Source organism: Coregonus clupeaformis, unplaced genomic scaffold (genome assembly GCF_020615455.1).
Source record: "Coregonus clupeaformis isolate EN_2021a unplaced genomic scaffold, ASM2061545v1 scaf0557, whole genome shotgun sequence".
NCBI lineage: Eukaryota > Metazoa > Chordata > Actinopteri > Salmoniformes > Salmonidae > Coregonus > Coregonus clupeaformis.
This window is the reverse complement of record NW_025534012.1, coordinates 25,733-97,821: the sequence shown is the minus strand read 5'-3', so window position 1 is coordinate 97,821 and position 72,089 is coordinate 25,733. Positions and strand designations below refer to the sequence as shown.

At 46.1% G+C, this 72,089-nt stretch overlaps 1 long non-coding RNA gene and 1 pseudogene across 1 annotated transcript; both read right to left on the bottom strand.

Annotated features, from left to right (window-relative positions):
* Positions 1 to 15,581: 15,581 nt before the first annotated feature.
* LOC123485064 lies at positions 15,582 to 55,852 on the bottom strand. Its single transcript, XR_006658847.1, has 3 exons — positions 55,760 to 55,852; positions 26,165 to 26,273; positions 15,582 to 15,623 (listed from the first exon to the last, which is right to left on the bottom strand). It is a non-coding gene; the product is annotated as an uncharacterized LOC123485064 (long non-coding RNA).
* A 1,738-nt stretch (positions 55,853 to 57,590) lies between these two features.
* LOC123485065 lies at positions 57,591 to 62,888 on the bottom strand (annotated as a pseudogene).
* Between the last annotated feature and the right edge of the window lie 9,201 nt (positions 62,889 to 72,089).

Below are 72,089 nucleotides of genomic sequence, written 5' to 3'. Positions count from 1 at the left end.
AATGGGCAAAAATCCCAGTGGCTAGATGTGCCAAGCTTATAGAGACATAGCCCAAGAGACTTGTAGTTGTAATTGCTGCAAAAGGTGGCTCTACAAAGTATTGACTTTGGGGGGTGAATAGTTGTGCACGCTCAAGTTTTCAGTTTTTTTGTCTTATTTCTTGTTTGTTTCACAATAAAAAATATTTTGCATCTTCAAAGTGGTAGGCTATGTTGTGTAAATCAATTGATGCAAACCCCCAAAAAATCCATTTAAATTCCAGGTTGTAAGGCAACAAAATATGAAAAATGCCAAGAGGGTGAATACTATCGCAAGCCACTGTACATACTACAACACAGTAACACTAAAAATCACATTATTGAGGGAAGCTGAAGGATGGGACAAAAAACAAACAAAAGATAACTACTGTAAAATATAATGTGTCTGTAAAATGTAGATAGTATCTATAAGCAGGAAGTAGAAGCCTAAGTGTTGTTGTCCATTAGTTTACTCCAATTAGGGGAAGGATGGTAGGGTTAGGGGAAAACAATTAATATACAAATATATATATATATATATATTTAAAATAATATATATTTTATACCAATAGGACACACCTACTCATTCAAGGGTTTTTCTTTATTTTTATTATAGAATAATAATGAAGACATCAAAACTATGAAATAACACATATGGAATAGTGTAGTAACCAAAGAATGGTTAAACAAATCAAAATATATTTTATATTTGAGATTCTTCAAATAGCCACCCTTTGCCTTGGCGACAGCTTTGCACACTCTTGGCACTCTCAACCAGCTTCACCTGGAATGCTTTCCAACAGTCTTGAAGGAGTTCCCACATATGCTGAGCACTTGTTGGCTGCTTTTCTTTCACTTTGCCGTCTGACTCATCCCAAACCATCTCAATTGGGTTGAGGTCAGGGGAGACTTGTCCCGATCATCTGAGGCCAGGTCATCTGATACAGCACTCCATCACTCTCCTTCTTGGTACAATAGCCCTTACACAGCCTGGAGGTGTGTTGAGTCATTGTCCTGTTGAAAAACAAATGACAGTCCCACTAAGCCCAAACCAGATGGGCTGGCGTATCGCTGCAGAATGCTGCGGTAGCCATGCTGGTTAAGTGTGCCTTACATTCTAAATAGATCACAGACAGTGTCAACAGCAAAACACCCCCCACACCATAACACCTACTCTTCCATGCTTTACAGTGGGAAATACACATGTGGAGATCATCCGTTCACCCACACCACGTCTCACAATGCCACGGCGGTTGGAAGCAAAAATCTCCAATTTGGACTCCAGACCAAAGTACACATTTCCACCGGTCTAATGTCCATTGCTCGTGTTTCTTGGCCCAAGCAGGTCTCTTCTTCTTATTGGTGTCCTTTAGTAGTGGTTTCTTTGCAGCAATTCGTCCATGAAGGCCTGATTCACACAGTCCCCTCTGAACAGATGATGTTGAGATGTGTCTGTGACTTGAACTCTGTGAAGCATTTATTTGGGCTGCAATTTCTGAGGCTGGTATCTCTAATGAACTTATCCTCTGCAACAGAGGTAACTCTGGGTCTTCCATTCCGTTTTTGAAATTTTCCGGATTGACTGACTTTCATGTCTTAAAGTAATGATGGACTGTCGTTTCTCTTTGCTTATTTGAGCTGTTCATGCAATAATATGGACTTGGTATTTTACCAAATAGGGCTATCTTTTGTATAACCCCCCTACCTTGTCACAACACAACTGATTTGCCTCAAACGCAGTTAGAAGGAAAGAAATTCCACAAATTAACTTTTTAAGAAGGCACACCTGTTAATTGAAATGCATTCCAGGTGACTACCTCATGAAGCTGGTTGAGAGAATGCCAAGAGTGTGCAAAGCTGTCATCAAGGCAAAGGGTGGCTACTTTGAAGAATCTCAAATATAACATATATTTTGATTTTAACACTTTTGGGATAATACGTGATTCCTTATGTGTTATTTAATAGTTTTGATGTGTTCACTATTATTCTACAATGTAGAAAATAGTAATGCCAAGCGTTACATCTGGAGGAAACCATGCACCATCCCTACGGTGAAGCATGGTGGTGGCAGCATCATGCTGTGGGGATGTTTTTCAGCGGCAGGGACTGGGAGATTAGTCAGGGTCAACGGAAAGATGAACGGAGCAAAGTACAGAGAGTCCTTGATGGAAACCTGCTCCAGAGCGCTCAGGACCTTAGACTGGACAATGACCCTAAGCACACAGCCAAGACAATGCAGGAGTGACTTTGGGACAAGTCTCTGAATGTCCTTGAGTGGCCCAGCCAGAGCCCGGACTTGAATCCAATCGAACATCTCTGGAGAGACCTGAAAATAGCTGTGCAGCGACGCTCCCATCCAACCTGACAGAGCTTGAGAGGATGTGCAGAGAAGAATGGGAGAAACTCTCCAAATACAGGTGTGCCAAGCTCGTCATACCCAAGAAGACTCAAGGCTGTAATCGCTGCCATAGTGGCTTCAACAAAGGACTGAGTAAAGGGTCTGATATTTCAGTTTTGTATTTTTAATACATTTGCTAAAATTCCTAAAAACCTGTTTTTGCTTCGTCATTATAGGTATTGTGTGTAGATTGATGAGGGGAAAAGGCTGTAACGTAACAAAATGGGAAAAGTCAAGGGGTCTGAATACTTTCCGAATGCACTGTCTATATTCACATAAAAACAATAAATGGGGTATTGGAAATTCTGCAGACAATTACATTGATAGAAGCCACAATATATCTGCAATATTAAAGCTGATCTACCCCCTAAATGTATATATTTTTAAATTCACACTATTCTGAAGAGGCCATTCATCTTTTTGTGAACCACATATATGTTCCCCTCCATGTACTGTAATATCTGCCCAGGGCAGTTCCTGTCTCCCAGTCTGCTGCAGCCATGACGGTCCGGAGGGTAGGTCTACTTCCACTATAGACATCATGCTGACTGACTGCTGAAACCCATACCCAGAGAGGAACTCACCACCAGCAGCTGAAGCAGAGGGATGTTGCATATCCTCCCGCATATGGACACGACGGCATGGTCCCTGAGCTGACTCATACTGTTCCTTCGGTGTACCCTGTACTGTTTCTCTCTCTCCGGTCCCTCTCTCTCTCGTCGTCTTCTTAACGTGCCTCCCTTCCGCTTGCCACACCTGTGGCGAATGTGTGCCGGAATCCGGAAATGATGATGCAGGATTCAGGAAGCCCCTGTATTCCCTCTGTCCTTCCTTCGCGGCACACAGCTCGTCCTCTCCTCTCCTCTCCTTCTCCTAGGCACAGCAGCACATACGCTCTTCTGCTGCTTGTCAATATTTAACTAGTTTGTCAGGTTGGATTAAATCACCTGTTCAGGATCCCCTGTTTTCTTTCGCCACCCTGGGAGCATGGCATTGTGTGCGGGTGTGTGTGAGTGTGCTTGCTTGCTTCCTTGTGTCTTGTTCATGCTGGTCACAAGAAAGAGCCATCGATTTCGGACGTTTGAAAAGGTACTGAGGACGTTCGATATATGCCTTGTTAGGTGTGTGTGTGAGAGAGAGCGCGGACATCAAACATGTCAACAGAGTAGCCATCCTGAAATCCCCAAACCCTTTCCTCCATTCTCCAGTCCCCTCCTATCTCTCAGCCGCTCCATCTGTCTACTGAGCAGTGGCTTATTCTGGCTCCTCAGTGTAGGCAAATGTCAAGCAGGGCAGAGCTGTGCATGAGCTTGTGTGTTTGCTTGTGCATGTATTTTTATTTATTTATTTAACTAGGCAAGTTAAACTACACCGGACGATGTTTGGCCAATTGTACGCCGCCCTATTGGACTCCCAATCACGGCCGGATTGTGATACAGCCTGGAATCGAACGAGGGTCTATAGTGACGCCTCTAGCACTGAGATGCAGTGCCTTAGACCGCTGCGCCACTCGGGTGCTTGCGTGTGTGTTTACAGCAGCAGGAGGTTGAAATTAGCATTGTGAGGAGAGCTGACTGGCAGAGCAAGAGAGCCACGACCAATGAAAGGGCTCACTGACATTCGTCTCCGGAATATTCTCCCAGTCAGTCAGAACCACAGTCAGTCTCACAGTTAAGCAGTGCAAATGGAAAGGTACAAATGAAAACCTACTGACACTCACTGCAGCGCACAGAGAGAGTAGAGGGGAAGTCTCAGTCGATCAATGATAATTCCAGTGGCCACAGACATTTACAGTAGAACTTTCTATGAATATGTGCATGTAACGCATTATGAATACCTCATAAGGCATGATAAATACACTTATAATTAGGGCCGGAGATGATACCAGTATGGCAATATTTTTCCATGGCATAAATGAAAACACGAAGCACACCAAAATCTTTGGTCCTTTAAAAACCTGCTGTATGTAAAATATTGTGTGCTATAGCTAGGAAAATAAATGTGACTCTGGATGACAACATAATGATGTTTGTTTTCAACATTAGGGCTGTTTTCTTAAAGAAGTTATATCCCCTTCGTGTTTTGTTTCCTTGCCACGATACTAACGAGTATCACAATACTGGTATCGTCCCAGCCCTACTTATAATGCATTGTGGTGATGTTATTCAAGTGTCACCACAGTAACATCTATTCTTTAAAGTGTAGATAGTATCATTAGATCTTAACATCTAAGGATAATCCGAACATAGCATAATTTGACATATTCACATACCACATTGATTTCCTTCGGGTTGCAAAATGCAGGTAATTTCACAGATTTTCCAGAAATCCCAGTTGGAAGATTTCTGTATTTAGGGGGGGAATGCGAGGGAGATCCGGGAATCCCCCCAACCGAGATTTCTGGAAAACTTCACAATTTGGAATTTTTCAACCCTATTTCAAATAGACAAAGCAACCAAGATGTTTAGTAACACTGACCTATTTTTCACAGGTTTTCTTCCAGAAGAGTCAAAGGAAGAGAGTTGAGTTACACCTCCAGGTCCCAGTCCTCTAGGTATTATAGTGAGTGGAAGATGACATTACAGCTCACACTAAAGATTACGAACTCATCAGGCACCTGGGCAAGCCACTTGGAGTAGAGTGAAGTTACCCCTAGATGCTGATCTTGAGTCCGTTTGCATTTCCCCCCACAAATGGTTAAGGTTAGGATCGGGGAAGGGGAAACTGATCTTACTACTCTGTACTTAGGGGAAAACTTCACGCTGGAGCCAAGCCTCTTAGAAGCATTTATGTCCCTTCTGTTGTTGAGCAGGTTAGGGTGCGCTCTGTTGTAATTGTAAATCAAAGGGCCTGTCATATCAGTAAATGGTCCAATCTAGATGACTAATCATTTTCTCATCGAGTGTTGGATTGCATCATAGCTTTAGTCACCTTTTAAATAAGCAATCAATTGCATAAGTTACTTCAACTTTGACAATTCAGTTTCTAACAATAAGCTTCAAGTAAATGAATTGAAAGTAATCTTGGTAGTACCTCACCAGGATGAGACAACATATCACCTGTACATTCAAATGTACAATAAAATTGTAAGATGATACCAAAATACATGCAAAAAACTCCCTATTGCTCAATAACCAATATATAACTTTTTTTGTAAATATTCCTATATTGTTTAATGACCAACCTATCTTTTTTTTATTTTCTTGACAAGGGGTCGCCAGGTGCATGGAAGTTCTACTCATCTTCTGTGGAACACCTGGAAGCATCTCACACTACAGGCCAAACCAGTAAGGTATGTTGACAGAAGCTAGCTAAGAGCTGGAGGCATATGACACTGTTTCCCCATTCACACCCTAATGGCTTTCACAATATCCTGTACTCAAACAATGGCCCCTCAAATTCTTCTCCCATGTCTACCACATCAGTTAAACCTAATTTAGTCTAACAATATAATATAAACAGTATCTGTCAAACTAAACCAAACAAAGACTGGTTTCTTCAGTGTTTTCAAGTGGCTTTTGCATTTATTTACTCAGTGGTCGGCTAATGTCGGAAAATGTAAATATTTCCTGGACTGAGGGAAATTATTTAGGAAAGTACATCATTCCAGAACTCGCACTATGCTCCAAGCCAGGGTGTCTTTAAACAGTAGTCTTCTCGTAAAATATGAAACCCCTCTAGGGATTTGTAGAAAGGGAAAGGGAATTACCTCAAAAGGGGAATTGCTTCAGAAACATATCCATTTTTAAACGTAGATTTAGAAAGTTGACATCATCGCATGCTCAGCAGGGCAACTTCCTGCATGCAGAAATCAACAACAATAACATTTATATCTGCCAATTTGAACACTCCTTGAGGCATACCCATATTGGATGGAGGCCAATAGTGGCAGTCTTGACATATTTGTGTTTCTGTGCATGATGATGTCATATCCCTGACTGTACCTTTAAATCTTCTACGATCAATAAATCAATCAGTATATCCACCAATAAACCAGTCCGTCCAAATCTCCAGATGAAGGTGTGGTGAATAAATCCCAAACATTGGGGACTGAGAGAGTTCACAGACCACAGACTACAGATCATGACTTGGCTTGGAGCCTGATGAGGATGTGATCACAGTGCAGTGTGTCTAGCCCCATGTGTGTACAAGAGACAGGATGGATGGGGCTTTCTCCACCACACCCATTCCCCCTCACACCCACCCAGCCAGTCTACCTCTCTGTCCCCCTTCCCTAGTTCAGTGTTCCTGGGCAGGGCAGTCTGGCCCTTGATCCCTGCTAGTATCAGCTGCATGGTGGAAGGGTGGGCATCCCCTCACTGACAGATGCAGTGTGGAGGCTCCTCCACCCTACACCACTCCCCCAAGGCCCAGGCTCTAATCCGCCACATTAAATCCTGTTAGCTGCCCCTCTGCCAATCTCTGCCTCATTCACTCCCAGACCCCTGAACCAGACTCTGCCAATAAGCCCTGATCTTGGATCAGTGATCCACAGTTCCACACATCATAATAATAAACCCCCAAAGACACAACACTGCCAGTTCCATGTGGGCGTGGTTAACAGCTACTGATAAAACACATGCAGCGATGTCGACTGACAGGATGGACCACTTCCCAGTGGGATAATGATCAGCTGCCTGTTTGGGTTTTACCACAGGGAATCACAGGAAGAGGATTCCCAAGTTTCTTAACTTCTGTTTCTACCAGTTAGTTGACCGGGGTAGTTCATTGTTTTACGTTGATGTGATGCACTAAGATTCTGAGAAAAATGCCCATAGAAATATAATTACTAGTCATTCTATTACTATTTTAGTTATTTTGCCGTGTCATCATCTTCAGCTGTCCCTTGGGCAAACAATGGGCCTGAATCTGAAGTCATTGATCATAGTAGAGCAGTTTCTTTCAGCCTGTGGTTAAACCTAAAGATAGTTGAGTCCCTCCGGCCTTTAACACAAATAGCTGTTAATTGCTATCCTGTCCCCTGGGCTCTTGGCTCTTTCAGGAAGAGGGACACAGAGAATAGAGGTGTGTGTGTGTGTGTCTGTTGGAAGATGCACGCGGCCACGGCAACCACAGCAACCACTTTGATCTAGGGCATGATGGGTAAAGAAGAGAACGTTCCCTAATTGTAGGCCCTCTTGACTCAACAGGGCAACAAAGGGCCATCTTATTGGACGGAGGGGGAAAACTGATGTCCAATTACACATGCTGGAACAGCGCCCGAGCGAAGCTACCGAGAGAGGACAAACTCAGTGTCCTCTTTACAAAAATGGAACTCTTCTCTTCTCCAACGGCCCAAATTCCAACCAACTCTAGTGGTTGACCTACAGAGGCGGAGAGGCCTGTTTTGTCCCTTTGAATGCGTCTTGTCTTTGATTTCGCTGACATAATAACCGATAGCCTCATGGATGGTTAAATAAGAGGTTTCACAGTGACAGAACTCTACATTTAGCGGATAAATATGGGTTTTCAGGATCATTACTAAGGCATGTGTAACACAGATAACTTACAACACGGGTCGGAGACTTCAGAAAACATCAAAACACATCAGAACAAACAGCAGCAGAGAGAGAGAGAGAGAGAGAGAGAGTTCTCCTGCCTAGCAGAACATAAACAGGTCAACTGAAATGTTTTTCTCATCATCTATCACAGCAAATCCAAAAACATGACTGTTACTGCACATGGATTGCTAGACTATTTATTTGAGTTCATTTACCAGAAACGCAAGCAACAAATAGCAGGCCAGGGTTCTCCACAAACCTACAGTATACAGGCACATGTTGCTCTAACAATTAGTTAAAGTGGAATGCTTTAGTGAAGAGCAATGCCACTCATTGCTTTCTCTAAAGTAACTGTATCCACATGTCCTCTATGCGTGGGCTAATCAAATTGAAAATCATGAGGTACAGGGTGCCGTTCCCTTGAACAATTTAATTATACCATGTTTACCATGTTGTGAGTAGGAAATATTTTACATTTACATTTGCGTCATTTAGCAGACGCTCTTATCGAGAGCGACTTACAAATTGGTGCATTCAAATATAATATAATATAATATGTGTATTAAATACCTAATACATATTATACAGAATGTGATTAACAAGTCCATATGGAGTTCATAATTGCATGAAATAAAACCAGAGGAAAGTTTCATTAAGGCTAGACAAATCTCATTAAGGTCGGAAAACTAGACGAGTGGCCAGTATCACCATCAAAACGACCTTGGTAGCGATTCAACCGGTTTTATGAGCAAACAGGGGCCGAGCGCCCGACTAACCTTACCCACAGGACAAGGTGAATATGGGGGATACCACAGGGTTGGAACTCCACTCGGGGGAATCGTGATCCAACATCCAAGGTTGTAATAATTTCTCTCTAGCCACACGAGAGCCAACTCCGCCAAAGTAGTTCCCATGAGACTAGGGGGGGGGGTGGTAAACTTCTTTAAAACGCCTTTAGGTCTCAGACAGAGTAAGAGCCAGAGTGGCCCCGCATTCTGCCTGGTTCCTACACCACACAGTTACCCCTGTGGGTCTCGCCAGGTATGAGCAGTATGTCCCTGCCACAGAGGCTGTCATAAGGTGGGGGATGGAGAAAGAGGCTGGGAGGTTGGGACACCCCTGTCGAGAGAAGTTCATTTAAAACACATGGGGGCTTGAAGTGGGGACTCCAAATCCCCATTATGTAAAACTATCGCATGCTCCCTGATCACTGTTGAGGCCCTAAGCTCCACCAGGTGCTAAAAGGAATGGGTCATAGGTTAAACCCTGATCACTTCTCTCCATCATGATTATTTGATACGTCTTTTAACCCTAAGCCACCTTCAAACAGTGTGTGGACTGTGGAGACATCCCCTTTAGAGTTATACATGCTGTTATACTCTGGCGTGAGAATCGTCCTCAGACCAGAGCGGGTCGTCAGTGGATTTCTACACTGTTATAACTCTCAGTTACACACAGTCGTTTGAGCCATAGGATGTGATATCAAACTTCCCCATTGGACTGCATGGCAATGTAAGAGCCCTATCCCCTTAACAAGCATGTCAACCCCAGTACACAGTAGTTGCTACCCAGCTCCATGTTTTATTTATTTGTCTCTACTTGGCACAGTGGTGCCTGACTGTAATATGGCTATGGTGAAGAAGAAAAAAAGCTCTACCAACCAGACTGGCTTATCTTCCAATTAATTTGCACTTAAATTATGCATAAACCAAACTAATTTGTCTGTTTTGGAGATATGTTCCCATTTCTGGCTTGTTTTATTGCTCTGTCTCCAGCCAATGCGGAGTAGGTCTATGAAACAACACGTAGGCTCTGGATAACAATGGAACAAAACTAGCACATAAAATATATTATTTGAGGAAAGGCTACCCAGAACCAGGAGCCTGACAGCTACCCATAAACCAGACGTGGGTTCAGTTGGTATTTGTTTTCTTTCAAATACTTAATCTACGGTTGACTGAGCTTGCCTGGTGCACATGGAACCAATGGAATAGTACCAAAATTGCAAAGTGCAAACCCTGCCCAAATGGCACTCCAGAAAGGCTCAATCAAACGTTCACAGAAAACAAATAGTTGTCACGAACAGAAGAGGACCCAAGAGCGCAAGTTCAAATTCAGAGTTCTTTATTCAAGGTTACAGGCGGGAAGAGGAGTCCCAGGGGTGTCAGGGGTCTTTCAGGGTCCTCCTGTGGGTACCTGTGCTCCGGGGGTCACCAAATGTCCGGGGGTGTCCAGTCCAAGTGCTTAGTGTGTGTGTTCCCCAGTGATGGAGCGGCGTATCGGGCTGAGGGTGGTGAAACGTCTGGGCACGCTCATCTGGTGGTCGGAGACCTGGGGGAACACACACACAACAGCAATATGAATGGCAGGCAGAAGTACAGATCAGGGCTGGGCAAATATCGTGGTGAGAGACAGAAGGCAGAAACGAGTTACCGGAGGGGCTGAAGATCGGAGAGTAGTCGAGGTCCAGAAGGCAGGTTGGGATAGACGGGGCAGTAGAACAAGGAGGCAGTCAAGAAAGGATCGGTATCACAAACAGGAGTCAGAGCGCAGACAGGCAGGTTACTGGTCCGGGTTTGAAGACGATCTGACAGGGCTTGGCTGAAAAACAGGGCTTGATATACTGGGAGAGGTAGTGGGGAAATGCAGTTCAGCTGGCAGAGTAATTAGAACAGAGTGAGGCAAGGTGAGGATGGTGAGTGGGAAATGCAGTGCAGCTGGCCAGGTAACAAGAGCAGAGCAGGGCAGGTGGAGCTAGTTAGGCTGAGTAGAGAGAGGGAGGTGAGCAGAGTGGAAGATAATTGAATGCAATTAATGTTGCTACCAGGGAGAGAGAGTGCTCATGACAGGACCCCCCTCCAAGGGACGGCCCCAGAAGTCCCAAGAACAACATCATGCCGGGAGGGTGGAGGGAGCAGGCGGCGGTCAGAACTCCTCCGAGCGGTCCGAGTGAATCTCCTCATCCTCAGAAGGAGCTGGAGGGTCACGGTCGGGGAGACAGGACAGGCACTGAGACAGGAGCAGGGCGGGCCGGACGGCTAGGAACCCCTCTTGACGGCCCCTACGGATTGCAGGCTGATCAGGATGTAGTCGGTGGAAGTCAGTGATAAGGGTCCGGTCCACTATCCTCCTGGCCGGGATCCAGGTCCTCTCCTCTGGACCATATCCCTCCCAATCAACGAGGTACTGGAGACCCCTACCCCCTTCGCCTAGAGCGGAGCAGCCGCCGGACGGTGAAGACAGGACCGCCATCTACGAGGCGCGGAGGAGGTGGCGCCGGGAGCTGCAGGGACCAGGGGACTTTCATGGACCGGCTTGACCTGGAGACGTGGAAGGTGGGGTGGACCCGCATGGAAGCGGGCAACTGAAGTCGGACCGCCGTTGGACTGATGACTTTCTGCACAGGAAAAGGACCAATGAAGCGAGGGGCCAGCTTTCGTGATACAACCCGCAGCGGCAGATCCCGGGCAGACAGCCAGACCTTCTGACCAACCCGGTAAGTAGGTGCTGGGGTCCTCCGTCGGTTGGCACCGACGGCGTAGCTGGTTCCAGACTTCAGGAGCACAGTGCGAGCCTGGGCCCAAGTGCGGCGGCAGCGGCGGGCATACGCAAGAGCAGACGGACAGGTGGCATCCGCCTCCTGGCTGGCAAACAGTGGAGGTTGATACCCGTAGACACACTGAAAGGGGGAGAGCCCGGTGGAGGAACTGGTGAGTGAATTATGGGCATATTCCACCCAGAGCAGGTGTTGAGCCCAGGCCCGGGGATTTTGGGAAGCCACACACCTCAGTGCCTTCTCCAGCTCCTGGTTCATGCGTTCAGTCTGGCCGTTTGACTGCGGGTGGAATCCAGACGATAGGCTGGCGGTGGCCCCAAGGAGATGACAGAACTCCTTCCAAAAGGTTGCTGAGAATTGCGGGCCCCGGTCTGACACTATATCCTGGGGTAGGCCATGGATACGAAACACATGTTCCAGGACCACCTGGGAGGTCTCTTTAGCAGAGGGTAGTTTGGGAAGGGGCACGAAGTGGGTCATCTTACTAAAGCGGTCAACAATGGTAAGGATGACTGTGTGTCCGTCAGAGGGCGGAAGGCCCGTAACAAAGTCCAGTGAAACGTGGGACCAGGGCCTCTTGGGTATGAGTAGGGGTTGCAGCAACCCAGCAGGAGGCTGGTTGGGAGTCTTGTTTCGGTTACAAGTGGGACAAGCTCGGATGAATTCTCGGACATCCCGTCTCATCCCCCGCCACCAGAACCGCTGTCCGGACCAGATGAAGGGTGCGAGTGATGCCGGGATGACAGGCCAGACGGGATTCGCCCCCCACTGAATCACAGGTGACCTGAGATTTGCTGGAACAAACAGACGGTTGGGGGCGCTGGTGCTTGGACCTGGCTGGTCCCGAAGAGCCTCCATGACCTGCTTCTCGATCTCCCAGGTGAGGGCCGCTACGACCAAGTGGCTGGGAAGAATGGGAGCTGTCATGGCGGTGGTCTCGTCCTTCTGAAACATCCGGGAAAGAGCATCAGGTTTGATGTTGCGAGATCCCGGGCGGTAGGAGAGCGTGAAATTGAAGCGCGTAAAGAACAGAGACCACCGCTGTTGACGGGAGTTCAGCCTCCTGGCTGTTTGGATATACTCCAGGTTCTTGTGGTCTGTCCACACTACGAATGGTTCCTTTGACCCCTCTAACCAGTGCCGCCATTCTTCAAGGGCGAGCTTGACAGCCAACAGCTCGCGGTTCCCAATGTCGTAGTTGCATTCGGCAGGGGGTTAGCCGACGGGAGTAGAAGGCACAGGGGTGCATCTTGCCATCCTCAGCTGCTCTTTGAGAAAGCACTGCACCCACTCCCACGTCCGAAGCATCTACCTCCACCACAAACTGCCTTGCTGCATCTGGCATCTGGAGGATGGGAGCAGAAGTGAAACATGTCTTGAGGATATTGAAGGCCTTATCAGCAGCTGATGTCCATTGGTACGGTTGTTTAGTGCTGGTTAGCGCCGTGAGGGGTGCAGCCACTGTGCTATAGTTTCTGATGAATCTCCTATAAAAGTTGGCAAAGCCCAGGAACTGTTGCAACTTCTTCCGAGACTCAGGAACTGGCCAGGAAGTGACAGCCGACACCTTCGTGAGATCCATCTGAATGCTGCCCTCGGTCACCACATACCCCAGGAATGAAACGGTCTTGGCATGGAACTCGCACTTCTCTGCCTTCCACGAAAAGAGAGTTCTCCAGCAGGCGGCGCAGGACCAACCGGACGTGGTGCGTGTGTTCTGACAGAGTCTTTGAGAATATTAAAATATCGTCAAGGTACACAAATACGAACGTATTTAGCATGTCCCTGAGGATATCATTCACTAGGGCTTGAAAAACTGCTGGGGCATTGGTGAGGCCGAAGGGGCATGACGAGATATTCATAGTGGCCGGTTGGTGTGTTGAACGCTGTCTTCCATTCGTCTCCCTCCTCATCCGCACCAGATGGTAGGCATTGCGAAGGTCCAGCTTAGTGAATACAGTGGCTCCCTGCAGCAGTTCGAAGGCAGACGAAAGTAAGGGCAGTGGGTAGCGATTCTTAACCGTGATGTCGTTCAGACCCCGGTAATCTATGCATGGACGAAGAGAACCGTCCTTCTTGCCGACAAAGAAGAATCCCGCTCCTGCGGGGAAGACGACGGTCTAATTATCCCGGAGGCAAGAGAGTCATTAATGTAGTCCTCCATGGCCTTTCTTTCCGGGGCTGACAGTGAATACAGACGACCCTTGGGAGGTGCTGTGCCAGGCAGGAGATCAATCGCGCAGTCATAGGGTCTGTGTGGGGGTAGAGATGTCGCCTTGGATTTGTTGAACACCTCTTTCAGGCTGTGGTAACAGGCCGGAACATTGGATATGTCGGAGGTAGCGCTAGATCCTTCCCGGTGAACGGGCAGGGTGGCCCCCTTAAACAGGTCTGGTGACAACTCCTTCCCCACTCACGGACTGTTCCTGTCTCCCAGTCGATGTGGGGGGTTGTGCTGACGGAGCCACGGGTATCCAAGAATGAGTGGTTGGCCAGGTGAGTGTAGGAGGTGAAACTGGATGGACTCCTGGTGGTTTCCTGACAGCAGGATTGTCACAGGGGCGGAGATATGAGTGACAGTGCCAAGATGATGCCCATCCAGGGCTCGTGCAGGAATGGGTTGTGTCAGTTGATGATGGTTCACGCCCAGTTGCTGTGCAAGCTCAGGGTCCATGATGTTTGCTTCGGCTCCGGGAATCCACAAGGGCGGCCAATGTATGAGTCTTGTCAGAAAGCTGAAGGCGGAGATGAAGCAGGGTCTTTCGGATGGAGGGAGACTGAAGGCTTGTTGAGCTCACCCGGATCTCCCCTACACCTGGTGAGCTGCGGCTTTTGCCGGACAAGTAGCGACACGGTGATTCTCGCCACCACAGTAGAGGCAAAGGTTGGAGCTTAGACGGCGCCCGACGCTCCTCGGGAGTCAGAGAGGCACGGCCAATCTCCATGGGCTCAGGCTGATTGAGTTGGCTATGGGACTTGACAGGCAGGGGCTGACAGAAGCGGTATCGACCCGAGTACGGATGGCAGGTTGACTGAGACGGCCCTTCTCCCTCCTCCGGGTCTGTATACGGCGGTCAATGCGAACGGCAAGGTCAATGGCGGCATCAAGCGTTGAGGGCGGGTCATGGGAACAAGCTCGTGCCTGATATAGTCCGCCAGGCTATGGAGGAAGGCTTGCACCAGTGCCTCTGGGTTAAACGAGCTTTGACTGGCCAGAGTACGAAAGTCAATGGAGAAGTCTGCCACTGTCCGATTGCCCTGACGGATGGTGAGCAGAGCTTGTGACGCTTCGGCTGTTGGCGAGCCTAGGTCAAAGACCTTTAACATCTCCTCCTCAAAGGCACTGAAGGAGGCACAGGCTGGGGTTTGCCGGTCGAATTCCGCCGTTCCCCACAACCGAGCTCGACCGGTGAGATGTGTGATGACATACCCCACCTTGGCTCCCTCTGTTGAGAAAGTCCTGGGCTGTGAGTGCAAACTGGATTCGGCAGCTGCTCAAGAATGGTCTTACTTGCTTCTGGTTGCCATCAAAGCGTTCCGGTTCCCAATCCTTGGTTCAGGAGCGTGGGGATCTGGATGGCGGCACTGCCGGGCCTGCAGCATTGGGACCTCCAGCGGAGGGATGAAGGAGTATCGGTGGTACAGGAACAAAAGGACCAGGGGGGTGCAGGTGGAGTAGCCGGGCTTGAGAGTAGTTGCAGGGCTTGGGCTAGCTGTTGTTGCTGCAGTTGGAACTGTTGTTGCTGCTGGTTGAATAGCTGGAGAAGGGAAGCGATGTCGCCAGCCATCCGATTTATGTCTCCCTCAGAGCGTTCCAGTCGCTGTAGGGCAGTCCTCTCTGGCTCTTCCTCCATCGTGGTCGGGGAGTGCGCTGGGTCCATGATGGTCAGATCGTTCTGTCACGAGCAGAAGAGGACCCAAGAGCGCAAGTTCAAATTCAGAGTTCTTTATTCAAGGTTACAGGCGGGAAGAGGAGTCCCAGGGGTGTCAGGGGTCTTTCAGGGTCCTCCTGTGGGTACCTGTGCTCGGGGTCACCAAATGTCCGGGGGTGTCCAGTCCAAGTGCTTAGTGTGTGTGTTCCCAGTGATGGAGCGGCGTATCGGGCTGAGGGTGGTGAAACGTCTGGGCACGCTCATCTGGTGGTCGGAGACCTGGGGGAACACACACACACAACAGCAATATGAATGGCAGGCAGAAGTACAGATCAGGGCTGGGCAAATATCGTGGTGAGAGACAGAAGGCAGAAACGAGTTACCGGAGGGGCTGAAGATCGGAGAGTAGTCGAGGTCCAGAAGGCAGGTTGGGATAGACGGGGCAGTAGAACAAGGAGGCAGTCAAGAAAGGATCGGTATCACAAACAGGAGTCAGAGCGCAGACAGGCAGGTTACTGGTCCGGGTTTGAAGACGATCTGACAGGGCTTGGCTGAAAAACAGGGCTTGATATACTGGGAGAGGTAGTGGGGAAATGCAGTTCAGCTGGCAGAGTAATTAGAACAGAGTGAGGCAAGGTGAGGATGGTGAGTGGGAAATGCAGTGCAGCTGGCCAGGTAACAAGAGCAGAGCAGGGCAGGTGGAGCTAGTTAGGCTGAGTAGAGAGAGGGAGGTGAGCAGAGTGGAAGATAATTGAATGCAATTAATGTTGCTACCAGGGAGAGAGAGAGTGCTCATGACAATAGTATGGAACCCAGCTCTGCCCTGAAACACAACACAGAGACAAACAGGATGTCACGACCGTCTGAAGGAGGAGACCAATGCGCAGCGTACGAGTGAACATGATGACTTTATTAACTTAAAGCAACCACGAAGAAAACAACAAATGACGATCCGTGAAGTTCTATACTGAATACTACTAACAGCAACAAAGAAACAATAACCCACAACACAAAGGAGAAAACACACAGAATATATATGGCTCCCAATCAGAGATAATGAGCCGACAGCTGACACTCGTTACCTCCGATTGGGAGTCATCACCAATCACCACCTGACACAAACAAAATGAAACTCACCCCATCCCCAACACCACCAAATGAAATACACCCAAACACATGAAAATGAACAACCCTGGCTCAATATAACGTCCATAGAGCCAGAGTGTCACAGTACCCCCTCAAAGGTGCTGAACTCCGCACCAACATCAGGACTAGGGAGGGTCTGGGTGGGCGTCTGTCCACTGGTGGCGGCTCTGGCCCCGGGTCGGTGATCCCCACCCCACCACAGTCACAACCTGCCGGTAGCTCTCAATGACCACCCTCCACCTAACCCCACCTGGACTAAGGGGCAACCCCGGACTAAGGGGCAGCATCGGCCTAAGGGGCAGCACCGGGATAAGGGGCAGCACCGGGCTAAGGGGACAGCACCGACTACGGGGCAGCACCGATTCACGGGGCAGTACGGGGCTAAGGGGCAGTACCGGGCTAAGGGGCAGCACCGACTCAGGGCAGCACCGGACTCAGGGCAGCACCGGACTCAGGGGCAGCACCGACTCAGGGGCAGCACCGAACTCAGGGGCAGCACCGACTAAGGGGCAGCACCGGCTAAGGGCGTACCTGACTAGATGGCGGATCCTGGCTGGCTGGCTCTGGCGGATCCGGCGGCGGCTCTGGGCTGATCCTGGCGGGACGGCTCTGCCGGATCCTGGCGGGACGGCTCTGGCGGATCCTGGCTAGACGCTCTGGCGGATCCGGCTAGCGGCTCTGCGGATCCTGGCTGGCTGACGGATTCTGGCGGATCCTGTGACGGATCTGGCTGCTCACGGCTGGCTGACGGATCTGGCTGCTGCGGCTGGACGGATCTGCTGCTCATGGCTGGCTGACGATCTGGCCACTCATGGCGGGCGGGAGGCTCTGGCTGATCCCGTCTGGCGGAAGGCTCTGGCTGCTCCTGTCTACGGAAGGCTCTGGCTGCTCCTGTCTGACGGAAGGCTCTGGCTGATCCTGTCTGGCGGAAGGCTCTGGCTGATCCTGTCTGGCTGGAAGGCTCTGGCTGATCCTGTCTCGGAAGGCTCTGGCTGATCCTGTCTGGCTGTGAGAGCTCTAGCGCTCCGGTCTGGCTCGACGGCTCTGAAGGCTCTAGCAGACGGGCGGCTTTGTAGGCTCGGTACAGACGGGCAGTTCAGGCGGGCGCTTGGGCAGACGGACAGTTCAGACGGCGTTGGGCAGACGGGCAGTTCAGGCGGGCCGTTGGGCAGACGGGCAGTTCAGACGGCGTTGGGCAGACGGGCAAAGTTCAGGCGCCGTTGGGCAGAACGGGCAGTTCAGGGAGACGGCGTTGGGCAGACGGGGCAGTTCAGACGGCGTTGGGCAGACGGGCAGTTCAGGCCGGCTGGCGACGCACATCGTGGACCTGGTGCGTGGAGTAGGAACAGGCCGACCGCACCGGGAACACCCACCACTGGCCTTAACCGGGGGATCAAGAACGGATCGGACCAGACTGGGAACACACTTCAGCTCTCTTCGCGTGCCACAACAACTTTCCCTCTCTACTCGCCAATGGCTCCGTAATCCGAGAGCCCTCTCTCCTTTTCTCCCTGTGGCAGCCTCCTGCTGCCCAGGCGCCCAAGCCATGCCCCCCAAAAATGTTTTGGGGAGTAACCCACGGCTTCCAGCCTCGACTCCGCGCTTCCTCTTCATACCACCTCCTCTCGGCTGCAGCTGCCTCCCACGCTCTTCACGAGGGCGGTGATATTCCTCCTCGGACCACCTCCTCTCGGCTGCAGCTGCCTCCAGCTCTTCCACGAGGGCGATGATGTTCCTCCGGTTGTGCCCAAGGACCCTTTCCAGCCCGAATCTTCCTCCCCATGTCCAAAAGTCCTTAGAGGCATCCATAACTCCTGTCCAGACCCCTTGTACTCCTGGACGCGCTGCTTGGTCCCTTTTTTGGTGGGTTATTCTGTCACTTGACCGTCTGAAGGAGGAGACCAATGCGCAGCGTTGCGAGTGAACATGATGACTTTATTAACTTAAAGCAACTACGAAGAAAACAACAAATGACGAATCCGTGAAGTTCTATACTGAATACTACTAACAGCAACAAAGAAACAAACCCACAACACAAAAGGGAGAAAACACAGAATATATAGGCTCCCAATCAGAGATAATCAGAGTCGACAGCTGACACTCAGTTACCTCCGATTGGGAGTCATCAACACAATCACCACCTGACACAAACAAAATGAAACTCACCCATCCCCAACACCACCAAATGAAATACACCAAACACATGAAAATGAACAACCCTGGCTCAATATAAACGTCCATAGAGCCAGAGTGCACACAGGAAAAGCACTCCCACATGCTGCTGTTTATTCAGCAACAATTCACAACCAACCAGTGAGCGTTTAATCAGTAACGTGGAACACTTGATTATTGACCCTCCCCGTGGAGTATTATAAATGTTCTATTTGCTTTTGCTTTTTTTGTCAATTATCTCTAACCATGAATACACGGCTGCACGGATAAAATACAATATTGGCAAAAAATAGGGAGAGGTTGCAGAAACAACGGTATTCTGAGCTGCTTACTCACTAACGGGTTAGGGTGTGTTGATGCGTTTGACCTTATGATGTATTGTATTGTTTCATGTCTGATTCATAAACACACCCGTTCCTCTCTTGATACATCGTCGTACGCATGTGCCTGATGTCACGGATGGAAAGACAGACAGTAGGGTTGCAAAATGTTGATACATTTCCCCAAATTTCCAGTTTGCATCCCAACTAGGTTTTCTGGAAGTCTGGGAATTTTGAAAAAGTTACTGCAACTCAAATAGACAAAAACCTATATAATTTCACAAATGGAAACCCACACCATAGCTTTGAAGGGCCAGTCTGCAGTTCAAACAACAACAAAGCGGTCACCCTAACCTCATGAGGCAGAAACATGTATACATTATATCAATAGGTATATATCTATAATTTAAAAGTCCAAAAATGGATGTACAAATCGCAGATTGCCCCTTTAATAATTTTTAGGTCTGGCCCCATCCATGGTGCATGCATGGCTAACATGTACAATGAGAAGTAACAGGGCATGAGGGAGCAGAAGAGTGACTCTGATGGGGCTGGATCCTGACCTATATTAGGGCTAATTGCTGGGCTGTGGGCAGGCAGAGGCAGCAGACACAGAAGGGCATCATTCTGATACAATATACTGCATCACTGCATAATTGCATGACTAAGAGCAGTCTCATCTGCAGCAGGCAGACTTTAAAACGATAAAAATACATATACACAGAGAGTCCACCCAGCAACACAGATCTCTTATGTAATGTAATGCAGAGAGTGCCCTAGTTAGGCTACAGCTCGCCCTGCGCCCTTCCTTTAGAGAGATAACCCTGCGTGGGGTTATTAAATGGTTAAACCCAACTGACGTCCTGTATAAAGTCTATTGGAGTTAATTGGATCAATAAAGCTGGATATCTTCTTTCATATGCACAGTAGGCACTATTCCACTTGACAGTAGTGCATCTTCATACCAGCAGGTCAACATAACCAACACTATCCTCCAATTACATGTTGCTTATGAACATAAACGCATAATACGTATGTCACATATGTCATTTGTAATACTGTAAAGATTCAGTCTATACCTTTCAAACAGCTTTGACCCAGATTGGCCCATGTATCTGTTGGCTATTTCCCCAAACACAGGCTTCATTGTGGAGGAAACATATGTCGAGTCACTACCATCTCTCTATATATCCTATAAATCACCCAAAACAGAGATGGATGCCTCTTTTTGTGAGCCGGGGGTCATGTAATCCATCGAGTGAAGAGTAGATGAGGTAAATATTTAGCCGCAGCTCCTCTGTAGACAGGTAACACATGGTGTTTTGACTCTGGAAGGTTTTGAAATGTGCTTGTCTGGGTTGAGAAGTTTGACCTACTAGCCCTACACAGCAGATGTGTGTGTCTTGTGCAGGAACCCCAAGATAATGCTGTAAGGGCATACATCTTATTCATATCTCAATCAACACAGTGAGAAAAACAAGTGCTTCAATGGAACTTGTAACTAACTATAATTTCACCACTGGAAACCTTTAGACGAAGTTATAGATACCCATTGTCTAACTAACCAGTGACCAGATACAGGTACATTCTGATTCGAGCTGGAAACTGGAACATGAATGCTGGGCCTGTCACCAGACGGAATGTCTTTCTTGTTTTCGCAGATGCCTGGGAAAATAAATGTATCGTGGAGGCTCATATCCTCTCAGGAAAGGGAGTGTTTACAAGCTTTAGTGAGTTTCTCTGCCAGGGCCACGAGGGCTCTGGAACCCTGGCTGGGATTATCCATATCCCTCCTCACCAGGGCAGGCCAGAGCCAGACATATCCCACCATAGTGCCCCCGTCCCTGCGCCAACGACTCCAGCCCGCTGGCCCCATTCTGCCACTAGCTCCACACTAACCCTCTACCAATGCTACAGGGCTCCTTCTGCTCCTCTCCTAGGGCAATGAAACATCATTCTGCCCCTATATACTCCAGCTGGTATTAGAACTGTTGGTAACACTTTCTATGTCACCGATATCTATAATGCATTACAAACCCTCACAATGAGTTATAATGCAGTCATAATGCAGCGCCAATATTTTAAGTGGGGGGGGGGGCATATATATATTTTTTTGGGGGGGATAAATACTCCAAACAGCTTACCAGACCGGTCGGAGGTGTCCGCATGGTCCTAAAGCACAACGTTGCCTCGTTTTGTATTACATTCCATGTCCCCAGTGAAAGTTGCACCCATGGACGTATGTAAGTGTTACGGAAATATCTAAGAACTAGTATGGTAGATGTATTGTTGCTGACGTGATTGTGCCTATAAGGCTAGTGGTCATAATATGAATCATTCTCCATGTGTACACTATGAAACAGCCACATCTAGTTCAAGCTGTCCCTTGAGAGAGAGAGACAATGCATTCATGACTAAATGAACAGACAAATATTGTTGAATATAATAGCGTGTGATTAATATGGCCCAGTATCAGCCTGGACAGTGAACCAGGCCAACACGTGTCCAATTAAAGCAATAAAAGCCATATCACAAATCTTCAAACGGTAATTGCACCGCCTGTTATTACATAGGGTGTCATAAAAGAGGCGCAATAATCAGGCACAAGATGTCCGTCTGAAGTGCTTTGAGGATATGATCATATCATGGTGAATGGAAGTGAAACACTTTTCAGTATAATTTCACATATCCCACCATAGTGCCCCCATCCCTGTGTAACGACTCAGCCCGCTGTTCCCATTCTGCCACTAGCGCCACACTAACCCTCTACCAATGCTACAGGGCTCCATCTGCCCCTCTACTAGGGCAATGAAACACGATTCTGTCCCTATATACAGTACCGTTCAAAAGTTTGGGGTCACTTAGAAATGTAATTGTTTTCCATGAAAACATACATGAAATGAGTTTGAATAGGAAATATAGCAAAATGCATTGGAAATGTAGTCATTGACAAGGTTAGAAATAATGATTTTTAATAGAAATAATAATTTTGTCCTTCAAACTTTGCTTTCGTCAAAGAATGCTCCATTTGCAGCAATTACAGCCTTGCAGACCTTTGGCATTCTAGTTGTCAATTTGTTGAGGTTCATCTGAAGAGATTTCACCCCATGCTTCCTGAAGCACCTCCCCACAAGTTGGATTGGCTTGATGGGCACTTCTTACGTACCATACGGTCAAGCCGCTCCCACAACAGCTCAATAGGGTTGGAGATCTGGTGACTGTGCTGGCCACTCCATTATAGACAGAATACCAGCTGAATGCTTCTTCCCTAAATAGTTATTGCATAGTTTGGAGCTGTGCTTTGGGTCATTGTCCTCTTGTAGGAGGAAATTGGCTCCAATCAAGTGCTGTCCACAGGGTATGGCATGGCGTTGCAAAATGGAGTGATAGCCTTCCTTCTTCAAGATCCCTTTTACCCTGGCCATTTTGATCCTGTAATCAAACCCACAATTGCTGATGCTCCACATACTCAACTAGTCTCAAGAAGGACAGTTTTTCAGCTGTGCTAACATAATTGCAAAAGGGTTTTCTAATGATCAATTAGCCTTTTAAAATGATTAACTTGGATTAGCAAACACAACGTGCCATTGGAACACAGGACTGATGGTTGCTGATAATGGGCCTCTGTACGCCTATGTAGATATTCCATTAAAAATCAGCCCGTTTCCAGCTACAATAGCCATTTACAACATTAACAATGTCTACACTGTATTTCTTAACAATTTGATGTTATTTTAATGGACAAAAAAATTGCTTTTCTTTCCAAAACATTTCTAAGTGTCGTCCGTCCGTCCGTCCCCCCCTCCCCCGTCCCCCCGTCCCCGTCCCCAGTGAAAGTTGCACCCATGGACGTATGTAAGCGTTATGGAAATGTCTAAGAACTAGTATGGTAGATGTATTGTTGCTGACGTGATTGTGCCTATAAGTCTACAAGTCTAGTAGTCATAATATGAATAATTCTCCATGTGTACACTATAAAATTAGCCACATCTAGTTCAAGCTGTCCCTTGAGAGAGAGAGAGAGAGAGAGAGAGAGAGGAGAGAGAGAGAGGGGAGAGGAGAGAGAGAGAGAGAGAGAGAGAGAGAGAGAGACAATGCATTCATGACTAAATGAACAGACAAATATTGTTGAATGTTATGGCGTCATGATTAATATGGCCCAGTATCAGCCTGGACAGTGAACCAGGCCAACACGTGTCCAATTAAAGCAATAAACGCCATATCACAAATCTTCAAACGGTAATTGCACCGCCTGTTATTACATAGGGTGTCATAAACGAGGCGCAATAATCAGGCACATGATGTCTCTCTGAAGCGCTTTGAGGATATGATCATATCATGGTGAATGAAAGTGAAACACTTTTCAGTATAATTTAATTACCACCATTTAATCAACATCTTAGACGTGAATTAGAGACTTTTTGATTTGATTCTCTTATGAAAATGACTTAAAACCAATCATTTCTGCGTCACATATTTCTGATACACATAAACCTGATTCCCTCTAGGTTGGGTGTCCAATAAATAATGCATTTGGCGAAAACCAAACACTGCATTCCACAGTAAGAACTCATACCAAAGGTCAAGCATGTTGGTGGTGGTGTGATGGTTTGGGGATGCTTTGCTGCCTCAGGACCTGGACAACTTGCCTTAATAGAAGGAACCATGAATTCTGCTCTGTATCAGAGAATTCTACAGGAGAATGTCAGACCATCCGTCTGTGAGCTGAAGCTGAAGCGCACTGGCTCATGCAGCAAGACAATGATCCAAAACACACAATCAAGTCTACATGAAAATTGCTAAAAAGCAACAAATTGGAAGTTTTGGAATGGCCTAGTCAAAGTCCAGACCTAATCCCATTTGAGATGTTGTGGCAGGACTTTAAACAAGCAGTTCAACAAAAAAAAAATGTATGTTCCCTTTATCTAATATTAGGTTTTGGTTGAAGATCTGCTAACATTCAGTATCACAAATATGCAAAAGTAGAGAAAATTAGAAAGGGGGCAAATACTTTTTCATAGCACTGTATTAGGTTATGAAATCCGACATTTTGGATATAATGTTTATGATACAGTATGTTAAAGAAAGACCCCACCCGCAAATTTCATCACCATAGCGCGTTTTCACCCACTCTGGGCAGAGTGGGTGGACACACTACACTAGGGCTAAACCAAGCCAGCTAAGCCAGGTTGTACTGTGCTGGCCTGGTTACACATCCACCATAGTTGCTGGAACCATGCTGGAAAGGACAATGTGAAAACAAAATACGCACGGAAGGCCATAATCGAGACCTACCACCACAGACAGACGTGCTTGTACTTGACATTCCAAAGGAGCACTTATTACTGGGTTCACCTTGAGTTAACCCTGACAAAAACAAGTTTCCACTCTCCAGTCTTGTGTGTCGCTCTAGACACCGAGGGATAGATAAGCCTGTCAATCTGTCGACACAAACACAGCCAGAGGAGGCTGCTTTTCCTCAAACCGTCTGACAGGGTATGTTTAGTGTATCAGACCTGGGTTCAAAGCCAAATAGTAGCTGTTTTGTTTTAAATACTTTAGCTGCACTTGATTGAGTTAACCTCAATGGAACCAATGGAGTAGTCCCAAAAGTGCAACTGCAAATCCTGCCCATCTGGCACTCAAAGTATTTGAAATTGAAAACAACCAATATTTGAACCCAGGTCTGGTTTGTACTTTCTCTAACCTGTGTGAGTTGTAGTGAAGGAGAGAAAAGAGACAGATACACAGAGAGAGACCGAGAGAGACAGAGAGAGATGGAGACACAGAGAGAGACGGAGACACAGAGAGAAACATTGACACAGAGAGAGATGGAGACACAGAGAGAGACAGAGAGAGACGGAGACACTGAGAGAGACGGTGACACAGAGAGACAGAGAGAGAGACACAGAGAGAGATGGAGACAGAGAGACAGAGAGAGACAGAGATACAGAGAGAGAGACACAGAGAGAGCGACAGAGAAAGCGACACATATAGAGATACACAGAGAGAGACGGAGACAGAGAGAGACAAAGAGAGAGAGAGAGACAGAGAGAGAGAGACAGAGACACAGAGAGAGACAGAGACACAGAGAGAGACAGAGACACATAGAGACACAGAGAGAGACAGAGACACATAGAGACACAGAGAGAGACAGAGAGAGAGACACAAAGAGAGACAGAGAAACACAGAGAGACAGAGACACACAGAGAGAGACAGACACAGAGAGAGAGACAGACACAGAGCGAGAGAGAGACACAGAGAGACAGAGAGCGATGGAGACACAGAGAGAGACGGAGTCACTGAGAGAGACAGAGAGACACAGAGAGAGACAGAGAGAGATGGAGACACAGAGAGAGACAGAGAGAGATGGAGACACAGAGAGAAAGACAGAGACACTGAGAGAGACAGAGAGAGACGGAGACACAGAGAGAGACAGAGAGAGACGGAGACACTGAGAGAGATGACGACACAGAGAGAGACAGAGAGAGACGGAGACACTGAGAGAGAGAGACAGAGAGAGATGGAGACACAGAGAGAAAGACAGAGACACTGAGAGAGACAGAGAGAGACGGAGACACAGAGAGAGACGGAGACACTGAGAGAGATGGCGACACAGAGAGAGACAGAGAGAGACGGAGACACTGAGAGAGACAAAGAGAGAGAAAGAGACACAGAGAGAGACAGAGACACAGAGAGAGACAGAGAGAGACGGAGACACAGAGAGAGAGACACAGAGAGAGCGGGGACACAGAGAGACGGAGACAGAGAGAGACAAAGAGATAGACAGAGACACAGAGAGAAACAGAGACACAGAGAGAGACAGAGAGAACGGAGACACAGTGAGAGAGACACAGAGAGAGAGACACAGAGAGAGCGAGAGAGAGACACACACAGAGAGACAGAGACACAGAGAGAGACAGAGACACACAGAGAGAGACAGACACAGTGAAAGAGACAGACACAGAGAGAGAGAGGCACAGAGAGACAGAGACACAGAGAGAGACAGACACACAGAGAGAGAGACACACAGAGAGAGACAGAGACACAGAGAGAGAGAAAGACACACAGAGAGACAGAGACACAGAGAGAGACAGAGACACACAGAGAGAGACAGACACAGAGAGAGAGACACACAGAGAGAGACAGAGACACAGACAGGAGCTTGCACCTTTGACTTACCACCAGGCTGCTGTCCAGCGACAGTCTCTTTAGCTGCTCCCTCCTCTCCAGATGTATGTTCATGGTCCTCCTCTCCCGCTGCAGCCCGCCGCCACAGCCCTGGGAGCCACTGTGGGAGGGGAGGGGTGGGGAGAGGGAGGGAGAAGAGGGGAGAAGCCAAAGATCACTATTTTGTACAGGAGAGACACTATCCTTGGTCCTCCGAGTTGGCTGGTGAGTACATCAGTAGTGAGGCTGTAGTAAGTTAGTAGAGCAATCACCTTAGTGATTAAAGAGCTCAGAGTCCATGTTATATTTTGCGTCTTTGAAGCTGAGAAGGCGGTACCGCCACGCTCCCTCTCTCTCTCTCTTTCTCGCTCTCTCTACCTCACCCTTTCTATCTCTCCCTCCTCTTTCCTGGCTTCCTGCCCTCTCTCTCTCTTTCCCTTCCCGCTTCTCTCTCTCTGTTATTTGTGCTGCCCGCCTGCTCGCTCTACTAACCTGATAGCAACCGGAAGTGTTGGAGAGAAGGAGAGGGAGAGCCTCTCTCCACTGATCATCCCTGAGTTGATATGTTTGCTGTCCCCCTCCCTCCCCCTTCTCCATGTTTTCATAGGCTTCTCCAAACAGAGCTGGGAACCAGCGCGACCTGGCCAATGGAGGCTAAGGGAGAAGATAAACACTTCACTTCACGCATACTACTCCTTTACAAAGAGCAGGCTCTGTGCCTCCGCTCGGCCCTGCCACAGAGTAAGGACACAACTTCCTCATCAGTGAAGCGCCCAGGTCAAAGGTCGCATAGTGACCGCCAAGGGTTAGGACCTTCTGTCATGACCGCTGTATAGTATGTCATGTATTGGCAGTGTGTGTGTGTGTGTGTTTTTTCGTTTTTACTATTCAAAGCCACTTAAAAAAACATTTCTCTTTTGATTCAATACAACTTACCTTGAGTCTGTGTAAATAGCTTTGGGTACTGAATACAATTCATCTCTTTTAGGGCTGAAATATTCCATGTTTACTTGCCTCACAGACTGTCTTCTAACCACATCCCCCTGGTCCTAAGGCCCTCTGTCTCTGGCTTGTCTGTTCCACCCTGTCTGAACTTCAATGTCTTGACTACACTTGGCAGTCAGTATGCTACTGACATCAAAATGATATGCTACATCCACTGTCGATCTCTCATTCACGTTACAGTCAATATACTGGTACTATCCAGATACATTCCAAACCCACACAAAAAATTGTTCATCTAAAACCCAATTACTACTCATTGGTCAATTCAACTCTTACCCCAACACTCAAAACTGGTTGAGATTACATCATTACAACCAAACTGGTTAAATGACGTCATTATATACATTTCAACAGTTTTCCGAGTTAGTCAGCCCATTTTTGCTGTTTTACATCTAAGCGTTGAGGGGGGGCTTGATCGCGGCGGCTCTGCAGGGTTACTCTGGTTATGCCACCACCACAGACGGTTCCTGTTCTTGTTATTTCCTCCCTAATATACTACATTCTGTTTTATGTCACTCAAACCTGGGTTAAATACTATTTGAAATCATTTCAAATACAAAACCTCCCTTCTGGCAGCTAAAGCAAATACCCAAAGTATCTGAAATTATTTCAAATAGTATTTGAACCCAGGTCTGATGCCTATGTGTGCCAGGACATTGCGTCAGCTGTAATTCTCATTCATGTTTGATTGCATTTCAGTTAGTGTCTTCTCTCTAGAATTGATTGGATTAAAGCAGCCCGCTTCCCCTGTCCGGACGCACAGATAGGGATTGTGGTAATCAGGCAAATGATTAAAATGGATTAAGTTTGAACTTGACTGCCCTAAATCGAAAAAAAGTCATAGATTAACCAGTCAAATGCAATTACCCGTTTAGCTTGAAATAGGGTAAACTCTAAGGGAGTCTGGAAAATAAACCAGAGAATACGTTTCCGCTGAGCAGTGAGAGCCTCTAATGGACCCTGCTGCTTATGCCAGTATTCATTTAAATTAATGGGGGCGTTTCACGCTCTGCAAGAGGTTGCGCTTCTAGCAGTCCCATGTAGCTCAGTTTAGAGCATGGCGTTTGCAACGCCGGGGTTTGGGTTTCGTTTCCCACGGGGGACCAGTATGAAAAAAGTATGCACTCACTAACTGTAAGTTGCTCTGGATACGAGCGTCTGCTAAATGACTAAAATTAAATGTAGTGTGCAGGTCTGTAAGGTTGTATAGAAACAGGTGGTCGATAGGAGTCTATTTAACCAAACACATTTGGAGTCAATATGAGAATGGGAAAGGTAGGAAACATGATGACGTACAATGACAAACTAATGGTTGAACAAAGCAAATACTCTCGATCTTAGATAACAGCAAAAGAAATATGTGCAACTGGCTAAAAGCAAAGGAGAGCAAATGCGCGAGCACGTATGTTTGTAGAGCAGTGTCTTATATCAGCAGCCAACTTGAAATACTACAATAACATGTAAATGCATGATGTGTTATTTTACAAAGCTTAAATTCAAATGTCCGTCGTGACGTCAATAAAAGACCAGAGTGGTTGGAAGTGTCCCCAATGCCTTTCCCTGTATAGAGCTCAAGATAACATTTAGTTTACAACGCAGGGTCGTGGGTTCGATTCCAGCTGTGGCCACCCATATGTAAAATGTATGCACGCACGACTGTAGGTTGCTTTGATAAAGTGTCTGCTAAAGGCATATATTGTTATATTATTTCGTATGTAACGAGGTGGTTCAGTGAACATACACTTGTGTGATGAGTACCTTTTCAGCGTGATTAGCACATTTGGGATAGTCCTGAAACTTAGTTATAGGCTTTAGCTCAGAGGGCTAACACGGTTTTGAGACCTGGGTTTGATACCCAGTCTATCCCTATCTGTAGAAGCTGACAGAGTCTCACTAGTCTGTTTATTGGTCAAGGGAACTCAGCATCATAAATAGGCCATAGAATACTAGGAACGGATTGCGTCTGTGATGATCTCTGGCCCGCTATCATCGTCAAATACAATCCCACAGGACCTCCCTATCCTCATCACACTATCTCCTCCCACACAACACCCCCTCCTTTCTCCAAATGATTTACACCAAACCCAATTACCACTATGTAAAACCAGTCTTCTGTTGGGGTGGCACAGAGACAACAAAAGACACACGTCTATCCATATTACCCCTTCCCAGCCAGTAAGACAGTAAGTCAGCCAGCCAGCCAGCCCGTCAGCTGGGTGGAATGACACAATCAAGGTCCATGACAATCCTGACATCTGGGAGTCTTTGTGTTCACCCCTAATTAGATGCCAGGGTAGAGGTGGAGGCAGCCAGAGGGTTAGGGAGGGAGGGAGAAACCTCTCTTTTACATCTGCTGGGGGGAGAAACTGGGGGGGGGGCGCATTTGGGGTTGCACAGGGGGTGGATTAGGAGGTGGGGGGGGGGGCTGGGTGGGATAATGAAAAAGGAAAATAATTATGATCACTTATTAAAATGTTGATAAATTTATACAATTGCAATAAGGTGTACATAACTTAAATAATATATGTTCTGTAACATACTGATCATCTCCAGATGTGGATCTTAATTTAATCACCATTGTGTTGCGATCATTTTCTTTCACAGCAGGAAATGTATTCAAAGTTTTAAAATGCTTCTAAAGTTTGTTATTTCCACTTTAAAATGTCAGAATTGATTTGCACTAATGAAGAATGTATCAACCCCTACAAATAATGTCCATACATTTTCATCTACATAATAATTTATCTGCGCGTATTATTTTACCTGCAGCAACCTGCTCAAATTAAGTTCACATACATCCAAAGGAGACGCTAACAAACTGTATTTTGATTCTTTTTGTCATTCATTTATTCTGGATCAAATAATGAATGTCACTCATATTATGAATGGATTTTTTATCACAGAGTTGAAATTCACACTTCTCATAAACTCTCTACAACTGTGCCTCACCTATAATCTATCTGATGACTCTACAGTGTGTGTCAGGGACTGGGAGGTCACTCTCCACCAGTATTACAGTGCTGCCCTTTGTACCCATACAGTTAAACATTCACCCCTCATATTCCCATTTCTCCACTAAGCAAAAACCGTACACTAATAAGGGCTCTTTATGGAGGAATAGTTCAAACAGGGATATCAATTGGTTGTTGTGGCTTGAACTTTAAACTCCAAAGCTATTTCTATTGGAGGAAACAAACCTTTTGGAAACAAATGATTACATTTGGCATTCCCTCTGAGCTGAATACAAGGGAATGTCTGATAAATGTTTGGTGTTGTGTGTTGCCAGTTAAACATTATTGGTCATAATACATCACGAAACACAGTGACCGACTCGGTTGGCAAACTTTCTACTCACCACCATCTGGGCTCTCAGTGCCACGCAAATTCTCAGAGAGAATGATTCCAGACATGCGTTCTGTTGCATGAGTTTTCAATGAGCACTTTCATCTATCACATAATGCAATGAAAACAGAGGAAAATACTCTCGTCTAACAAAACCCTATTGGCGAGGTAGTGTGTGTTCCCAAATGCACTATATAGGGAATTGGTGCCATTTGGGACCAACCTGGATCAATACCTCCCCCAAAAAAAATAACATACATGCAGAAGTGTCAGTCAGCCTGGGATGGATAGCATGTTGACATTGATTAGTGCACTCCTTCCACCCTATTTATATTGTCTGTGTGTTTGAATGGAGGGCTAAAAAGGAAAGGGGGTCAGGCTGGAGCCAGAACCACCCCCCAGCCAAGGCCTAGTTTTGTGAATGATTCATCCAGATTGCTCAGGCAGGGTGAGAATGAATGGGGAGGATAATTATACATTGGAGATTTGAGAGAGAGGAGCATGTCTAGGCTACCGCCTATTTCCCAGATAGCTATTACTTTTCAATCATTATGTGGGGGTAAGCATGATGTGAATGTGAGTATAGAAAGGAGGGAAGGGAGAGAGAGAGAGAAAGGAAGAGGGGAGAGGAAGAAGAGAGAGAGAGGTCCATCTGTGTGGCAGGCTCGCAGCACAGATGGCGTATGATGATCAGTCCTCAACCTCCTGTCTCTATGGCTCAGTAGTGCACTACTACTGACCAGGGCCCTATGGGCTTTGGTCAAAAATAATACACTACCTGAGAATAGTGCCATTTGCATTTGTGGCACTGTGGCCCTGTACCCACTACCCGCACCACACACAACACACACACAACCAACAGACAGACAGACCACAGACAACAGACAGACAGACAGACAGACGGACCGACAGACACGCACAGACGACACCACAGCCATCATGGTATTAAAATAGTACAAAAGGTTCAGGCGAACTCCAAGATTAAACACTTATTAATACATTGTCATTGCGCTCTACAAAATATCCAACCACTAGCTTCCCTAAGGGCCCTGGTCAAAAGTAGTTGCACTATACTGTATATGGTGGGTGTCATTTGGGACGCATAAAATGTGTTTACGCCCTGCTTCTGCCTTTCTGTATCACTGTACTGTTAGATGTGCTGTTGTGGGGTGAAGCTTTAACTGGGTTATAGCTACGGTCTTTCTCAGTAGGGTGTAAGAATGAAAGTGCAATGTTAAAGTCAAAGGTACAAGTACTTTGAAATTGTCTACTGGCTGATGTGTAAATAAAATGCAAAGGATGTATGTGACACCTTTGAATTTACATTTTTACATTTTAGTCATTTTAGCGGACGCTCTTATCCAGAAGCGACTTACAGTTAGTGAGTCATACATTTTCATACTGAATTTACATGTGTGTGTGTGTGTGTGTTGTGTGTGTGTGTGTGTGTGTTGTGTGTTGTGTGTGTGTTGTTGTGTTGTGTTATGTGTGTGTGTGTGTGTGTGTGTGTCCACAAGGCCGGAGGCTTGGAGATGGAAAAACAAACAAGCTAGGCCAGGGGCCAATGAGACTGCTGAGGAACAGACAGCAGGGAGCTGAGTGAGGAACACGGATGTATACAAAAGCAGCTTGGTCCAGTTAACGATTAGGCGATTACTGGAGAAGACAGGAAGTGTCATCAAACAACTTGTCATGTGATTAAGGTGTTCCACAGTGTTGTTTATACCCCACACACTGTAAATACATATGCTACATACACACACATGCACACACACACATTGCAAACACAAACACACACACAGCTGTGTGAGATACAGGATGGGTGTGAGGCATTTAGCAAATGATGTGCTATGTGTTAGCTCACTCCTAAAGATAACAGACAACATTTGTTACATTCCCGATCCGCATTCTATCAAGTGTGTTTTTATTACAATCTTCACCCGATGCCCTTTTTAACACTTCGTATGTCGGCTCAAGATTTGACATCTAACGTAGCTAACCCTATTTGTATGGGGAAGAATTGTTCATGTTGTGTTTCCTTTCAGGTTGAATATGTTTCCGTGCTGTAGATGTCTCAGCCAGGGACATACATATGTGACACATTTAAAATGAAATATGCTTGCTCTGTGGAAAATAAGCCTAGGAGCATCTGGCAAAATGAATTACATATTTTTGCTCTACGCTCATGTCACGTGCAATAATAAATTAACTGCAATACTGTATTACACATGACATAGGGACATAATGTACTGTAACTACACTGTTAGAAACTTCATTAATTCTAATAATATCCTTCATTTCTGCGACAGTAACACAAGACTTCAAACTTCGCGATGGTGCCTCATTGCTTGTCTGTGGAAGAAAAAACGTGTTATGTCACTGTGCCACGGCACACAAGTTCATTAGGGTTGCTTGGGTTTAAACTTTTTTATCAAAACAATGCGCATAATGTCATCATCTAGCTCATCAGGGATTCAATGCTGCAAAACACACTTCCCTCCACGATCCCACCCCAAAACAGGCCCTTAGGAAGACCTTATTGCATCCTGAAACTAATCAGATGGGTTTCCTGCCTTAGGACCAGCACTGGGTTTAATAGTGTTCGGAATCATTTCAAATACTTTAGCTGGTGCTTGATGAGATTTCCTGATGCAATGAAGCAACAGAAAAGTCCCACCCACTACCTGGCACTCCAGGCAGGCTAAAACAAATACTCAAGTGTTCGAAATATTTTATTAGATTTAACCCAGGTCTGCTTGGGACATTCAATCACAATGTCCAGCATATGTAGTCTAGCCCAGCTGCCATGCTGGCGGGATCTGACTGGCTCACTCTGTCTCTCTCATCATGGCAGCTGGTTGGGAAAAAGACAGAAAAACACTAATCAGAGGGACACTGCATGTATCTCACCAAGCTGAGAGAGCACAGGAATTTCCAAGCCTTGTCTAAATAAATACATAAGTTATGTCTGCTGGGTATGTGGCCACATTTGGAATGTGTGTAAGCAGTTTATCCTACCAGTTTGCATCTCTCTCTCTAAATATCGAAAGGTGAGCACACAATACACATTTGACAGTCAGAGAAACAGCCTTGTGTTTTAATGCAAAAGAACTGTCCATATTCTTACTGAATCTCACTTCTAAGCAAATGCACCTTATCCCCCGAGACAACTCTTAGAAAGCAAGTTTGAACTGCACCCAACCAGTTACCCCTGGCCCTTTGTGTCTGTGTCAATGTGTGTCAAAAACGACACGAATCTATAACTTACGTCTTGCCTGCAAATCCTCTCTTCACTCCGTTGGCAGCTGCCTCTGATAATTCTACTTCCGACATTTAACATGAATTCCCTTTGAAGGGGGCTGAAAACATGCTCCTGTTGTAAATTCCCATGAGTAGTAGTAGTAGTAGTAGTGTAGCAGGGGAGGCACTGAGCTTACACACACTCACACTAGCTTGGCAACTGGTGCTCTGCAAACACTCACTTGTAACGGGGGGGGGGGGGGGGGGGGGTGTGGGTGAGAAAGTTCCACATTACATCTTGCACTGTTGACAGGCCGTGTTTATTAACTAACTGTCAAGAGCCATGGGATCTGTTGCTGCAGGATTCACACCCCGGCTTCCACCCCACACACACGCACACACCCCCGACAAAACGGCGCACCTGGAGCTGCTGGGAGGATCTCCTAATAATGCTGAATGTCGTGTGAATTACCATGCGCGGCGTGGAATCAACATACTTTATTATATATTCACCACGCGAACAAAAACATACGTGAAGTCCTTTACAAACACAAACCACACAAATCCCACATACACTGTGCCAAACGCTGCCTTATGGTTCCCAATCAACACAACCAACAGCTGATTCTCGTTGCCTCCTGATTGAGAACCACCCCACCAACATAATACACATGAACTAGATCCTAACATAGAAACACAAACACATGAATCTCCCCCTGGCTCAACATATAAGAGTCCCAGAGCCAGGCGTGACAGTACCCCCAAAGGCGCCGGACTGCGACCCGCCAAACATAAACCGAGGCAGGGGGGGCCGGGTGGGCATTCCTCCTCGGGGCGGATCCCGGCTCGGGCGTGACCACCACCCTCTAATCCCCCCCTAGTGCCCCTGGTCTGGTCTGCCCGCTATCTGGAGCTGGACTGACATCTGGCGGATTCTTAGGCTCCGTGTGGAGCAGCTGACGTCCTGACCAGGCCCGGTGAGCTGGGCACGGCTGTGCCGGACTGTCGACACCACCCCAGCTTGGTGCGGGTAGCAGGCGGGCCGCCGGCTGCGATCCGCACCACAGGCTTGGTGCGGGGAGCAGATGGCTGTCGTCGCGCACCCCTGGCGTGGTGCGGGGGCGAGCAGGGCCGGGCGGGCTGGCGCGCGCACCATTGGCTTGGTGCGAGGGCCAGGCCGCCTGCGGTGCACCATTGCTTGAGTGGGGCAGGGGGCAGGGCGTCCTGGCGCCACCATGGCTTGGTGCGAGGCGGACGTCGGCTGGCCTCATCCGGCTTGGTGCGGGGACGAACAGGCCGGACCGCACTGAACACACACCGCTGGCCTTATACGGGGATCGGCGGGCCACCACTGGCACACTTCTTCCTCTCCCATGCCTCTACACTTTCCCTCCCTCAATCACCAATGCTCCCTAGGTGCCTTCTCTCTTCTACAACCTCGCCCCTTATCTCCTCCACTATCCATCCTGTGCCCCCCTAAACATTTATGGTTCCCCCTGTCCCTTCCTCACTGTTAGCGCCCTCCTCCTCTCCCAAGGCTTTAACCTTTCCCTTCCTCTGCCCTCGACATGTCCTCCCAGACCACCATTGGCCCACCTGGGCCATCGCCCCTTCTCCATCTCTTACCCTTAGCTCCCTTCTTTCATATTGGTGAATCTTCTTCACATCGTCGAAAGGAGTTGGACCAATGCCAGCGTGGAATTTAACATATTTATTATATATTCACCACCCGAACAAAAACAACACGATACGTGAGTCTTTACAACACAAACCAACCGAACAAATCCCACCATACACTGTGCCAAACAGGCTGCCTAAGTATGTTCCCATCCAAACACACAACAGCTGAGTTCTGTTGCCTCTGATTAGAAACCACCCCGCCAACATAATACACATAACTAGATCCTAACACTACAAACACAAACACATAAATCTACATCACCCCTGGCTCAACATATAGAGTCCCAGAGCCAGGCGTGACAGTACCCAAAGGCGCGGACTGCGCGCGCCAAACCTCCCAACAGGGGGGGGCCGGGTGGGCATTCCTCCTCGAGGCGGATCCGGCTCCCTGACCACCACCCTCTAATACCCTTGCCCCTGGTCTGGTCTGCCCGCTTCCTGAGCTGGACTGGACATGTGGGTTCTTAGGCTCGGTGTGGAGCAGCTGAGTCCTACCAGGCACGTTGACTAATCCTAACATAGAAACACAACACATAGAATCTACACACCCTGGCTCAACATATAAGAGTCCCAGAGCCGGGGCGTGACAGGAGCTGAGCAAATGGAATGGCATCAACACCTGGAAACCATGGGTTTAAATATTCTCCTACTGCCATTACCACCGTTCTCCCCAGTTAAGGTGCCACCACTTCTGTGCCAAATCACTTCGCATGTGACACAAACATGCACCCATGAACCCCTGTATGCATGGGTGGCCCAAAGGCACACATACATACACATCTTATAGCACATAATGTAACACACAACTTCACAGCCCTTCTGCCAGACACATCTTACCACTCAAACATAAAACTGACAACGGTAATTACACGTGATGCTGGACTATATTTATCACTTTAAAAGTATGCCAAAAAAAACATTGATTGCAAAGTTAAAGAAACCATACAACTCAAATCAAATCAAATTTTATGTCACATTTTTTCGTAACACAGGGTTAACTAACAGTGAATGCTTCTTACTCTATCACAAGATTATTTTTAACAATTCCCACAAAAATGTATGTAAAGTTTGGTAAAAGAATGACTTAAGATCTCCCAATGTTTTTTAATATCTACTCTGAATTAAAAAGAATGGGTTCCTACATATACACCATAGTTTAAAAAAATCTATTTAGGTTATTGACAGTAAGTGAAATGGATTCACCCTAATGATGATTTAAATACATCATGTCCCTGATCTGTACTATACAGAAATCATAATTATAATTCATTCTCTCATTATTATCCTGTAGATCCATTTCCTCCTTTGCATGTTTGGTATTATTCTCCACACTATTATTCTAATCTCCCCCCCAAACAAGACCAATTAATCTGTACAATCATATTCTACGTGCCTTGCAAAAGTATTCATCCACCTTGGTTTTTCCTATTTTGTTGCATTACAACCTGTAATTTAAAATGGATTTTTATTTTGATTTCATGTAATGGACATGCACAAAATAGTCCAAATTTAGTAAATAAAAAAATAACTTGTTTCAAATAATTCTACAAAATAAATAACGGAAAAGTAGTGCGTGCATGTTTATTCCCCCCCCTTTGCTATAAAACCCTAAATAAGATCTGGGTGCAACCAATTACCTTCAGAGTCACATAATTAGTTAAATAAAGTCCACATGTGTACAATCTAAGTGTCTATCTTCACATATCTTTTATCCCTGTTCTGAAGGCAGACAAAATTGTGGAGATACTCAGGGTTGTTTAAAAAAATATCAGAAGCTTTAACATCCCACAACACCATTAAATCCATTATTAAAATAAAAATATGCACCACAACAACCTGCCAGGGGCCCACACCAAAACTCATGACCGGCAGGGGGGCATTAATCAGAGAGGCAACAAAGACACCAAAGATAACCCTGAAGGAGCTGCAAACTCCACGTGTAGTATCTGTCCTATCCTTTAGCCGTCACTCCACAAGTGCTTGCCAGAAAAACCTATTGCTTAAAAAAAAAAATAAGCAAACACGTTTGGTGTTCGCCAAAAGCATGTAGGAGACTCCCCAAACATATGGAAGAGGGCACTCTGGTCAGATAACTAAATTGAGCTTTTCGCCATCAGAAACTATGTCTGGCGCAAACTAACACCTCCCATCACCCCGACGCCATCCCCACAGTAACTGGTGGTGGCCATCTGTGTGGGGATTTTTTCCATCGGCAGGTACTGGGAAACTGTCAAAATTGGCGGAATGATGATGCCTAAATACATGGAAATTCTTGAAACCTGTTTCAGTCTTCCAGAGATTTGAGACTGGGACGGGGGTTCACCTTCCAGCATCTGCTAACAACACTCGAGTGGTTTAAGGGGAACATTTAAATGTCTTGAAATGGCCTAGTCAAAGCTCAGACCTCAATCCAGTTGAAATCTGTTATACTTAGGTGCTGTCTATAACCCATCCAACTTAGGAGCTGAGATTCTGCCTTGAAGAATGTGGCTAGATGTGCCAAGCTTATAGAGACCTACCCCAAAACTTGCAGCTGTAATTGCTTCAAGGTGGCTCTACAAATATTGACTTTGGGTGGTGAATAGTTATGCACTCTCAAGTTTTCTGTTTTTTTGTCTTATTTCCTGTTTGTTTCACACACAAAAAAACATGTACTAGCTAAGCTAAACAATGAACCATAATTCCAACTCATAACGTTTTCATGAGCACTCTCTCTCCTGGTAGCAACGTTAATTCATTCATTATCTTCCTCTGCTCACCTCCCTCTCTCTACTCAGCCTAACTACTCCCACCTGCCCTGCTCTGCTCTTGTTACCTGGCCATCTGCCTCATTTCCCACTCACCATCCTCACCTTTCCTCACTCTGTTCTAATTACTCTGCCAGCTAACTGCATTTCCCCACTACTCTCCCAGTATATCAAGCCCTGGTTTTCAGCCAAGCCCTGTCAGATCGTCTTCAAACCCGGACCATAACCTGCCTGTCTGCGCTCTGACTCCTGTTTGTGATCCCATCCTTTCTTGACGCTCCTCCTTGTTCTTCCCCTCCTACTCCCAACCTGCCTTCTGGACCTCGAGCTACTCTCCATCTTCGCCCCTCCTACTCGTTTCTCCCTTCTGTCTCTCACCCATATTTGCCCAGCCCTGATCTGTACTTCTGCCTGCCATTCATATTGCTGTTGTGTGTGTGTTTTCCCCCCAGGTCTCCGACCACCAGATGAGCGTGCCCAGCGTTTCACCACCCTCAGCCCATCTCCCCTCCATCACTGGGAACACACACACTAACACTTGGAGCCTGACACCCCACATTTGGTGACCCCGACACTACCCACGGGGGACCCTAAAACCCCTACACCCCTGACTCCTCTTCCCGCCTGTAACCTTGAATAAAGAACTCTGAATTTAACTTGCGCTCTTGGGTCCTCTTCTGTTCGTGACAGAGCGATCTGACCATCATGGACCCAGCGCACTCCCCTGACCCATGAGGAAGCCAGAGACTGCCCTACAGCACTGGGCCTCTGAGGAGACATAAATCGGATGTGCTGGCACATCGCTTCCCTTCTCCAGCTATTCACCCAGCCAACAACAGTTCCAACTGCAGCAACAACACTAGCCCAAGCCCTGCAACTACTCTCAAGCCCGGCTACCCCACCTGCACCCCCCTGGTCCTTTTGTTTCTGTACTCACCGATACTCCTTCATCCCTCCGCTGGAGGTCCCAATGCTACCGGGCCCGGCAGTGCTCCACCAGATCCCCACCTCCTGAACCAAGGATTACTTTTGATGGCAACCAGAACCAAGTAAGACCATTCTTGAGCAGCTGCCGAATCAGTTTGCACTACAGCCCAGGACTTTCTCAACAGAGGCCAAGGTGGGGTATGTCATCACACATCTCACTGTGACTCGGTTGTGGGGACGCCGGCGGAGTTCGACCGGCAAAGCCCCAGCCTGTGCCTCCTTCCAGTGCCTTTGAGGAGGAGTGTTAGGTCTTTGACCTAGGCTGCGCCAACAGCCCCAAGCTCACAAGCTCTGCTCACCATCCGTCAGGGCAATCGGACAGTGGCAGACTTCTCCATTGACTTTCGTACCCTGGCCAGTCAAACTCGTTTGACCCAGAGGCACTGGTGCAACCTTCCTCCATAGCCTGGCGGACTATATCAGGGGACTTCTTTCCCTGACCTCCCTGATCCATTCCTTGCCGTTCGCTTTGACCCCTTCACCGGAGGAGGGAGAAGGCCGTCTCATCAACCTCCATCTCTGGGTCATACCGCTTCTGTCCACCCCTGCCTGTCAAGTCCCATAGCCAACTCAATCAGCCTGAGCCCATGTTGTGCCTCTCCTGACTCCCGAGGGGCGTCGCGCCGTCTAAGCTCCAACCTTTCCTCTCTGTGGTGGCGAGAATCCCGTGTCGCTACTTGTCCGCCAAGCCGCAGCTCACCAGGTGTAGGGGAGATCCGGGTGAGCTCAAAAGCCTTCAGTCTCCCTCCATCCGAAAGACCCTCTTCATCTCCGCCTTCAGCTTTCCTGACAAGACTCATACATTGGCCGCCCTTGTGATTCCGGGCGAAGCAAACATCATGACCCTAGCTTGCACAGCAACTGGGCGTGAACCATCATCAACTGACACCATTCCTGCACGGCCCTGGATGCTCATCTTACACTTCCTCTTCTCCCCCTGTACATCTGTGTCAGACCCGGGAGTCCATCCAGTTTCACTCCTCCACTCACCTGCCAACCACTCATTCTTGGATACCCGTGGCTCCGTCAGCACAACCCCCACATCGAGCTGGGAGACAGAACAGCTACGTGAGTGGGGAAGGGGTTGTCACCAGACCTGTTTCGGGGCCCACCCTGCCCGTTCACCGGGAAGGATCTACCTACCTCCGACATATCTCAATGTTCCGCCTGTTACCACAGTGAAAGAGGTGTTCAACAAATCCAACATCTCTACCCCCCACACCCTATGACTTTATCTCCTGCCTGGCACTCACCTCCCAAGGGTGTCTTATTCACTGTCAGCCCCAAAAAAGCCATGAGACTACGTTTGCTCTCTTGCCTCCGGGATATTAGCCGTCGTCTTCCCCGCAGGGGGCGGATTCTTCTTTATCGCAAGAGGGCGGTTCTCTTAATCCATGCATATTACGGGGGTCTGAACATCACGGTTAAGAATCGCTACCCCTCCCTTACTTTCGTCTGCCTTCACTGCTGCAGGAGCCACTGTATTCACTAAGCTGACCTTCGCAATGCCTACCATCTGGTCGGATGGGGGGGGGGGCGATGGAAGACAGCTTCAACACACCAACCGCCCTTTATCTCGTCATCCCTTCCTCACCAATGCCCCAGCAGTTTTTCAAGCCCCTAGTAATGATATCCTCGGGACATACTACATGTTCGTATTTGTGTACCTTCATATTTTAATATTCTCAAAACTCTGTCCGACCTCTCCCCTCCGGTTTCCTCGCCCCTGCTGGAAACTCTCTTTTCGTGAAGGCAGAGAAGTGCATTCCATGCCAAACCGTTTCATTCCTGTTGTGGTGACCGAGGGCAGCATTCAATGGATCTCACGAAGGTGTCGTCTTCACTTCCTGGCCAGTTCCTGAGTCTCGGAGAAGTTCAACAGTTCCTGGGCTTTGCCACACTTTTATAGGAGATTCATCAAAACTATAGCACAGTGGCTGCACCCCTCCGCGCTAACCAGCACTAAACAACCGTACCAATGACATCAGCTGCTGATAAGGCCTTCAATATCCTCAAGACATGTTTCACTTCTCTCCCATCCTCCAGATGCCAGATGCAGCAAGGCATTTGTGGTGGAGGTAGATGCTTCGGACGTGGGAGTGGGTGCAGTGCTTTCTCAAAGCAGCTGGGATGCAAGATCACCCTGTCCTTCTCTCCTCGCTAACCCTGCCGAATCAACTTCACATTGGAACCGAGCTGTTGGCTGTCAAGCTCCCCTTGAAGAATGGCGGCACTGGTTAGAGGGGTCAAAGGAACCGTTCGTAGTGTGGACAGACCACAAGAACCTGGTATATCCAAGCAGCCAGGAGGCTAACTCCCGTCAACAGCGGTGGTCTCTGTTCTTTCCGCAGCTTCAATTTCACGCTCTCCTACCGCCCGGGATCTCCCAACATCAAACCTGATCTCTTTCCCGGATGTTTCAGAAGGCGAGACCACCCCATGACAGCTCCCATTCTTCCCAGCCACTTGTGTACCCCTCACCTGGGTCGCAGGTCATGAGGCTCTTCGGGACCACCAGGTCCAACACAGCGCCCCCAACCGTCTGTTTGTTCCAGCAAATCTCAGGTCACCTGTGATTCAGTGGGGCCACAATCCCGTCTGCCTGTCATCCCGGCATCACTCGCACCCTTCATCTGTCCCCCGGTTCTGGTGGCGGGGGATGAGCGTGTCCGAGAATTCATCAGCTTGTCCCACTTGTAACTTGAAACAAGACTCCCAACCCTCCTGCTGGGTTGCTGCAACCCCTACTCATTCCCCCCTTCCCCGTTTCTGGACTTTATTCCGGCCTTCCCCCCCTCTGTCGGACACACAGTCATCCTTACCATTGTTACCGCTTTAGTAAGATGACCCCTTGTCCCCTTCCCAACTACCCTCTGCTAAAGAGACCTCCCAGGTGGTCCTGAACATGTGTTTCGTATCCATGCCTACCCAGGATTAGTGTCAGACCGGGGCCCGCAATCTCACAACCTTTTGGAAGGAGTTCTGTCATCTCCTTGGGGCCTCCGCCAGCCTACTCGTCTGATTCCACCCGCATCAACCCAACTGACGCGATGAACCAGGAGCTGGAGACTGAGGTGTGTGGCTTCCCAAAATCCCGGGCCTGGGCTCAACACCTGCTCTGGGTGGAATATGCCCATAATTCACTCACCGTTCCTCCACCGGGCTCTCCCCCCTTTCAGTGTGTCTCCGGGTATCAACCTCCACTGTTTGCCAGCCAGGAGCCGGATCCACCTTCCGTCTGCTCTTGCTATGCCCCCGCTGCCGCCGCGCTGGGCCCAGGCTCGCACTGTGCTCCTGAAGTCTGAACCCTACCCTCGGTTGCCAACCGGCGAGGACCTAACACCTATTCGGTTGTCAGGTCTGCTGTCTGCCCGGATCTGCCGCTCGGTTGTATCTCTGGCCCCTCGCTTCGTTGGTCCTTTTCCTGTGCAGAAAGTCATCAGTCCACGCGGTCCGACTTCAGTTGCCCGCTTCCATGCGGGTCCACCCCCACCTTCCCCGTCTCCAAGGTCAAGCCGGTCCATGAAAGTCCCCCTGGTCCCTGCAGCTCCGGCGCCACCTCCTCCGCGCCTCGTAGATGGCGGTCCTGTCTTCACCGTCCGCGCTGCTCCGCTCTAGGCGAAGGGGTAGGGGTCTCCAGTACCTCGTTGATTGGGAGGGATATGGTCCAGAGGAGAGGACCTGGATCCCGGCCAGGAGGATAGTGGACCGGACCCTTATCACACTTCCACCCGAACTACATCCTGATCAGCCTGCAATCCGTAGGGGCCGTCCAAGAGGGGTTCCTAGCCGTCCGGCCCGCCCTGCTCCTGTCTCAGTGCCTGTCCTGTCTCCCGACCGTGACCCTCCAGCTCCTTCTGAGGATGAGGAGATTCACTCGGACCGCTCGGAGGAGTTCTGACCCGCCCGCCTGCTCCCCTCCACCCTCCCGGCATGATGTTGTTCTTGGGACTTCTGGGGCCGTCCCCTTGGAGGGGTCCTGTCATGAGCACTCTCTCTCCCTGGTAGCAACATTAATTGCATTCAATTATCTTCCACTCTGCTCACCTCCCTCTCTCTACTCAGCCTAACTAGCTCCACCTGCCCTGCTCTGCTCTTGTTACCTGGCCAGCTGCACTGCATTTCCCACTCACCATCCTCACCTTGCCTCACTCTGTTCTAATTACTCTGCCAGCTGAACTGCATTTCCCCACTACCTCTCCCCAGTATATCAAGCCCTGGTTTTCAGCCAAGCCCTGTCAGATCGTCTTCAAACCCGGACCAGTAACCTGCCTGTCTGCGCTCTGACTCCTGTTTGTGATACCCGATCCTTTCTTGACTGCCTCCTTGTTCTACTGCCCGTCTATCCCAACCTGCCTTCTGGACCTCGACTACTCTCCGATCTTCAGCCCCTCCGGTAACTCGTTTCTGCCTTCTGTCTCTCACCACGATATTTGCCCAGCCCTGATCTGTACTTCTGCCTGCCATTCATGTTGCTGTTGTGTGTGTGTGTTCCCCCAGGTCTCCGACCACCAGATGAGCGTGCCCAGACGTTTCACCACCCTCAGCCCGATACGCCGCTCCATCACTGGGAACACACACACTAACCACTTGGACTGGACACCCCCGGACATTTGGTGACCCCGGAGCACAGGTACCCACAGGAGGACCCTGAAAGACCCCCTGACACCCCTGGGACTCCTCTTCCCGCCTGTAACCTTGAATAAAGAACTCTGAATTTGAACTTGCGCTCTTGGGTCCTCTTCTGTTCGTGACAACGTTACTACCCTGCATGAATCTGCAAGTAGCTAACCAACCAGGGGGGCTATAACTATCAATGCAAATGGCTCTGAGATATGAATAATATCTTCAAAGTGGTAGGCATGTTGTGTAAATCAAATGATACAAACCCCCCCAAAAAATCTATTTTAATTCCAGGTTGTAAGGCAACAAAATAGGAAAAATGCCAAGGGGGCTTAATACTTTCGCAAGCCACTGTGTTTCACAAGTTTGGACATCACAGTACAGCACAGTTGAGTATAGTATAGTACAGTACAGTAGAGCATAGTTCAGTACAGTACAATACAATAAATTATACTGTACTCTAGTGTGCTCTATTGTATAGTATGGTACAGTACTGAACTTTGCTGTACTGACCTATACTCTACTCTACTTTTCTTTACTTTGACCACTACGCAACAGAATGAGAAAGACAATTGCTATGAGCTGAATATAACAGTATGCCAGTGGAAGGGAGGACAGCAGCAGGTGATCCAACTGTGGTTTGTGACTGCCATGATTTCCCAATGTAGCCAATTCAGTTGCAGTCATTTTGTTACAGATTTGTTGGCCGTCTTGTTACCGATTTGGTAACAGAATGAAGCAATTTAATTACGTGATAATGCCCGATAAGCCGGCGTTTGGGGATACATTGGCACGGGTGTTGTTAGGCTCGAGACGAAGTCGAGGGCTGGCAAACCGTGCCAATATATCCTCCAAATACCAGCTTCAAGGGCATTGTCACTTTTATACAACATGTTACCAACATATTCAAATAATGATTGACATATTTTCATTCAAACTTTATTTTGATAAATGTATTCATACTATTTCATCCTTCCACAAGATATAGTCACAACACAAATCTAGGGTTGCTACCCAAGCCGACTGGTCGTTCGTTCTATTGGTTCGGTTGCCAGAGACGACCCAGTCGTTCAGTCTTTTTGTTCTGTATCTATGTAGCGACCCAGTCGTTCATTCTAAATGTTCCTTTGCCATACTGGCTGGCAACGTTCTTATCCCTTGCTTGCTAGCCAACTACGGCTAACTTACAGTCACGTCAAACGTAAAAAAATAATAACAACAGTAGCTGAATTTGCATTTGTTTAAGCTGTTTTCTAGTGACATTTATTTGGATACATCCATAACAATGAGCTAATGAGGTGCGATTTCACCTGGCATAGCAAATTTGCTCTCTCGTCAGGACACTGTTGTTCAGAGGAGCTAACCAACAACACAGCTAACACAAACACTTCAAACACTGAAGCTGTAAAGACTGCAAACTAGCTGCACTCGGTTTCATTTTACCTTTTTTCAATGGACATTTCTTTGTATATACAGTGGGGGGAAAAAGTAGTTAGTCAGCCACCAATTGTGCAAGATGAGAGAGGCCTGTAATTTTCATCATAGGTACATGTCAACTATGACAGACAAATTGAGGAAAAGAAATCCAGAAAATCACATTGTAGGATTTTTAAGGAATTTATTTGCAAATTATGGTGGAAAATAAGTATTTGGTCACCTACAAACAAGCAAGATTTCTGGCTCTCACAGACCTGTAACTTCTTCTTTAAGAGGCTCCTCTGTCCTTCACTCGTTACCTGTATTAATGGCACCTGTTTGAACTTGTTATCAGTATAAAAGACACCTGTCCACAACCTCAAACAGTCACACTCCAAACTCCACTATGGCCAAGACCAAAGAGCTGTCAAAGGACACCAGAAACAAAATTGTACACCTCACCAGGCTGGGAAGACTGAATCTGCAATAGGTAAGCAGCTTGGTTTGAAGAAATCAACTGTGGGAGCAATTATTGGAAATGGAAGACATACAAGACCACTGATAATCTCCCTCGATCTGGGGCTCCACGCAAGATCTCACCCCGTGGGGTCAAAATGATCACAAGAACGGTGAGCAAAATCCCAGAACCACACGGGGGTACCTAGTGAATGACCTGCAGAGAGCTGGGACCAAAGTAACAAAGCCTACCATCAGTAACACACTACGCCGCCAGGGACTCAAATCCTGCAGTGCCAGACGTGTCCCCCTGCTTAAGCCAGTACATGTCCAGGCCCGTCTGAAGTTTGCTAGAGTGCATTTGGATGATCCAGAAGAGGATTGGGAGAATGTCATATGGTCAGATGAAACCAAAATATAACTTTTTCAACTCGTCGTGTTTGGAGGACAAAGAATGCTGAGTTGCATCCAAAGAACACCATACCTACTGTGAAGCATGGGGGGTGGAAACATCATGCTTTGGGGCTGTTTTTTCTGCAAAGGGACCAGGACGACTGATCCGTGTAAAGGAAAGAATGAATGGGGCCATGTTCGTGAGATTTTGAGTGAAAACCTCCTTCCATCAGCAAGGGCATTGAAGATGAAACGTGGCTGGGTCTTTCAGCATGACAATGATCCCAAACACACCGCCCAGGCAACGAAGGAGTGGCTTCGTAAGAATCATTTCAAGGTCCTGGAGTGGCCTAGCCAGTCTCCAGATCTCAACCCCATAGAAAATATTTGGAGGGAGTTGAATGTCCGTGTTGCCCAGCGACAGCCCCAAAACATCACTGCTCTAGAGGAGATCTGCATGGAGGAATGGGCCAAAATACCAGCAACAGTGTGTGAAAACCTTGTGAAGACTTACAGAAAACGTTTGACCTGTGTCATTGCCAACAAAGGGTATATAACAAAGTATTGAGAAACTTTTGTTATTGACCAAATACTTATTTTCCACCATAATTGGCAAATAAATTCATAAAAAATCCTACAATGTGATTTTCTGGAGAAAAAAAATCTCATTTTGTCTGTCATAGTTGACGTGTACCTATGATGAAAATTACAGGCCTCTTATCTTTTTAAGTGGGAGAACTTGCACAATTGGTGGCTGACTAAATACTTTTTTTCCCCACTGTATATCCATAAAAATGATGCCAGCTGATTCATGATTTCGACTGGCTGAGAAACGCTGCCTGCCTGTCTGTCTCGTCCCGTCTCCCGACCCCTACACGTTCACTACTATGGGACAGCTGGAGATCGAATTTGAATATTGAAACAAAGTTGCAAATGTCGGAGAGACAGACAGCAAGGTTTATACAAATCTCCGCTGTTGAAAACTAAATGTTATTCTAAAAGAAATGTGAGATAATGTCTAGATGCTTTTTATAGTGGAGATCAAGTTTATAATTTGCCTGGCTGGGTTGATGAGACAGTGGATTGCGCAGTCAGATGGAACAGAGTAAATAGGCATTTTAACGTCATAGATTTAGCTGGTGGTAACTTGTGGAATAGACACCGGCTGGAATGCGCTTTTAACCAATCAACATTCAGGATTAGACCCATCCGTTGTATAATCACTTAATAAATCATTGTAAAGGGGATTTTCAGGTGAACAAAAGAGAAGAACAGTCACAGATATAGTCAATCATAAATCATTTTGGTTTAATTACAAGTTGCAACAGGGAGACACCTCCAGCACACAAGCAGAGAAAATGTATCTGCTACACACACACACACACACACACGCAAACAAACCCGAGAGCCAAAGTGTTGGAGTACAGAGCCAAAACAACAAAAACTGTGTCACTGCCCAAATACTTTTGGACCTCACTGTATATGTTAATCAGACAGTACCAAATGTTCTGTAAACACCAGCCCGAGATGCTGGGAGGAAGACTACATCAGTGGCTACAGAATCACACCATGTCACAGATAAATTGTCAGTGTGCCCTCGGCTCAGTGTACCGCCAGTCTGACGTCAATCACTATCAACAGATATGAGTTTAATATGTAAAATATAGCATTGAGTCTAGTATCATCAACCCATGACACAAATGAGTGTCACAAATACAACATTGGAAATCATGTGTATTACGACGGGAAATCTTAAATATGCCAAACATTGTGTTAATTACTCCTAACGGAATATGAACTTTATTCATCTTAAATATTCCCCATTACAATCATAAACCAAATTGTTATTGGTAAAAACACTATAACTAATGGTAGGTCTACCTTTACTTGTTAATTATGTGAGCTTTCATTGAGGGAGAGAAATTAGAAAATATCTTTAAGATATGTGGGTTTTTGATAACAGAATGACAAGACACTAGGCAATATTTCTTAAACAGAAGGCAAATCATTTCTGCAAAACTAAATATAAATGTTGATATTAGTTGGCAGGGGCCTTTACTTCAACATGATTGTGTTTTGATGTATTTCTAATACCTTATAAGACTTTTTCTGCTAGATGTTTTCTAAAAAATACTTTTCCATCTTTTTGACCAGAAAGCAAAGCCTTTGCTTATGCCTAATTTATTTATGCCTTAATAAAAAAATTATATAGATTCGTAGCTTTCACTTGACACCAAATTTGATGTGCTCCTATGAACTTCACATTAGTGCCAATGGGGCTTTTTACATGGAAATGCCCACCAATGCACACAGACTCGCCCATATCACAAACAACCACATTTACCCTACTCATAACACAACCATGTTATGTTCTTCTATCCTCATGGGGACCTACAATTAACTTCCATTCAAAATCCTATTTTCCCTAACCAACCATAAACCTAACCCTAACCCTTACCCTAACCCAAACCCTAAACCTAACTCCTAACCACTAACCTCTAACCCTAATTCTAACCCTAATTGTAACCCTAAACCTAAACCTAACCCTTAAGCTTAAAATAGCCTTTGTCCTCATGGGGACGTGGGAAATGTCCCCACAAGGGAGAATTTTCCTTATTTGACTATCCTTGTGGGGACTTTTGGGGATTTTAGGTCCCCACAAAGATAGAATAACCAACTCACACACACACACATACACACACACACACACACACACACTTTCATTTTGCAAACACACAAACAAACAAACACATTAGCGATGTTTGCAAATGCTATACTTCCTTCTCAAAAGCTCTGTTGGTTAGTTTTTGTTTATGCTAGCTAGCTAGTCTGTCTGACCAGCCAGTGTTACTATGTCTCTCTCAGGCTTTAACTGTGGCAAACCAAACAAGCAAGCAGCATTACTGCAATAGAGCCCAGCTGCATTCCTTAAGCATCTGGGCTTGGCGTAGACCTCAGTCTCTCAGGAGGTTTAAAGCATTTCTCTCTTTTTCTCTCTCTCATTTAAAGGGAGACACATGACTCACAGCTTTACTGCCAACCAGATTTCTCTACTACCATGCTGATTGGAAACTACTGGTCTGGGCCATTATTCACAAAGTCAAGAGAACTCTTAGTTGTGCTGATCTAGGATCAGTTTAGGAGTGCTGATCTAGGCCTTTTAGGAGTGCTGATCTAGCCTTTTAGGTAATGATGAGCTTGATTTTATGGACAGCACTCCTACTCTTCTGAATATGGGCCCAAAGGCTGTATGTATCAAGTGTCTAAGAGTAGGAGAGCTGATCTATGATCAGGATCCTCCCTGTCCATATAACCTTAATCAATATGATCCAAAAGACAAAACAGATCCTAGATCAGCACTCCTACTCTTTAGATAGAAGCCCTGGAGCCGTATTCATTAAGTGTCTCAGAGTAGGAGTGCTGATCTATGATCAGTTTTTGCCTTTGGATCCAAATTAATCTGTTTCAATTTTGACAGGGGGGATCCTAGATCAGCACTCCTACTCTTAAGACTATAGTATTTCCAAATAAGGACCCGGTCTGCTATTCATTGGGGCTCCCGCAGAATTTCTCCTTCTTAACACTTTAAGCATTCCTCACCACAGACCCAGTATAAAGTAGACAAGAGGCACACTGACAGAAACCATCAGACCGGTCCCGTCACCCACTGTTTGTTATCACAGTCGGTGAGCACAAATCACCGATTCAGCCTCTCTAAATGCCTCTGTTGCATTCCTTGTGGCCACAAATGCAATAGTTTTTTGAAAGATTTCACACTGTTTCGGCATTCCTCCTCTCGTAGCTCATTGCATTGCTGTGCTGTTCGGCAAGAGAGAGAGAGAAAATCTCGAGGAGGAACGAAGGCTGGGTTGTGTTCGACTGGGTTGAAGCAGCATACGTTGGTATTGACTCTTTGAAATGAATGATTTCTAACCATTGATTCTTGAAGAGTATAACTTAGAAATGCCTGTCTATGATTGAGAGTCTCCAGGCCTATCCCTCAGCTGTTTACCCCAAAAATGGTAATGGTGACCGCTTTGTTGTTGTTTGAATCCCAGATTGCCCCTTTAAAATGGGTCTTATAGCTCAAGGCAACTACATTGTCGGTCAGATAAGAGTGTAGTCTACAGCTGGTCAGAAGAGGTGTAGTCTACTCCTTGAGATTTTTATTTAGAAAGCCTCAAATGCCACATAATGTCAAAAAACATTAGTAGGCTATGATAAGCCTTCTTAGATGAATCTAATCAGAATAACCGAGTATTAATCAATTGGCTCAAATGCTAGTACACAAACCATTTGTGAAGAGGCACTTCAAGTTATCTATGGGGACAGAGCACTCCATTATCTTCGAACTGACATTTGAACATGCAAATTCAATCTATTCTATTCAATCTACTCTAATTCATTGGATACATGTGGTAGCCTGTCTCATAAAAAATAAGTATTTTTGTGCAATCAAACGCATTGACATTTCTCAGTTTCAACGTGGAAGGGTATCTCTCTCCTCGTGATGTCTCAACACTTCACTGTGGCTGGCTGCACGGCCTGAGAGGCTACTGACATGGTAATCATCCACAAAATATATGGCTTGACCCGTGGCTCGAACCCATCCATTGGAGGGAAGACCTTAAACTGTTGGGGTTAGGGTCAGACCCTTTGAGGGGGACTGAGGAAATGATTGCCAAGGAGGAGAGGAAGGGGTAGAGGGATGTAAGAATTCCTACCTCTACTGAAGAGGAAGCATTCCTCTCCTTTCCCTCTTTCTCCTTTATATACACTGATCTGAAAGAACTGACCAGGGATGGAATTATTAGTCCAAACAGTTGCAAAACTGAGCGTTTTGTGCAACAGAAACGTCATAATGAATACGCCCCAGGTGAAAACCAGCCTAATGACAAGCTTCCAACCTATAGTTTTTACCTGGGCCATGTTCAGTAAACAAGCGTTGTGGAACATTGCACATAGAAATAGCATGAATAGAGCTCTCATGATTCCTTATTCTACATGCCAGAGGCATGTTTGTTCTACATAATACGTTTTTATTGTGTCCTGCTGAACGCCTGGCCCTGTAGTCTTTTCCAGTCAGTGCGGATGAAGGGAAGGAGCGAGGAGAGGATAAATTTTTTGACAAATAGCCTGTGTTTTTCTTTAAATTATATCAAAGTCACTCTATTTTTGTTATGTCTGCACTACTTGACAATGGGTTGCCACTGCCAGACTTACCATTACTGCTCTTTGGCTGTACTAATGTAGTTTGAGGTTCTTTAGAAGGTGGATTGATGACTCTCTATGTTGACAACACTAGATGGAGACAGATTACACTTTTGATTTCTCTTTTACTCATGAACGGACTACATTCACAGAAATACAGTTGAAGTCGGAAGTTTACATACACCTTAGCCAAATACATTTAAGCTCAGTTTTTCACAATTCCTGACATTTAATCCTAGTGAAAATTCCCTGTCTTAGGTGAGTTAGGATCACCACTTTATTTTAAGAATGTGAAATGTCAGAATAATAGTAGCGAGAATGATTTATTTCAGCTTTTATTTCTTTCATCACATTCCCAGTGGGTCAGAAATGTACATACAATCAATTAGTATTTACTAGCATTGCCATTAAATTGTTTAACTTATCAGACGTTTCGGGTAGCCTTCCGTAAGCTTCCCACAATAAGTTGGGTGAATTTTGGCCCATTCCTCCTGACAGAGCTGGTGTAACTGAATCAGGTTTGTAGGCCTCCTTGCTTGCACACGCTTTTTCAGTTCTGCCCACAAATGTTCTATAGGATTGAGGTCAGGGCTTTGTGATGGCCACTCCAATACCTTGACTTTGTTGTCCTTGAGCCATTTTTGCACAACTTTGGAAGTATGCTTGGGGGTCATTGTCCATTTGGAAGACCCATTGCGACTAGCTTTCACTTCCTGACTAATGTCTAGAGATGTTGCTTCAATATATCCACATAATTTTCCTTCCTCATGATGCCATCTATTTTCTGAAGTGCACCAATCTCTCCTGCAGCAAAGCACCCCCACAGCATGATGCTGCCACCCCCCATGCTTCACAGTTGGGATGGTGTTCTTCGGCTTTAAGCACCCCCTTTTTCCTCCAAACATAACGATGGTCATTATGGCCAAACAGTTATATTTTTGTTTCATCAGACCAGAGGACATTTCTCCGAAAAATACGCTCTTTGTCCCCCATGTGCAGTTGCAAACCGTCTGTTTTTTTATAGTGGTTTTGGAGCAGTGACTTCTTCCTTGCTGAGCGGCCTTTCATGTTATGTCGATATAGGACTCGTTTTACTGTGGATTAATACCTTTGTACCCGTTTCCTCCAGCATCTTCACGGTCCTTTGCTGTTGTTCTGGAATTGATTTGCACTTTTCACACCAAAGTACATTCACCTCTAGGAGACGAAGCGCGTCTCCCTTCCGAGCGGTATAACGGCTGCGTGGTCCCATGGTGTTTATACTTGCGTACTATTGTTTGTACAGATGAACGTGATACCTTCAGGCATTTGGAAATTGCTCCCAAGGATGAAACCAGACTTGTGTAGGTCTACAATTTTTTTTCTGAGGTCTTGGCTGACTTCTTTTGATTTTCCCATGATGTCAAGCAAAGAGGCACTGAGTTTGAAGATAGGCCTTGAAATACATCCACAGGTACACCTCCAATTGACTCAAATGATGTCAATTAGCCTATCAGAAGCTGCTAAAGCCATGACATCATTTTCTGGAATTGTCCAAGCTGTTTAAAGGCACTGTCAACTTAGTGTATGTAAACTTCTGACCCACTGGAATTGTGATACAGTAGTGTGAAATAATCTGTCTGTAAACAATTGTTGGAAAAATTACTTGTGTCATGCACAAAGTAGATGTCCTAACCGACTTGCAGAAACTATAGTTTGTTAACAAGAAATTTGTGGAGTGGTTGAAAAACTCGTTTTAATGACTCCAACCTAAGTGTATGTAAACTTCCGACTGTCACTTCAAGTACTTCCTGTTCTCAACATCTGACCAATCAGAACAGATAAAAGCTAGGTAGATAGGTAGATCATCAATTACCATGAAAATGTAAATCCACTGCTTCACCATATTTTGGAACTACACAACATTGACAAATAATAATATCTCTCACAACATAATTATACACTAGTGTTATGTGGTGAAAAAATGTTCCAAACAAAATGTTTCTCACAAGGTCTTTCATATCTAGTCTGCTGTGAGTCATATTGGCTAAGATAGGTCGAGTCCTGTGAGCCATAAAAGCCTATTGCAAAGACTACAGAGACTATTGTAGAGAGTAATGTCAGCAGTTTCAAATCCAGAACATTCTAAACCTATTAAACGTGGAATGCAGGTTCTAGTACAGAGAGACTCTCAAAAGAAGATGGGCCAAATACTCAACGTTAAGTGTGCCATTGCAGTTTTACTTATTTATGGATTTATCATTATTAGCAACTGAATGTGGAGCTATTGCCCATTGTTTTGGAAGTGTACTTAGCAGTACTTTGGCTGTAATTGCTCTCTAAGGATACAACAAAAAAATGGATAGAACATTTATATCTGGCCAATAGCTCTAGTGATTTTCACCCTGCACTTTCCACTTTCCAATAAGAGAGCAATACCTCACATACAGTATCTAAAGTCATAGACTGTTCTCTCAGCTACCGCCTGGTCGCGGTACCACGCACCAAATCTGGAACCAACAGGACCCTGAACAACTTCTACCTCCAAGACTACTAAACAGTTAACCAAATAGCTACCTGGACTATCTGCATTGACCCTTTTTGCACTAACTCTTTTGACTCTACTCTTAGTTATCTGTCCTGTTGCCTATTCACTTTATCCCTACCTATATGTACATATTTACTTCAATTACCTCATACCCCTGGACATTGACTCGGTACTGGTACCCCGTGTATAGCCAAGTTATCGTTACTCATTGTGTATTTATTCCTTGTGTTATTATTTTTCTATATTTCTCTCTCTGCATTGTTCGGAGGGGCTTAAGTAAGCATCTCACTGTTAGTCTACACCTGTTGTTACTCGAAGCATGAGACAATACAATTGTATTTTATAACCAGTTTGAGACACTGGAGAGGAACAATGTTGGACTACTATGGTCAGAAACCCATACATTTAGCTTACCCTCATTGTTACACGTCATCATTGTCATAATGATGAAATATGCACTTTCAATTGTTTTCCAGTGAGACCAGCTTTCACCAGACATTCTTTCCTGTTTTCTTTGCACTGATGGATAGCTAAGGTTGGCGCTAGTCATTGGGAGCTATAGGCTACTACATTTTACTCTGCAGCAAATGCATACTATAGTGCACCATACTGAAACAACCAAAGCTCTTCTCAAATACCTTCAGACAGATTAATGTTTGAAAGATATTTCCATTCTCCTTTCTGCCATAACGTATTAGGTGATAGTGCAGAATGGAATGGCACATCTATATCTTGATACAATCATATACAATCTAATGTCTGGAATTCATAAAGATAAAGAGTTGGCCAAGTCTCGGCCAAAGTTATTGTTAGAGAATTCCCCTAGTTAAGATGCATTTTCCATCTATACCATTTAACCAGAACGCTACTCTTTGAAATTCCCAGCTGCATCTGGGAGTTAAATCTGCTTGGTCATAAAGCAGTCAGTCCTACAACTTCCATACCAACATTGAGATAGATTTGACTTTCAATTATTCTGGCATCCGGTTAATGGTAAGCTTATGTGTTTTGTTTCTTATTAGAAGAAATGTTGAAACAAGATGATAAAATTTGGGTTTTTGGCAAACTCAATGCTATAGTGTGTCCTATACATTTAAAAGGTAAAACGGGTTTGATAACATCATAAAACATAATAAAAGGAGAATGTAATAATGAAGGAAATCTACTATCCAATACAAATCCAACCAAAAATGCTAGCTGGAACTAAAGCATGGTTCTATCTGAGACAGTGTAGCTCCCAGTATAAGCGAGATGACTGGGGGTGTAGAGGCAGTCTGTGTCTACTGAAACGTGCTCAGTGTCAAGGCAGTCTCTTGTTGTGTCCCAAATGCCACCCTGTTCCCTTTATAGTGCATTGCTTTTGACCAGCGAGCAGCAGCCACTCTTCCTGGGGTCCACACAAAACATAAAACATGACATAATCAGAACAATACAGACAAGGACAGCTCAAGGACAGAACTACAAATAAATAAATATAGAAATATATAAGCCTCTGGTCAAAAGTACTGCAATACAGAGAAAAGGCTGCCATTTAGGACACGTTTCTGTGTCTACTGAAATGTTTTTACTCAGAGGAACACTAAATGGATTCATGCATCACCCCATGCTACAATGACATGTTGGAATGTCCAAGCCATGTTATTTGCTGTCCCAGTGGGAATAAAGCAATGTCCCATTTCACATCAGCAACAAGAGGGCACTTTATATGGTCATCAACATTCGTGGGCTACAAAGGGAATCCATAGATAAATAAATTGTCCACATCTTGAAATGTTAAGCTCACTGATTCTTGCTTCTCAGGAGATGAACAGATGCTGGTGAACCAAGGCACAAAATGTGGAATAAAAACATTACCAAGCTACACAACTCTGCCCTCCCTGCTTTTTTAGAGACAGTTCACTGTCATTTGGAGTGATAAGTCATGCATTTGTTTTTGAAACTACATCAAAGTCAACAAATCAACAATAAAAGTCAACTTACTTTTAAAAAAAAGATTGCCTCTTTCGTCCAGTCTTCAGGTACCTTCCTTTCTTCCTCCTGTCCCCAACTGGCCTTGTCTATCCTCAGTGTGTGGATGGGTATCCAGTCCAGCTCTAGTGTGGTTAGGCATTGTCAACTGTTACTCCCAAGGCTGCCTGAGCTGAGGGGGAGGAGGCCTAAACAAATGTGCCTGTGTTCAGCCAATGTTTATATGCAGCCAACACCACCACACCACAGCCAGGCTCTAGCCAAGGCCCTACCTCCCCCTTCCACAAATGGCAAATGGCACACACAAAAAAACAGACAAGTTCCCGCCACAAATACACACCCACTCCTTGTGCTTTATCATCTCCTCAGAGCGCTAGCCCAACACAAAGGAGGGGCCCCCAGAAAGACTACGTTATGCCCCTGTGAATGTGCATGGAGTACAGCTAGGGTGGTACAGATGAAGGGTAGGGCAGGGTGGAGAGAGGGGTGTGTGTGCCCTGCGACCCTGAGCCTCAGTGCCCTGCGCCATTGTGCCATGTTTGCCCTGTGAGACTGGCAGCTGGGGCCCTAGGACGGGGAGGGAGCTCTGATGATGAGGGCCCATTTGGCTGGCATTGACATGTAAAGAGACTGTGTGTCAGTGACAGCTGAGGAGAGCAGGCACTGTAATTAGCTGTGTGTGTACAGAGAGGATGTAGGATGGACCATTATGCCCCCCTCTCCCTCCCTTTGACATCCAGCATCACTGATCATATTCTGAAAAACAGACAAACTGGGTATAGCAGACCTGGATTCAACTAGTGTTTATTTTCTTCCAAATACTTTGAGCGTTTGATTGAGCCTATCTGAAATGCAAGATAATAATCTAATAATATAAAGTGTATGCCATTTAGAAGACGCTTTTATCCAAACTGACTTATATTTCGTGCATAGATTTTACATATAGGGTGCTGGTTTCCACTAGTCCTTTGCTTCCATCGCACTGTTTCGATCAAGGACAAGAAATACTCAATCAAGTATTTGAAAGAAAATGAATCCTATTTGAACCCAGGTTATCTAGCTTACCCAACCAGATATTCTAAATTATTGACTGAGAGCAGGGAGGACTTAAAACCATCGACCTCTCTGAAAGTCTGTGTGGGATTTCACACACTAAATCTAAGGGTGTGAGAGCCAGGTGGTTGGGGCCTGGGTTGGCCCCTTCCAGAGCCTGCAGGGCCTGGGAGATATGTTTGGAGGAGGAACTGACAGAACCATCCATGTGAGACACAGGTGTGATCAACCAACTGTGAATAACTCACCCCACCTCATTACCTGCATAAATCACAGCAGAACACTATTTGTTGTAACTCAATATTGCATAGTGTTGAATTAATCCTCATGTACTATAATGATAGCCTTGATTTGTTGATGCTGTAAGAGAGTTGGTTAAGAACCTGGTTAAATGAGTAACGTTGCCTGAGACTTGACAACTTGCGTTAGTTCCTCAAGCTAATGCCTTAGCTCAGCGGGCTAACACAGTCGTGTCACCCAGCAAGAGCCGGGTTTGAGCCCCAGTCAGTCACACGGTCAACTTGTACTGCTATAATTGGATAAGTAGATGTATTTGTGTCGGCAGCATGCAGACTCCGTGATATCTCAACCATGAACTATCTGGACCGAGACCTCACACTCTGCTCTCTTTTCAACTTTCTCCTCCTGAGTCCAAGACTCTCTATCACAACAGGACAGTGTTGTGTAGGGACTAGTTAGCCTACGTGCAGTTGGCCAAGGTGATTAAGCTGCTCTTTCAAGCCCAGGACTGAAGAAGCACCTCTTCACTTTGTGACAGAGGATCAAGGTCTCAACCTCCACAAGGCTCACACTGTCTCACATCAAAACACTGATGACAGTTCAGCTGGAAGTGAAGGGAGGTGAGGGAGCCTAACCTGCGGGAAGCCCCGACACAGGTCCTCTCCTGGGGCCCCATGTCCCACGGGAAACTGGGGCGGACAGGGTGCCTCAACCTGGGCCTCTCCATCTCCGTGGCCCCCTGCCTTCCGTTGTGCCCTTTGATGTCCTGAGATGTGTGGGATCCGGGGCAGCCTGTCTGTGGAGCTGTCAACCTGAAGAGAGGCCTCCTCCTCGTCGGGTTACCCAGGAAAAGAGTGAACCGTGGCTGGACACAGTCGTGGCTACAGTGTGGAGGGGATGGATGGAAGCATCAAGGTCCCTCTGATCTGATGGGACATTCAAACGCCTAGCTGATTGTGCGCTATCCCACTAAGCCTCTGTTCTTCTCACTGTGATATGCCAGAAGAGATGGAGAGACAAGGGCCACAATTGTTCTTTAATCCTGGGTCTGATATGGTTGTGTCACAGAAGACTCCAGGGAATGGGTTTGTGGAATATCTGTAATACATTTACATCTGTGTTCTCTAGGATAGTAGGCCTCCATCTTTGAAGTGAAGGCAAGAACTTTAGATACAATGTAATTGTTATGTAAAGCTGATTAAACAGTTAAACGTAAGCAATCCTTCTTTCATCAGGGGAACATCTCATTAAAATATATTAAATATGTTATTTCATTTTTCTTGCATGGACAACAGGACAATATTAGACAATCAAATCAAATAAACGTATTTGTTATTGCTCTCTCATCTTAACAATGTCAAGTCTATTGTTCTCGGTTACCCTCTGAAAGGCTTTCAATGTTAAAAATAACGTGCCAAAATGAAGTGAAACAAAGAAACACAAAAATTTATTTTTCAATCAAAAGTATTGTTTTGAGAATATTTGTTCAACAAATTGTAAAAATTCAAAATTAATAGAAAACATTTTTTAATCAGCAACAATTACTAAGCATTTGTCAAGTGCTTTAGTTGATAAGCTTATACACAATCAAAACACAAAACATATGAATATGCGACAAAGCACGTTAAGTAGAGTGGTTCTTCAGACTTAGTATCAAATGATAAGGAATATTTAGTGGTTACAGTTACATTTTTATGTAGTTACAGTATTATGAATGAATATTTATGCAGCACTGCTGCCCTCTGATGGTATGATGGTGCTATTGGAAGTGACTCTGGGGTGAAGTTTCCCTATAGGTACAGATCTACGATCAGCTTCCCCTCCCCCAGTCCCAACTTTAACTATAAGTGGGGGACTGGAAAACTGACCCAAGATCAGCATCTAGGGGCGACTTCACTCTACACCATTGGAGGAGCTGCAGGTTCCGTGGCTTCCAGGTTACAGAGTGATCACATGTGTTCAGGTGGTTCTGCAGACATGTGATAAACTCCTGCACAGCTTTGCCCTCAAAGCAGATCTGATACACAGAGGCAAACAACGAAACCTACAAGACAAAAAAAATTGCACTAAATCTCAATGCAGCAAGACGTGGTTCCATTAGCAGCAATCACCATTTGTTGAGGGAGAGCTTCAGTTAATATTTGAAGCTAATTTGCTTAAATTAATGTAGTGAATGGTAACGAACATTGGAGGAACATTTGCAAGTCATTAAATGCATTAAAAAGGTAGGCTCAGCGATACACAGTAAACAGAAATATCGGGGCAATTTCTAGAGTGTTGAAGCACAAACTTCTTCACTCTTTTGATCCCATAGCCATCATTACATTTACATTTTAGTCATTTAGCAGACGCTCTTATCCAGAGCAACCTGCAGTTAGTGAGTGCATACATTTTCATACTGGTGAAACGTGCCCGCAACCCTGGCGTTGCCAGCGCCATGCTCTACCAACTGAGCTACAGGGGACTACATCATGTTGTAGCGCGTGAACGGGCCCCGTGCACATGCTCAGATCCTCTGTGTGACTGTGTGAGAGCAAGAAAAGAATAATATCGCGAGTCTCACTTTAAGGTGAAAGAGTTGTACTCACTTGCTAATCATGTCTCTCTTCTTTAGAATTTTGAACACCTCAGCGGAGGTTTGTGGGCCTTGCAGCTTCTGGCCATTGAGCATCTCAGCCTCTACTCTTCAATAGACTGGAAAGTTACTGTTACTTACTTTTAAGCATGTATCGCACCACCAAACATACCATGAGTTTCTTGAAGTGTTGGATATTTATATCTTAACTGTTATCAATCTGACAAAACAGGTGAAAGTTGTACTGGTCACAGCACAGTCACATCTCTGAGTCGTAGTTGTCTAGATTCTCACCTTGGATGTCTTGGCGAAGGCCTCAGCCACCCCTTGCCGGTTGCGTCCCCCGTAGCAGGTGGTGATCAGGTCGGCGACCAGCTCTCCAGGAATGTCACGGAGGACACCTGCCCTTACAGAACAGCTTGAGTGAAGGCAATCATCTCCATCAGCCCCAGCCGGATCACCGCAGCCTTGGTGTTGTCCCCAAAGCCCAGACCTCACAGAACCCAGCGCCCACCGCTACAATGTTCTGGGAAGGAGAGAGTGGGGAAAGGAACCAGTGGTATGTGCAGTCTTCTACTCTTTTTTTTTTAGCAATATGATTAATGGTTTATAAAAATATTTATTTACAATGTGAGCAAATAAAACAGTGGAACGAAACATGGGCCTTCTGTGTAAGTTACATTCACGTTGTAGCTATATGTAGCAAAAGTTGTTCTCTTTGAACTGAATTGTAAATTGTACCTTGAGAGCCCCACAGAGTTCTACTGTGTCACTCTCCTGCACCACGGTGATCCTGAAGTTGGGAGTCTGCAGCAGCTCTTTAAAGATGTGTCCGTTTGCTCGTTCTTAGCTCCTGTTCAGGTAGTGATAGAAAGTCAAGATAAACATAACTGCATCAGTGGGAGTTGCAACCCAAGTGAGGCAAAAACATTCAGCAATATTCTAGATATTATTAAAATGTCTTACCAATTGTGGTCTCACAGAACTTCTCATCAGCCACTTCGTTGCAATGTTGGCCCCCATCAGGACGCTAACCTCGATTTCCAGTTTCTCGCGGATGATGTCAGAGATGAGCTTCAAGCCCTCTGGGCCTTCATCGATGCCCTGAATAAGGACCAGGGCAGAAAAGAGATCTTAGGCTGCCTTCAATCACTCATTTTGTAACATATAACCCTAGTTACCAGCATTTGGGTGGCTACATTTTTTTTGACTAGGCTACTGTTACATAATGAGTGTAAAATCATAGCCATGATGATAAGTTCATACAGCTGAGACTTTCCCTGAGTGATACCGATATGAGCCAGAGCAAAGTCCGACATAAATTGTATAGATTTTAGCAATGATTTTTTCGAAGAGAGAGCTGGTGTGAAAAAATAGGTAAATGACATTACTTTGATGAGGGATATTCCAATGGTTCCCTGTGTAATATGAGGTTTCATCTGATCACAGAGCCTCCCAATGAACTGATGTGGAATGACAAAGATCAGTATGCTGGCCCCTTTCACCGCTTCTGTGATTTCTGGAACAGCAACCTGGTAAATTGGAGCGGAAAAAGATAGCATGATACATTGTACTATTCATGATGGATGTTACTGTGTCATTTATCATTAATCTACATTACAAGCAGTGGAGGCTGCTGAAGGGAGGACTGCTCATAATAATGGCTGAGCAGATAGGGCGCACAATTGGCCCAGCGTCATCCGGGTTTGGGAGGTTTGGCCGGGGGGCTTTACTTGGCTGATCCCTCTGGCGACTCCTTGTGCCGGGCCGGGCGCCTGCAGGCTGACCTCTGTCATCAGTTGAACAGTGTTTCCTCCGACACATTGGTGCGGCTGGCTTCGGGTTAAGCGGGCGGGTGTTAAGAGCGCGGTTTGACCGGGTCATGTTTCGGAGGACGCAGACTTGACCTTCGCCTCCCGAGCCCGTTGGGGAGTTGCAGCAATGAGACAAGATAGAAATTTGGGAGAAAGGGGGTAAAAAATATATATAAACTACATGATATATTGTCAAAAATTATATCCTGATATGTAACTGTACAGATTTCTTACCCCAGCACTATTTTATAAGGTTAGTGTTCCCACATGGCCATATCTCCATGTTACAGCCTTTATTAAGGAAGACTGATGGAAGGCAGAGAAGACCACCTGTGCTAATTAGCTATCTAGCATGCTTGAACACCTGTGTGTAATTAGCTATCTAGCCTGCTTTCGAACACCTGTGTCTAAGCATAACTGGGAAGGAAGTGTAGTTTGTCATCTGGAGGCACACAGCCATATGGATCTGTGCAAACATGATACAAGTAAGTGTATCTTTTTTATTTGAAAGATTATTTCTCGGTGATATGAAAGATAATTCCGTGTTTCAAAAACCTCGTTGCAATCGATGATTATTGACGTTTCTAAATGTTAAAACAAAGCGATGGGATTGTAGTTCACATGGCCCACCGGTAAACGGTGCTTATAGCTGAGAACCCTTGGGATAAGGCAGAATGCCTTGTTAATGCTTTGGGTTCTTGAGAACAAACCAGACACGTTGTTAGCTCTGTATAGGTCAAACTTCACTCATCTTATCTGTGTGTATCCTTTTACAATCATAAAAACATGTCCGGGGATAACTCCAGAATTATTGCACAACTCAATGATTTTTAATTTTGAGGCAAGAATCCCATATTAAACAAAACACAATACTAACCACATTTTTGGGAAGCTTGTGACCCGGTAGGTATTTGACGTTCTCATGCTCTGTGTTGATGATTTCTGTTAACTTTTTGCCATCGATCATCTCTTCAAACACCCACATGTTGACAATGGGGTCAAACCTGTTGGATCCCTTTGCATTGTGGCCGACGATTTTGGCTATCGCAGAGCCCCTAGGAAATTATGAAAACAGCGATTTAGATAGGAGGGCAATGGAATAACGCCATTCATATTTTCAAAATGACACTCGCAAAATGAACAATATGCTAATTATGGGGATACCATAACCAGCCTACTTGAGCTACATTCAATGAATGTAGATCAAACTTCTATATTTGATATTCTGTGAAACTACATGCAAGTTGTCAATTTAGCCAAATAGCAGCACTTTGTAGTTGGCTACATTATGAATCAATCAGTGGAATTCATGATGATACAATGTTGTCGAATGCGGGCACATGCAAATAGAGAAAGTCCATAAATATACCAGTTTCCAGATCCAACGATGCACACTTTCTTAGCAGGCATTGTTAAGGTGGAGTAGCAGGCACGATTCCTTTAAGTGTTAACAGATCGTAAAATGCCGTGTTTATATCCATGTCCATAACTTCCTTATACGCCTAGTCGTGTGGGCAGCACATTGTTTTTAGCACTCCACCCTTTTTACCTGTATATAAAGAAGAGAGAAGTTTGTACAGGTTAGGGTTCTTCTGGGTGTGCAACCACGACGAACCTGTCATGACAAGTATGGACAGACATTTATGCTTGGAGAAAGTCCTATAATTTTCTCGATTTGCAGAGCTCGGGTGAGACACACAATTCTCACTGTTTGTCATGCAAAATGACTGGAATATATACCGGCGGTAGCTCGATTGGGTATGTGCCAGGATATATTTGAAGATGTGTTCTATTGCTACAAAGGCAACATATTTCGATAAACTTTGTAGCCTACAATTTTCCTTATTTATTTTTTTGCCAATGCGGAAGTCCTTTCATGGAGTGGAATCACATGATTCCAGTAACGTGTCGCGTCATCGTGAAGCCTGTTGAAGCGATTTGGATCATGTAAACACCGAACTAACACGCCACTGTTTTTATAATAATATACTGTGATGGATTACTTCATCAGTCGTTTAGATAGATATCTTCATGAACGATAGCTATGTGTTTTGTTAACCATGCACAGAAGAAATCCGTCTGTGAGCAAGGCCTTCAAGTTAGCAAATCAGGTCTAGAGAATTGCTGTTTTGCTAGCTGTCAGCTAGTTAGCTAGCTAACGTTTCTGGCAAGGTTTGTAGCTTGTTAGCTAGCTATAACGTTGGCTGTGACTATGCAGGGAAACCGCCACGGCAATACGAATCTCGGACAGTGAAGGGAAACTGGATGTCTTTCTCCAGAAAGGGACGCCTGGTAGTTCTGGAAGAGGGAGTTCGAAAGGCTGGCAGTACAGGTATGCTGACTGTCTAGCTAGCTAGGCTAATTATGTGGCTTAGCCATATTTGGCTAACCATTCGTCTAACTAGTTAGCTAAGTTTGCTGCGTGATTTGTTTGGCTAGTAGGCAGTTGCACCACACATCTTCAGTTGGTAACTAGCAAGCCTTTGGTCAAATGTTTGCTGGCTAGCCAGCTATGGTTTCTGGCTTTTCTAGCTGAGCTTACTGACTTAGCTATTAGTTAGTTAACAGGCTAACCAGAGGAATCGAGGTTCATCTGGAGTTGAATTTTGCCAACCCACTGCTGTTATTGTAGCATAACTAGTTTTTTTTCTAACTGTCAATCATTTTCTCAATCTCTGCTCTATTCAGTGACCACATGGAAAATATTGATGGTTACCTGATGAAATACACCAATTTGGTAACAGGATGGCAATATAGGTGAGTGGGCAGCCCTGGTTGAATAACATTGAACGGTTGCTATGTGCATTTAGCAAAAGTATTTACAGTATGATCAAATCAACTAAACATACTATTGAATTGATTCAATCTTTGTCAACAAGCATCTTGAGGTCAGGGAGCGTTGGGCCAGTAACCAAAAAGGTCACTGGTTCGAATCCCCGAGCCGACTAGGTGAAAAAATCTGTCTATGCCCTTGAGCAAGGCACCTAACCCTATTTTTCTCTCAAATGTAAATGTCAATGTTTTGATTGAACGTTCCATCAGGTTCTTTGTCCTCAACAATGAGGCGGGGTTGTTGGAGTACTTTGTCAATGAGCAGTCCAGGCCCCAGAAACCTCGCGGGACGCTCCCCTTGGCAGGGGCGGTCATATCCCCCAGCGACGAGGACTCTCACACCTTCACGGTCAATGCCATCAGTGGGGAACAATACAAGCTCAGAGGTAAAACACACACACTATTGTGTGTCTCTCACACTCACCAATCAAAACAGCTTCAACAACTCATACAAGAGTGTCATGCTGTTTGAGTAGTCTGGACATGTATGGTTTGCATTTCAGCACAATGTTATTATATCCTCAATGCATCAGTCAGTTGTTGGACAGGCAAGATACACATAGTCACTGTCAGACTGTTGTACCAAGACTTCAGGAATGGGAGAAAGCCGGTAAAACATATGCAAATCAATACGTGATAATGGAGGTTTTCTCATTATCCTCGGTCGGAGAGGGATAATGTTGTCGTTATTGATCCATGCAGAAAGAGATTCACTCGGCTGCACAGTAATGAGCTCACTCGGTTCAGGCACCAAACGAAAGAAAACTGACTGAAACAGGGATGCACTAACTGAACATACCCAATAGGAAATTCTCGTTTGAATTTTCAGTTGCAAAACATTTTGCAACAGTGTGCACTAATGAATGTGACCCTGTTGTGTCTCCCAGCCACGGACGCCAAAGAGCGACAGCACTGGGTGAGCCGGCTGCAGATCTGCACGCAGCACCATACTGAGGCCGTGGGAAGGTAAGGGCAAGGGCTTTTGTCTGACACTCACCCACTTTCACAACACTTGCGTGCAGACACACGGTTGCATGCACACGCAGACAGGCACACGCACTCGACATCACACGCTCTTTCTCTAACTCTCTCTCACTCACAATGTTTTCCCTTGATCCAGACACTCTGCTAGCTCGTTTTGTTATGCAATCCCATTGATCGTGTCCATGGTTGCCTGTAACATGAGCTTAATAACAGAAGTGCAGAGGGGATGTCTTGTATTTAAGATTAGATGTAGTAGTGTTTGTGCTTGATAATGATAACACATTGATGGGAACTCTAGCTACTATTCATTTAGCTTAGTTATGAGCCAAGACCATCCTAGTGCCAGCCTTTGAGTGTAGTATTGTAACACACGAAAGACACCCCCTGCCTGCATCATAGCAGACAAACTGGGGTATGTGACACTTCCTTATTTTTTCTAAAGTTTGACCTTCCTTTCCTGGCTGAAATCAGTGAGTCAGCATTACTCGGTGGGATTTCCTTCTTAACAGATGTACACTTTCTATTGAAATACTGAGAAGACAGAATGTGACAAACCACAAGCACGATCAAACTATTCTTGGATAAATTGTCGTAACCATAACGACTCGATTCAGTACATTCACATTGGCCTTAATTCGTCTTGCATCTTGAGCACTTGAGTTGAAGACAATCAACATTTACAGAGCACATTGACATGACACCATAAGGTCACACAAATAGTCATAAACAAGATGGCTCCATAGGTTAAAATTCCCCTAGGTACAGATCTAGGATCCTCTTCCCCTCCCACAATCCTAACTAACTCATAGAGATGGCAGACTCATCATTGATATAACTCGTTTTAACATGGAAATGTCCATTGAGGGCTTCCACCATTTTTTAAAGTAGTCAACTGGGTGGGATTCCTATAGGTTGGGAGCAATCAGCCAATAAAGAAGAAGGAGGAAATGGACTAAGCCTCATTGTCGCTGCCCATGCTGTCACGACACTAGAATGGCACAGATACACAAGATGAGTCCTCTATCTCTATGCTGTAACCATTAGTAGAGGAAATGTTAAACTGACCCAATATCAGTGTCTAGGGGGCAACTTTACATCATCCCACAAGCTCCAATTATGAATACTTTTCCCAAGATACTATCGCAGATGAGATGCACTGTATGACAAATTTGTTGACCATCTTGTCTTTGTCCAGAGTAACCCTCCGCCCAAGTCTCGCAGTTACTCCATGGCGTCTCAGGGGAGCGCCAGCTCGCCCCTGTCCCAGCGAAGGCCCAGCCAGCTCCAGAACCAGAACGCCGCCTCCTCCTTCAGCATGACTCAGCTCCACAAGGGCTCCTCGCTGTACTCCTCCAAGAGGTCCCTGCTGCCAGACCATCTGCTCGACCGCCAGAGAGGTAGGCTGGGGATGGGGACGTAGCCGTTTCCTCGTGAACCAAAATAGAAGTGGGGTTTAGCAAAGCTTAGTGTTGTTTCTTTTCCTCAGTGTTTTGATTTATTTTTCATCTTACGTGTTTTTGTAATAACTTTGCGTCTCGACAGGAATGACCGGTGGTAGAGAAATAATATATCTTCTGCCTTATTTGAAATGTATTTTTGTCTTAGGGGTATTCTCTTCTTAGTCTTTTTACCCTTCTTACCCAGCTTTTTTTGTTTAGTGTCATTTTTATGAAGACCTTTCATCCATCTAGGACTAGGTTACAGGGACTTCTTGTTTTAATCTAATGACGGATATAAAGCACATTTTTACATCGGTATCATGGGACCCCTGTAGCTCAGTTGGTAGAGCATGGCGCTTGCAACGCCGGGTTGTGGGTTCGTTTCCCACGGAGGGCCAGTATGAAAATGTATGCACTCACTTAACTGTAAATCGCTCTGGATGAGGCGTCCGCTAAATGACTAAAAATGTAAATGTATCAACTTACTCCTCCGGTTCCTTCCGCTCTTCTTCCTCCCAGATGATGACCCAGGCCCAGGGCCAGCACCGAGACCTGATCCATATCATCGAGGGCCTGCCCCCGGCCACGGGCCCCCTCTCCCCACTGGACCAGGACCTGCTTATGCTCAAGGCCACCTCCATGGCCACCATGAACTGCCTCAACGACTGCCTGCACATCCTGCAGCTGCAGCAGGTGGCCCGCCAGGAGCTCTCTGGGAGGTGAGGGTGACCCGCTGGGGTCGGAGGGGAGTAGGTCCTTACTGGTACTAGTAATGAGTGTTCATTTATGAACTCCAATGAAAAGAGGGGGATCTGTGTGCATGCACTGTTAGTTTTCTCAGTGGGTAGATCTCTATTGCCAGGCTTTCTCAGATTTGCCTTCTAGATGATGTTTAATTTAACACTGAAGAGAGCAAGGTAGAAACTGTTAAGTTACCTTCTCTTTGACCCATTTCTCAAAGTTAGCCATGGAAGTCTACATGGATGAAAGTGTTTTGTTTCCAAGAATGACTTTAGTCATGTTTAGGTTGTCTACACATGTACTAGACACACATCATGTGCTTGCACAATTCTACCTCACAAATCATGGAACTGCACATGTAGACCCGCCCAGTCCAGATGTACTCCAAAGCCGGGTGGAATTATTTTCCATAATTGATGAGGGAGCGGTACTTATTCTTATCGGCTGTCTAGGGTGGTAACCAGATCTCTCATTGGGTAACTGAGTAATAACAGCTTTCCCAATTAACCAACTTTCTTCCTTTTTGATCACACAGCACCATACTGACAGCCAAGAGACCTTACCAAAAATGTATGGCTGCTACTATCTCAGCCATTTCTTTTGACAGAGCCAACCAGACATTGTGGAATAGGGGAAACGGGGAAAAGCCGTCACAAGTTACCGGTTTGACGTAAGAGATCTTGTTACCTGGCATCCATATTTCATTAGGCCCACAAACAGGACGGAACCCGGGGATGAGCCAATCAGGAAAAGGTGTCAAGGATTGTGTGGGCCGTGCTAATTTGAAAGGGCCTCGCCTCCCACCCAAACACCCATAGAAATACCCTATGTGGCGCTAATGCTAACCCACCAATCAGGCGGTGCGGACATTTCCTGTTGGCGCGGCATAAAACGTATCTCGATACTCAACGGGGATCGGGTTAACGTCTCCATCCTGTGGTCCTGGAGAACTGTCAGGGGAATACGCCAGCCAGCCACCCCATCCAGCCAGCCTAGGTCTTTTTTGAATGGTTGCTGGCTACAACCTCATTGTTTTGGTTGGGTAGTCTAGTAGTCTCAAGGGGTCTCGTAGCGTAGCCTAGCATGAGTACCTCTGAGCTAAAGACCGCGGTGGCTGCTGCTGTGTCGCATGTTACAGGACCTACCATTGAGTGGCTGGAGCCCAAGCTGCCGGACATCCTGAAGAACGGCGGGCCCTTGGACAGCTTCAGCACCGAGGGAGGGCCGCTGGAGGGCAGCCTCCTGGAGCTGAGTGCCACGGAGCCCTGCAGTTTCTCTGGGGTAAGGACACAGAACATGAATAGTCCCAAAAGGGCTTTTCACAGCCAAACTCTATCAATCTCTGAGCAGGAGTGCTGATCTAGGAGAATCCATTTAGATCATAATGAATAGGACTATAAGGCAAAACAGAGTTCTAAATCACTACTCATACTCCTAAGACTTTCTGAATAAAGGCCCTGGCCTGGTTACGCATCCAGCATAGTTACTGGAGCTGTGCTGGAAAGGAGCGACATGAAAATAAAGTATTTGAAAAGTGATATAGGCGTATCTCTTTGGACAGGACAATTTGACTTCAGTACTTTTTATTTATTTAATAATTAAATAAATAGCAATGTTTCCAATGATCAATTTGTCTAACAATGTGTCCATGGTCAGATGGGGAGGATGGTCAAATAAATATAACTAAATAAAGGCCTTTTATTTTGGCTTTTTGTTGTAGGTGCTTCAGTTTGACTGTTTTTCAAGACGCAAGCCACAACTTTTGTTGTTCTCAAAGTAAATATTGTATCTCCTGCCAGGAGGAGATTGACGGAGAGGACGAGGTGGAGGACGCGTTCACGGAAAAGGAGGAGGAACTGGGGGCGGTGGAGGAGGAGCGCAGTGTCATCCTACACCTGCTCTCGCAGCTCAAGCTGGGCATGGACCTCACGCGGGTAGGTCGAGTTCCCCCCGGCCGTGGCCTGGACACAGCCTGAAACATACATCGGGCTGGACCAAGGCCCAGATAGACAGACCATAGTGGTGTCTTGTTTTCCTTCCTCTGATTGGCTAATGTAAAGGACTGCGTACTGGAGTTAAGAAATGCCTATCGTTTTGCTTTTTTTTTAGTAAACATCGTTTCTATTACTAGCACACGCTCTTACTATTAGCGTTTCTACTCCCGACTTCATAGTAGGGCTGGGTGATATGGACTGAAATCCACATCGCGATAAATTGCCTTAATTGATGCGATAACACTAAATAGAACGATACGTTTTAAAGTTAATGTGCACCAGTCTTTTATATGTATTATCCTTTAAACTAATACTACTAGTTTGATGGTTTTAGCCATCAATTGTCCCATTAACAATCACCCATATTAGCAAACTTATTTCATTTAAAACTTCACATTTCTCTAGTATAGGCTACAAAATGCATGCAATAAGTGATCGGTATGGTCGGTGTCGATCATTTTCCGTTGTCGTCCCAGCTCTAAATTCAGTTTCCCATGGTTAGCAGCAGTCTGCAAGTGTAGGCTCAAAGCCAGATGGGTGTCGGATGGTAGTTGGTCAGTTAATCAATTCATGAAAAGAGAATGTGTTCTCAATAACCTCAAATTGCAATTCAAGCTTTGTTTGAATGATGTTTACCTCATAACTACATGTCATTATAGACCACACACTAGGTTATTGAATGGTTCTCAATAACCCACCTGCTCCAATAAAGATCATAAATAGTTCTGTCTCCTCAGGTGGTGCTACCCACCTTCATCCTGGAGAAGCGCTCCTTACTAGAGATGTACGCCGACTTCATGTCCCACCCGGACCTGTTCGTATCCATCACAGACGGCCAAGGGCCCGAGGAGCGCATGGTGCGCTTCGTCGAGTACTACCTCACCTCCTTCCACGAGGGCCGCAAGGGCGCCATCGCCAAGAAGCCCTACAACCCCATAATCGGCGAGAGCTTCCACTGCTCCTGGAGGGTGCCCAGGTCAGGGGAACCTGCTAAGGATGCCCCTCGCCCCCCTCTCCTCCCCAGGAAGCCCCACGACCGAGGAGGAGGACGGCAGTTACGAGTTGCGCTTCGTGGCTGAGCAGGTGTCCCACCACCCGCCCGTGTCGGGCTTCTACGCCGAGTGCCCCGAGAGGCGGATGTGCGTCAACACCCACGTGTGGACCAAGAGCAAGTTCATGGGCATGTCCATCGGGGTGTCCATGATCGGGGAAGGTAAGGCCGGCCAGAGACGGGGTATCGATTATTGCACCATCTGTGTGACACGGTGCATGCTAGCGCCAGAGCGGTTTGAAATGGAGAGACTCGGCTAGGGATTAGGCCTACTTCCTTCAGACCAATGTCAAAGGGAGAGTGGACATTTCTTCCATACTAGTTACTGACAGGAAGTACTTATTGTTGAGTCTTTCGACTTCAAACCTCCTGCTAAAAGTGGTCTGTAAGATGCATCTGTCTAATGCTAACAATATAAAGTATAAACCATATTGTAATCTGTGTGTGTAGGCTGTCTGTACCTGCTGGAGCATGACGAGGAGTACACGTTCACGCTGCCCTGTGCCTACGCCCGCTCCATCCTTACCGTGCCCTGGGTGGAGCTGGGGGGAAAGGTCAATGTGAACTGCACCAAGTCGGGATACTCCAGTCATCACCTTCCAGACCAAGCCCTTCTACGGCGGCAAACTGCACAAGTGAGTGCCCCTCACAGAGCGCGCACACACACCTGCAGAGGAATTTCTAATGCTGTCATTAAATTGTTGCATTGGCTTTTGGTTAGGTTTATGTCCCTGTGCGGTTACATCATATAGTTATTTCCATGTTGTTTTTAGATTTAAAAATGATTTTTATGGATCCTATGACTCCCTGGAAAACCGGGACTGTTGAGGAGTGGATTATCCTGACTAAAGAAAGATTCATTGAAATGTAGTTAATAAACAAGTATTTGAATAATTTATAAAAGCCACAACTCTTTGGATTGAAGTGACCTCAAATTGTTTTGCACAGTTTGCGTGGAGAGGCTGTGATTGGTTGATATCGTTGACCATGTGTCCTGTTCTCCTGTCGCCTCACGCAGAGTGACGGCGGAGGTAAAGCACAACGCTACCAACGTTGTGGTGTGCCGCGTGCAGGGCGAGTGGAACGGCGTGCTCGAGTTCAGCTACCAGAACGGCGACACGCGCATGGTGGACGTCACCAAGCTGCCCGTCACTAAGAAGCGGGTGCGCCCCAACGACAAGCAAGCACCAACCGAATCGAGGTTAGACAAAGTTGAAATATTAATATGCTCCGATGTATTTTCTATGCTTTCCGGTGAGGTTGTGGCATAGATAAGGACTGTAGATGAAAATAATGTGTTTAGTTAATTCTGGTGCTGTTACACCTCTGTATTGTTGACTATATTGTGCATTGTCTCAGTAATAGACATGATACACTAGATAACTGGGTTTTAGGCGCCTGTGGCAGCACGTGACTGAGTCGCTGCGTCAGAAGGACATTGAGAAGGCCACGGAGCACAAGAGGATCCTGGAGGAGAGACAGAGAACTGAGGAGAGACACCGCATTGAGACAGAGACCCCATGGAGGACCAGATATTTTGAGAGCGAGGTACGTAGAACATAATCTTGACAAACCCTTTTCATATTTAGTGTGCTTGCTTCAGCAAGACCTGGGGAGCC